General features: G+C 27.6%; 2 protein-coding genes across 3 annotated transcripts; one reads left to right on the top strand and one right to left on the bottom strand.

The window, feature by feature from the left end:
* The first annotated feature begins 12,362 nt into the window (after positions 1-12,362).
* On the top strand, positions 12,363-31,415 carry LOC129976089 (cilia- and flagella-associated protein 298-like). Its single transcript, XM_056089468.1, has 7 exons — positions 12,363-12,633; positions 16,078-16,245; positions 17,442-17,509; positions 22,066-22,224; positions 25,575-25,706; positions 28,762-28,857; positions 31,233-31,415. Exons 1-7 carry the CDS (start codon positions 12,495-12,497, stop codon positions 31,335-31,337), a joined length of 867 nt encoding a protein of 288 aa, XP_055945443.1. The 5' UTR covers positions 12,363-12,494; the 3' UTR covers positions 31,338-31,415.
* Positions 31,416-32,793: 1,378 nt separating this feature from the next.
* On the bottom strand, positions 32,794-52,358 carry LOC129976621 (uncharacterized). Of its 2 annotated transcripts, none has more exons than XM_056090273.1 (10): positions 52,202-52,358; positions 51,973-52,110; positions 46,639-46,757; positions 44,107-44,312; positions 38,240-38,491; positions 36,285-36,434; positions 35,972-36,054; positions 35,793-35,826; positions 33,538-33,835; positions 32,794-33,034 (listed from the first exon to the last, which is right to left on the bottom strand). In XM_056090273.1, exons 2-10 carry the CDS (start codon positions 52,099-52,101, stop codon positions 32,926-32,928), a joined length of 1,380 nt encoding a protein of 459 aa, XP_055946248.1. In that variant the 5' UTR covers positions 52,102-52,110; positions 52,202-52,358; the 3' UTR covers positions 32,794-32,925. The 2 variants fall into 2 exon arrangements, with proteins under 2 accessions (XP_055946248.1, XP_055946247.1); XM_056090272.1 differs by having other exon boundaries at positions 35,790-35,826.
* Positions 52,359-60,948: the final 8,590 nt, after the last annotated feature.

Here is a 60,948-nt window from a genome sequence, read left to right on the forward strand (position 1 = left end):
AAAAAAAAATATTTTGTGTGTAATTTTTTTGACAATATAATATTTACAATATCACTTTTTTGACATTATGTAATTTTTTTGACAATATCACTTCACTGAAATTCAAATTGTTTTCATTTTCTCATAAAATATTTAATCTCTCACTTTTTTTTTTTTTTTTTACTATTTAAACTAAAGAAATATTTTTTAAATTGTTTACACAGTTTGCATTAAATAGATGAAAGTGAAGTTACGATACCGCTAAAGAAAATGTACATTTAGAAGATAGATAACGTGGATTGTGTATTTATAATGCCGATATGATGCATGGAACATGGCTCTATTAGAAAGATTCATTTTTACTCGATAAACAAAACAACTATAAAACAATTAAAATTATTCGAGTCTAAAGTCCATCGCAATTTGGTGATTAAACTATTAGGAGTGATCAAGACAAAATGCTAACACATATATATTCCCTAATAAATGAACAATCCTTAACGCAAAAAAAAAGTTGGACGTTGGGCAAAATCGCAGAAGCTACGAGTACTCAGATTTTTTTCAGAGTCTGCCCATGAGCGTTTTGTGCTTCGTAGTACTATAAAAATCAACCGAATGAAATCGAAATTTGACACAGAACTATAATTTTAGTATCGATATTGCATGTTAAATTCCATTTATATTGCCGCATTGAAAGGATGCAGTTGGCTTTCCATGGCTGAATGGTCATAGCACTGATCTCATAATCGAGAGATTGCGAGTTCGAATCCAGCTGGAGGCAATGCGATTCACAGTTTGTGTAAATATTTAATTCCTTGATTTTATGTTTTCCTTTATTTCATGTTCCAGAAGATCATGGACATTTCTTTAGTTTACCAGACAAGTGTTCTGGACTTTTCTTACTTTCCCTGCTAGTATAAAAGCAGAAGATCTGTCAGTCACTGAGTTCAGAGTTGAGTTAATAAATTGGTTTAGCTCTACTTCTTGTGTGTGTCATTGCGTTCCACACTAAAGTATCTACGTGACAATATAAGTCTTTCAGTGCTTTGTGTTATTGTGTTTAATACAAGCGATAGTATAAACCGACAGAGAGTCATCTCCGTAAACGGATTTTGTTGAAAATTCAATACATATTTAAACTTTAAATGCTAAATCTGTGTACTAAACCTTATCCATCCTTCACAACAAATTTTCTAGTTATCTTATTCGACTGTGTTCGGACAAACTGACAAACAAGCTTCATGTTACTGGATTTCTTTCAAAATTTTCTGGAAATCTGTAAAATTGGTTTAAAGACTACATGCCAAATTGAATCTCTCTAACTCGAAACATTTTTGAAGCAAGATAACTCAAATCATCATTTGAGTTATCTCGTTTTCATATAGAGAGGGCGTTAGACATAATTCCAAAAAACGAGTTTTTCTTCTCGAGGATATTTAAAACTTGGACATTCAATAAAAATCATGAGTTCGAATTTTAGCTTTCTCGTATACGAAGTACAGCGAAAGTATAGTAACGTCAAAAATTTCGGACTCTAAATTTTGACGAATCTCCCCGCTTCAGACCGTTCCGAGTTATAAAAATACATTTTTTGAAAATGTCGGTCTGTATGTCTGTGACAAAGGTAAATAAAAAACGCTTTGAACTAGAAGGTGTTACATTTGGTGCACGGTCTTTACACAAAATTTTCAGATTTCTATCAAATTTTGAGTAATATATTGTAACGAATCTGTGATGCGGTTTCCCAGCATAGTTGGTTCCATAGGAAGTTCCAGAGCTTGGCGACAAACTTGGCGATCATTTAGCGACTTGGCGATGAATTTGGCGACTTTGGCGCCAAAATAGATTATACCCGAAACATCGAGAATTTTCCCGAACAGTCCAGTAGGAACCGAGTTACGCCTCGAATGTTCCTGATTGGTTGAGAGGTTTCTAGCCCCGCCTCCTGAGACCTATAAAAGGAAGCACCCGCAGCTGCCGGGGAGTGGTGCATTGAACCAGTGGAGTCGTCGTAGTCGGAATCGACGCGGTAAAGAACTGGCCTTCGAGAGATAAGCGGAGCAGCGACGGAGTGAAGCTAGTGATGAACTGTGTGCTACTGTCTGCAGTAGTGTCTGTTGTATGCTGCACGTCTCGGCTGAAGATAATCGTCTTCTGTGCTGTATATAGTTGTCGTCTTTGTGCTGTCCTGTGTGTCTTCGTGTAAATAAACGTCGTTGTTTCATTTTCTACTGCCGCCTGCTGATTGAGCGTTCTTCACACCATATAACCCCCACTATCCAAACGAACCCCGGAAATTTCGTAACAATATGTTCAGAAGAAATCCGTCTGTCCGATTAAATATAATTTAACATCATAATTACAAAACGAAGACAGCTAGATAGATAAAATTAGGTACATAGATTTGACATCTATAGTGTAGATAACTATCAGATTTTGTGCCAAATCCAACAATGGGTTGTCGCTCTAAACTTTCAGAAGCATGTAAAGGCGACAATTCAAAAACGCAATGATCTAAATATATCAAATCTGGTATGAAATGATGTGGCTACAAGTGCTGTTTTGTATCAAATTTTTCCTTCATTTGGTTGAGAAAAACGCATCTGAAACGCAAATTTCCTTTTCGATACTATTATCCGCCTATTTGGGATTATTTGCCACAAAACTCGCCAAGGATAAAAAGACAGATTTAGTAAAAATCATAAATTCACGCCAAAAATTAATATTTAGTAACCGTTATATACCAATGCCATGCAAGACGTTCACTGGGATAACATCTTTATTAGACAATGTGTGAGAAAGTTTTAAGGAAACCACTCCCCCTGGTTTTAATAGCACTTTCTCTGTACTTTTCATACCAAAAAGTAATAAGGAACCAAAAATATATGGGAATTTTGTTGATGAAATTGGAAAAATATTTCACTTTTAGTGACAGAAACTAAATAGATATTTTATCATGTGAGAAGATGATGTTGCTTTGATGTCAGATTTATGAAACCACAAAATACTCGGGCAGAAAATTGGCGATTTATCGCTTTTAAGGAGTAAATTTTTCGCTTTCAAGTTTATTGAAAAAGGATAAAGAAGTTTGCACATTTGGCGATTTATCGCCAACAAAGAGTTACAACTTCGTGCAAATGTCCACCATGTGTCCGATTCTCCTGTCTGGCCAATAAAGGGCAGCAGGGCCGGCCATCTGGGGGGGGGGGGGGTGGATGCTATGCACTGGGGCCCCACGATGAGGGACCCCGCTGTGATCAAGAATTAAAATAGTGTTCTGAACAGTAATAGCGTTTACACATACTGGAAGAATACGTTTATTTCCACGTGGCTGGCTGAGCTTCGACTTATTCTGTTATTGGGCAACGATTGCAGTGATACCTATAAAAGGGGGAGGGGAAGTTCATTTATGAATAAGAAGATCTCCTTCAGACATGCTAAGACAGAGCGGTGCAACTTCTGGGCGCATGCGGCTCTCAGAAGATGAAGATGAGGCTGGGTTAAAATGGATTTGTAAATAATCAACTATCTACTTTTTTCTACATCTAATGTAATATATTTTATGCGTGCATATTTGTTTATATTAAGTTGTTGAAATAAAAAATAAAACGAAGATAAATTAAACGATCAACTCCTAGCAATGCACACTGCATTACTTCTTCACCGGCCACAACCGAAATAAGAAAAATTAAGGAAGAAGTTTAAATGGAGTAGTCGGCAGATTTGGAACTATACGAAGTTTACAGTATATATTATAGTCTAGTGCAAGTGTGCAAATATTATTAATATACGGTAAGTAGATTTACAGTCGCTTATCTCACTTATATTATTATCTTTATCTTATTAGTCTCTTATAAGTCACTCTCCCTTACTAGGTAATAGCGTATAGTATAGCATATATTAATTTAATAATTCATTCTATAAACTACCTAATACTGTTAGATATAACCATGTCCATGCCAATAAAGTATCGCTCTGGGTGTCAAAAAAGAAAATTATCAGAAAATAAAAAAGAAGAAAATCTAAACTTTTCAAGAATTTACAAGCAGATAAATTTTCTTGGCTTCGAAGTAATTCTGGAAAAGAAATTGCTTCAACTTCAGAAATTACATTTCAAACTTCAACTGGGAAAGAAATTTCTACTCCAACTACACAGTCTTGCAATGAAAATGGTGAAATTTGTTGAAGAACCGTGTGTTTATACAAATATGACAGAATCAGAAAATAATGACGAAAATAACAATAACAAATACGATCAAGAGAGTATAAATGATCCTGGTTTATGGCCAAGTATTATAACTGATAAATTTAGAATGCTTTGTGTTAAAGCAAACCTGTACACCACAAAGGTTTTTTTTTTTTTTTTTTTTTTTTTTTTTTTTGCTAAAAATACTGAAGGTAGATCATTTTACACTCTGTACTACTTTAAAAAAATGCCAAATGGTGAAGCACAACTTCGCAGATGGTTAATTTAATCAAAAACGCAAGACTCCGTGTTTTGTTTTTGTTGTATATTGTTTTCCAAAAGAAGAAATGACTAAACTACACGATTTATAGGTGGCTATAATAATTGGAGAAAGCTGTCAACTGTAATCCAAGATCATGAGCGTTCTAGTTGCTATTTTAATTCGTTTATTGCTTGGGAAGAATTACTAAAACGACTAAATTTACTTTCAACTATTGGTAAAACAAATCAAGTTAAATGATTCTATTTTTCTAATCTTCCACTTCGAGGAAATCGCGGAATAAAAGGATAGCCTAATAACGGACATTTTTTATGTTGGACCGAATTATTAAGTAAATACGACCTTGTGTTAACAGAATCATATAAACAAAATAATAAATTCGAAAAATAGAATTGTGCATCATTTAGCACATAGTTCAAAAGAATAAATTATCTCTGCATTAGGAAATGAAGTCCTTAACGAAATTAAACATGATATAAAAGCCGCCTGTACTATAGTATCCAAATGGATTGTACTCCTGATATTTCCCATAAGGAACAAACTTCAATCATTATTAGGTATGTAAAATTTGAAGAGAAAAGAAAAGAGTCATTTTTAGGGTTTATTGAAGTAACTGATGTGACAAGAGAAAGACATAAAAACTCTATTGAAAAGAGTTACTGGGCTTGATTTAGATATTATGAATTGTAGAGGACAAGCATATGACAACGGTGGTAACATGAAAGGGAAATATAAAGGATTGCAACTTCGAATGCTTTCTCTAAATCCGCATGCAATTTAGGTTTCTTGCCTATCATATTCCTTTAATTTATTAATTGGTGATGTCGCTTCCAGCAGTATATATAGCAAAAAAACTTTTTGAGATATTCCAACGTTTATATTGCTTATTTTCTGCAATGAAAAAAAGATGGGAAATTCTGCAAAACATTTAAACATAACTCTTAAATCATTATGTGACAATCGTTGGAAAGCCAAAATAGATTAGGTGAAAGCATTTCACATACAGTTTGAAGGAACTTGTAATGTCCTAGAAGAATTTATTGATGTTTAAATGATGTAAGTAACTATAATACAGCGGCATTCGAAGCTAAAAGTTTATAAGGTGCAAGAAATGTCATTTATTTTATGTTTTACAGCATTGTTTGCAATATTTTCCAAAATTAACACCATCAATAAACTATTTCAAACAGAAACAATTGTTCTTGACTCGGCTTTCAATTTAGTAAATAAAATTAATACTGAAATCCAAAATTTAAGAACAAACTTTAGCACATTTTTCGACGAAGCAAAAGTGCTAGCACATAATTTGAACATTTTTCTGAAAAACGAATTCGAAAAAGGAAAAAATTATGTTCCAAAGTTATAAAAAAAAACCGGTAGAGGAATTTAGATGTTATCCTTTTAACACTGTAATTGATACAGTTATTGTACAAATAGAAGATGAGTTTAAAAGTATACCACATAGTATTTCTGATTTCAAATTAATCCCTGATATAACAACTTTAGAAAAATATGAATTAGAGAAATGTTTCAAAAGCTTTGTAACACAGATGTAGATGAAAAACTAATCCAAGAAATGTGTTTGTTACGGGATTTGATTTTGAATGAAAGAGATGTAAATAACGCACACAACATATTGCAATGCATAGTAAATAATAATTGTAAGGAGTTATTTCTAAATGTATTGTGTTAAAACTTTCCTTTATGTTGCTAGTTACTACAGCAAGTGCTGAATTCTTTATTAAATACATATTTTGAATTCTTTATTATTTTTTTAGGATAAAAAATATATAATTCTTATGTATATCTAAAAAACATTGCAGTTGTTGTTACCATAAATACACGTTCTGCATGTTCTTAATTTGATGCTTGTAATGAAATTTTGGTCATTAAAACGTAAAATCAAAAATTAGGTATGTAGTTTTGTCAAACTAAATAAAAAGTTCATTATTTGTTTCATACTTGAGTAGCCTCTTAGCCGATGCAGTTCCAAAGAACTGCACCGTTGCCCAGGGAACACCACGTGGAGGTGGGCTACTTCTGTTCCCCGCCCACCCACCCTCCATCGATGCATCCGAAGACAGTTCTGATCAGAAAACTGCATCGGGCAGCCGACGACAGTTTTGATGTTAAACTGCGTCCTTCTGCTTCCGGTATCTCACTGGAAGTTCCAAGGCTAAGCAGAACTGGTAGATCGCAAAGGATTTTACAACTGGCACTCCGACAGGTGTCATCCGTGCAGGCAAACCCAGAGCAGAACACAGCTTGTAGACTGTATAGGATTCTACAACAGGGATATCAGACTTCCGGGTAGATGGAGCCAGTTTCGCTGGAAGTTCTAAAGCCTGGCAAATCCTAAATACCATGTAGGAGCGAACCACTGGGACGGATTCTACTCTAGTCGCAGGTGGATCAGATGGTATATTAACATCTTGATCCAAATCGGGATCGAAAAACAGATCTCCGATTGAGGGTAAGTGAGGGAACATGTAATATTTCAACAGTTCCAAGATCGTCCATAGGACGATCAACACAACGATGGCCGTAGCCTCATTGAAATGTTCACAAAACGCACCAAGCATAGCTCAGCAAAAAAAAAAAAAAAAAAAAGTCACACAACGATCAGTTGCAAAAAGAGAAATGATTCTTAACAGAGCAGCAGAATGTGGATTCATTGTTTCATCTATTATATTGTTTGTATTTTGGGCCTTTGTTTCACATTAAACAATAATATTTCAGTTAACAACAATAATAAGAGTGATTGTTGAAACCTTCTGCATCCAGTAACAACTGAAATATAACCAATGATTATTACTAAGTAAACAATGGAATACATCTAATAATCAAGCATAGAATACTAAAAGGGGGCAAAGAGGGGAGTTAGTATTTAATGAAATTATGTGGGTTTTAATTTATATATTTTTTCGAATATTAACTAGATTTTTCATGAGGTATTTAAAACGAATACTATCGATCGACATTGAAATAGATTAAAATTTGTAAAAAATGTGTTGAGTAAAATTTGAGAACAAATTTCCTTTTTACTTAATATGTCAAGAAATAAGTTTCTGCCTTGTGCTGTATTTGAGGTAAATTGTCATCTCATGTTAGTGTAGTAATTAGTTAAACAAAGGAAGTGGAAGGTAAAAGAGAAGAAACGCGCAAAAATATGCTGAAAGATAAAATTCACGCGAAATTAATGCAGAAAAAAATATCAATTTAAGAAGCACCAATTTTTAAAACCTCTTACATGAGCGTTTTAGTGCTTGGTAGAATAATGAAAAAAACTGAATATGCATTTTTAAAGCTCATTTGTCAACCAAATGAAACTCAAAATTCCATACCATAAATTTTAATGATAAGTTCAATTATCAGATTAAGTCGCTGTTACTACGTTTACACGCTTGTGAAAGAGCATATCGACAGACGGTCAATCCAAATTTGAAATACTTTAGATGTTAAATCGCCGGCATCTTGGCATAAGGGTAGCGCATCTTCCCCGTGATCTGGGAGTCCCGGGTTCGAGTCCTGGTTCGAGCATGGTTGTTCTTCCCCTTGTGTTCTATCTGTGAGGTGTGTGAAAGAGCCCCCCTTCCATCCCGTAAAAAGGTTTTGTGCAAGCGAGTGTGTGAGTGTCATCTTCATATGAGCTGGAAGTCAGACTTCTGCCCTCAGGTGTTCAGGGATCTTTTACCTTAGAAGCTATTTGACCCCTCTTTCCGTTGTAATGCGGACACGGCACCATCAGATGTTAAATCTGTACATCAAATATTACTCATTTAGCGTTTATCGTTTTGTTGCTATCATGTTAAATTACTTTCGGACCACCAAAAAATGATTATATAAATAATTTATACTCTTCTTCCTACATTTATCCTTCAAGGTTTATAAATGATTTCAGTCTTAAACCCCTAGATGACCCCAAAGATGCCAGAAAAATTGACATTTATTCTAAGTGAGAGATTAAAATCTGTTGAAGGTGTTTGCGTGGCTGTCGTCAGATTTTGTCACAAGACAAAAAATAGAAATAGAGAAATGTTCCAAAAACTTTGTAAAGTTTTATAACACAGATGTATATGAAAGTCTAATCTAAGAAAATTGTTTGTTACGGGATTTGATTTTGAATGAAAGAGATGTAAATAACGCACAAAACATATTGCAATGCATACTAAATAGTAGAGTTATTTCTAAACGCATTAACTGTGTTAAAACTTTTCTTTACGTTGCCAGTTACTACAGCAAGTGCTGAGCGCTCTTTCAACAAATTAAAATTAATAAAGAATTATCTTCGGTCAAGCATGTGTTCAGAACACTTAAATGCACTTGCTATATTAAGCATCGAAAAAGAAATTGCAAAAAAATTTAATTTTTCAGAAGTAATTTATGTATTAGCAAAAAAAAAAAAAAAATAATAATCACGGATTAAATAAATATGCATTAATAATATATATTCAGATTTTTTTTTTGTTTTGTTTTACAAAAGTTTTGATGTCGCATTTTCTGTCGATAGCAATATTTTCATTTTGTATAATTCGTATACGAAGAAATTAGAAGTGTTTTTGTTTTTTTTCGAAAAACATACGCTCACACACACTTCATGATTCGTTAAAAAAATTTTTGAAGTACCTGGTTTTTCATTTTATTTTTTTCTTTGAAATTGCAGCGTAAAGCCTTATTCCATTCTTCAGTAGATGGTTGAATTTATTATTATGTGTTTTTTTCCAAAGTAATGTAATTATTGGATTCTATAAACTTTCTTTGAATCATTGTATGCAATAAGTCTTAATGCTTTCTTAGAAAAGCCTTTTTAAACTTGAAATTTTGATAATCATAACACTCGCACTAAAACCTTATACTACTATTTCGTTGTGCTATACGTTCTCACTAATTTTCTTCCATTTTATCTAAAGCTTGAAGTTTAAACTTAAACAAGGAATGAAAAAAAAAAAAAAAAAAAAAAAAAAAAGGTCATGAAAAAAGTGGTTAAAAATATAAAGGTAGAAAAAAGAACCATGCAACTTTTTTTTATGCTGCAGAAAAGATTTCATGATTTACTTTAAATGTCATAGAATAATTCGATAAAAATTTCTCTGACTGAATATACAAAAATTCAGCATACTATGCTAACAGAATAAATCGTCAAGGTCAAATACCGATAGTAAAAAGTAATTGAAAAAATGACCGATTTTTTTTAATCATCTTTGCCTAGTTCTGAAATTAAAAATTAGCTGTAATTGTCTCAATCAACAAAAATTTTAGTAAAACAGGCTTTAAATAAAAACAATTCCTGTATTGAATTCTCTCTTTATATCAATATCCACTCTTTATGCTCTATAGCACTCTACTTTTGTACTTACAATAATAATATTGTCAGTACAAAATGCTCAACAATATTGTTATGATATCTTCATGATATTATTGAACAATATCATGGAGATGTCTTACAATATCTTGTACTAATAGAGAGACCAGTGGCACAGCGGCCGCGGGGAGGGTGAGGGAATAGGCATGCACATATGTGTCAGTCTTATATGACGCCTTGGAGACAAAATATTAGAAAAATTATGTCAGTTATTAAATTTAAATGCAATGAACGAGTGAAAAGGCAATCTCTTACCTGGGCGCCGTTTATTGTGTTAAACCAATGATGATCCAAAGCCTTCTCTAGTTCAGTATTACATGCCTGACTATTTCGCCTACAGCTACTAAATTTGGCACATACATGTTTTGAAGGGTGGAAGAAAGCTAATTTAAGACTTTTAAACTGTAATTATAACAAAATTTTAACAAGCTTTTTAAAAGCATCCTTTTAAAAAAACATGCTCGTCATAATAATAATAATAATAATAAGCCCCATCTAATCCAGACTTGCATCATCAACAATGAAAGAGAGATTCAGGATTAAATATTTGTATCCACAATGAAAACGACTTAATAAAAAATATTTATCAAAAATAGAAGAAAAAAAAAACTGCACAAATCTAATTTGGTACTATTAAAAGGATAGCTTTTATTTAAATTTTAATATGGCATAAAACTCATTTTATGCTTTTATATTTTCAGCTGTTTATGGGGTTGAATTATATTCATCTGTTATTATATTTTTAACTGTTTATGGAGTTGAATTATATTAATTTGTTATTATATTTTCTGATGTTTATGGGACTGATTTATATGCAGCTGCTGTTATATTTTCAGCTGTTGCTTGGTTTTTAATTAATTAATATTTCAAAAAATCACCCAGAGGTGCCCATATTTAGCCTGAAAGTACATAAGTACCAAATTTAGTTGCTCTAGCTGTATTTCCAATTTACCTATATTATTAGCAGACGATATTAAGAAACATAATCTTGCTACTTTTATGAATCTTTTTACATCAGACCTTCTTGCATCTAAAATAAAAATATTTATAAATCTGATGGTATCTGACTCTCGATGATCATAATAGTACACTATATAAAAGAACTAGACAAAATAAATTAGACATCAGATCTTTACATCAAAACTGCAGATTTCTAACAAATTTTGAGTGATATCTGTCAATGGCCAGTTCTATTTTTCAGTTCCTACTATAAGTTCACACTCTCCCCATATATATTTATATATCTTGTTCAAATTTTCAATCGTTAATAAAATACTTTTTATTCATCCACTCAAGTTCAAATACATATTTTTAAGTTGTAGTAGATGGCACTTGATGTTAATACAGTTTTTTCAAATATTAATTCATTAGATTTTCAAATTCATTTCATTAAATTTAATTAATTTTTAATACTTTAAATAGAGTTTTAGCAATTTGAAATCAACAGGTGGTAAGTAGCTCAATCGGTAAAATGCAAGGATCGATCGCAGTATTTTTCACGTGAAGGTGACGAATGCGAGTTCAATTCTTACGAAAGTAGGAATTGACTTTAAAAAACAATTTTTACATTACTTGTTCTATTCATCCTTATGTATAAGAACATAATAATTTCAAAATGAAGGAAGTTAAACAGATGAAATGGGATCTAGTAGTAATCAAACCTTGTAGGTTTGCATCAAATTTTGGACAAAATTCATCAATGAGTTTATTGTCTATCTGTCTGTTTGTTCACATGCAATTGAAAGTGACAATCAAAATTTATATTTATATGAAAATTTGACTACATTTAGTCAAAGTAAAAATGATTTAAAATGCACACTTGATTCTATTGCTCATTATATTATGAGTTTTAGCACAAAGCGTGCCAAAATTGTCAATGTAAGTTACACGAATAAAAAAAAAAGTTGATTACACGAATAAATCACAACTAGAAGTCAACACATCAGTTCCTGGTCAATCAAAAAATGTATTCTTTCAGTTTTTCTAAATAACTCGAAAGCGGCACATTCAGTCATAAAAACGGTTTTTAATAAGTTGTGGAGTATTAAAGTCTACGTAAAATGAATATAGCATTATGCTTTTTTCAGCAGAAAATTCCAATGAGATTTTTTTTTTCACTTTTCAAAAACATTTGTTTTTCTTTTGCAATCTCCGAAGAATCAAGTCTCGCACTGCAACTCCGCAGCTTTAAAGAAAATACACACAGACACACTTTACCATTAAACACTGCAGTGCAATAAATACATTTGAGGAGAAAACTCGTATCTAAATTCCTTTTCTTGTTCAAAATTTGAATCCGTAAGAAACCAGTAATGGGAAAAGTTTTTATAGGCTGAGTTACAAGGATGTTATTTAACTTTCAAAGTAAAACATCGTATAATATCTCACAGCATAAATTTTTAGGAGTATAATTAATTAATTGAATGAATATGGGAATTTTTAATTTCTCTGTATTCAATATTCTAGTGTGACGAGAAATAAAATATTAGAAGCTTAAAAATTAAAACAGAAGAGAGCAATCTCCAATTCTAACTGTAATTGGGAATGTTACCATAGTTACCGTGCCTAAATTTTGAAATTGAATGTTTAGGTTTCAATAAAATTCAAGTTACGAAATATATTTAATGTAGTTTTTCTTTCCTGAAGTATATCATTGTTAAAAAGCTTGTCGTTTCTTTTTGTTAATTATGGTAAAATTACATGTTAAAAAGGGAGATCAGAGCTTATTTTGGTTTGAAACCCAAACTAGTGACAACATACGCGATCTTACCAAATCTCTTGTACAAATACACAATGGGAAACTGAAAATTCAGAGACTCTGCTATGGTAATAGAACTTTTTATGTGCTGTCTGTGTTTCTGTTTGCTGTGTGTGTTTCTAAATAAACTTACGTGAGGTATTTGTGATTGTTAAAGATGTTAATCGGGCTTTGATGAAGTCTAGTTTTTGAAAAGCTTGACGTCATGTTATTATACGTTTGTGTGTCGCATTTTTTGATAAAACTCTTCAGATTTTTCGCTGAATTCTGACAGGGATAAAATATAGATAATACATAAAGAGGGAAGAACAGTGGTCTCTATAATTTTCAAAAGATCTAGTGGGGAGAATGATAGGAAAAACAAGTATATTATACACTATAAATGGTATGATATATATAATAGTAACAGGCATACATTGCCATTTATTTATAAATTTGTATATAATGTTTTACAAAACTAATTTTCATTTAGATGTATTTTGTTCGATTAATAAATATTGCTATTAATATGCATTTTTTTATGAACTCTATACTAGTCTAATGCTTTGTTAATCTTGCAGTTTCTTTGATTTCATATCTGCTAATTTCCTATGTGAAATAATTTTCCATTGATGTTTTGTTCAAAATATTTCACTGTGCATATGTGCAGTGAAATATTTTGATCTCATGTTTATTTTGCTTATTTATAATTAATGTAAATATCTGAAAAAAATTAAGAATTAAATTAAATATTGATATAATTAATTGGAATTTTATTTTATTTAATATTAAAAGAAAATATTTTCAAATTTTCGTATTCTAAAGAATTTCTGATTTTTAGTAGATTATTTTCTATTTAACTAACTTACTTTAAAAATCTAATTGAATACATTTTTTAAGAAGAATGCTCATGTTTCAGATATCTGCTCTTTGATGAAAGATTTAGACTCTTAAAGTAAAAAATTACAGTTTTCGCACTTATAAAAAATAAAATCTTTTTTTTTTTATTGGATGGTAATATCCAATAAAAAATTGATTTTATTGGATGGTGGTTTTTTATTGATGGTTTTATTGGATCGCTAATGTGGAGAGTAGGAATCAGTACTGATTTCTAAATTCATAGTTAAGATAGATCATACATATTATGCTAAATAAACTTAATTCAGTTCTTTTTATTCTTTTTTAAAAATCAAAAATGCTCTGAATTTCAAAATAGAATTTAATTTTTGTATGAGCCATGAATGTAACTTTTTTCTTCAAATATTTACATAAAATATAATAATCTGTATATATAATAAAATGAAAAGAAAAGTGACTTTTAATCCTATAATCATGAGAGCAAAAATTTTGCCAAGCTGGTAAAGTGATTGGGATTTTCTTGCCATACCACTATAAAGTAAAATATCAGAGGCTAACAATGATAGTTTTAACTTTTGCAAATTTAAGGCACTTTTTTTCATACATCTTCTGTTTTTTAAACACTCTATTATATATTATATGTAAGACAGCAAATTATTTAAGTCGTATTATCCATGCCATTTTATTTTTTGTTTAAAAAATAAGTAGGAAGAAAAATTCTTGTATAGCAAATTTCAAAGTGTAGGTGACTGTGTTTGCTGAAAGAAAGAGAACTTAAGAAATGTGAACTGTAGAAATAAAAAAATGCTGTTTTTGGCAATTTATCAAATTATTAATATTTAGCATAAATTTTTGTTTGCACATGCTAACAAAAATATGTCTATGTTTTTATGAGATTAAAGTGTCTATATGTAAACTGGCCCACTTAATTTCATTTTAGAGGAAGTTTAAAAAATTATTGATTAAACTATGAAAATATATAGTATCTTTTTTAAATTATATTCACATTTTATGCCTTGTCTTTAAATTTTGCTGCTTTTATTTTTTTTTAACACAGGTTTTAAAAATTTTTCTGAAACATGTTTAGAGCTTACTAGAGGTTGTGGTGAATAGCATATAAGCTTGTATCCTACTTTGTATATATGTTATCGTGACTTTGTCACTGGGGGCATACTCTGTAGCGATCGTTCTAATTCTCTCAGAGAAAGCGTGCCAAAATTTGATGTGCATTTCATCTCCATTAATCATAAAATGGCCTTGAATGCTCAGTATGACCCAGTTTCCCGCCTATCGGGGAACGCAGAGAGACATAACCAGAGTAGCTTCAAGGGACAGAGCGTGTGATGTTGTTGTGTGTTTAATAAAGATATATTTTTGATATAACCGAAGAGTGATTGCTTCCAAACCCTTACATGGAGTCAGATCATGACAAATAACATTATGGATTAATCAATCCTCCTCAAGGTTTTGACTTTCACAATTTTTTTTATTGTATACTGAAGTTTGAAATATTCATTTATGCTATTAAGAACTTATCAAGTCTCAATTATTTATTTTTTTTACGTATTTTTAATTTAATATTTTTTTAAGGAACCATTTTGAAATGATAAACAAGTTTCCTTATCTAATTTAGTCTATGGAATTTATTTTTATTTTAGAAGTGATAAGAAAATTCAACTACTACCCTTTTTTTATAAATTATATCTAATATAATTACTAAACTAACTTTTTGTTTTAACTGACTGATACTACACAAAAGATGGATTTTTTTTAAATAATTATTATTGGCTTAACTTTTTTGTCAGTAAACATAATGACTAATGTAATGCATCAAATTTTTGTTAAACATTTATGCAAAAAAAAAAAAAAAAAAAATCTAATATAATAATTATGTTTTTTTAGTGGAAACTTCTCTCATTGACTCTCATTATTTAAGTGTAATATTTGATCAGTAACTGTAGCAATGTTTTAGTGTAGTTATGTTTGAGAAAGAACTTTAGGAATCAATAAACATTATTATTTTATTTTATAATATGATTACAGAATCAAGACACATAATTGCATAAACAAATTTTTTTTAATATGTCATAATGTATTTATCTATTCATTATCTACATTATGCATTATTTCAAAAATATTTTTGAAAAAATATTTGTTATTGTTTGCAGTTATTGAATAAACAAATTCTAGATAAAAAATGTATATTAGAAGATATTTTCATGTGTATTATATATATTTAAAATTTTTGCTTTTTTTATTATTATTATTAATTTTTTTAAAAATTGTCTTTGTCTACGCAAAAGCTTTAACAGTGTAATACATTTTATCAGTGGTTAACCTGACAAAAATGCAACTGAAAAAAGAAAGTTGCAAATGCAACTGAAAAAAAAAAAGAAAGAATTCATTAAAAAATCACATATTTAACATGTTTTTGTGGGGTTTAACAGGTTTATATTAATGAAAAACTGCAATTATTTTTATAATTATAATTTTTCTACTCCATAATAAAAACTAAAAATTTTTAACAAAAAGTAAAGATTTTAACTTTCAATCATCTACTATCTTGTATGTAACTGTTAATTTTGCATCATATTCAAAACAATTAAGATAATTTCTTCAATGTTATTTATTTAAACGTGATTTTATTTTTATATATATGATTTTTTTCAATGCAGAAATTGAAGAATTGTCAAAATATGGTGTAAGCCTTCCTCCAAATATGCAAGGTTTGACAGCAGGGCAGATATCAGAAATGGTTTTAAAGGATGAATGGGCTCAAAAGAATCTTACTCCATCCGATTATGCAATTAACCATGACCCTATGGGAAGGAGGAATGGTTTAGGTAAAATTTCATATTCACTTCCCCCCCCCCACCCATAAATGTTAAAATTAGTTGTGACTTCAGTCATTGTATATATAATTTTGTGATAAATCATTTTTAAATTAAATATGTCAGTTGCTTGCATATTTCTGATTTATTCATGCGTATTGTTTTTAATTCTTCTTACCAAATTAATATTACAATGATTTCAATTCTATCTATTCTTTTGGTTTTGGTTGAAGGGCAATGGCCATACTCGTGTTCTTGCTACAGGAATTTTAAATTGTATCAATATTTATAAAGAAATTATAATCAAAACACTGAACTTCTCTTTTACACAGATTATTTCCTATTTACATTTATGTATAAATGTGCGTGAGATAAATTAATTATATTAGAGTTAAATGCTCTAATTAAATCTTTGTGTTTTGATCCATTCATATATAATGATTTTAAACCTTTATGCCAAAGATAAAATTGAAATTATAAGCTAAAAAAATATCTTTCCATTTTGAAATAAATAAATTTAGCATTATCTGCCTTTTATTCTTATAAATAAGCACTATCAGTTTTTGTGTTGCTCTTTCTTTTTCACTTTTAACCAAGCTTTTTTAAATTTTAAATTTAAAAAAAATTAGGTGGTGAGTGAAAAACGTTCTCACTTCTCTATATTAAACATGAAAAAAACCTTTTTGCAAATAAAATAAGATTTAAAAAAACATATAGTATTATTTATTAAAAATATCAAATTAATTTTAGATTAAAATAAAATTTACTTTTAATCATTGAATTCTTCCAATATATTAAAAAGATGTTGTTTATAAATTTCAAATATCAAAATCTATCTACTTCCACAAACAATGGAGTAATATTGGAAAACGTAAACTGTCATGTGAGATATTTATTGAATTCTTCTCCTTGTTATTGTGTTTAAAATTGATTTTTGAATTTTCTACTGATGTAAACTAAATGTTTTAACAAAATTATTATTTTTATTTGGTTCTTAAAGCATTTAGATCCATATTTAGAAATAAAAATTTTATTCCTCTCTCCATCCCCTTCCCCCCTCCAAAAATTATTTGTGTATTTTAATTCATTGAAAATTATCAATATACTGATATTTTAAAATATGGTTGTTTTTTATTTAATTATATTAATTGCATTTATTTTATCTTTCTCTGAGTTATTATTTGAAAATGCTCAAATGAATTTTTCAGCTCCAAAAGAAAAGCATGCTGAAATTCTGACAAAAACTACCGCTGAAGCCAAAACAAGAATTTCTCAGGTTAAATATTTTGTTTCATTTTTTTTTCTATTTATTGTTTATACGAAAATTAATTCATTATATTTAAGATATAATATTAAATAAGATGTGTATGAAAATCCAGTAAGATGTTTGTAAGTTTTTTATAAACTAATTCTCTATAAAACTGTAACTGTGTAACACCTTTATTGAAGGATTTATATATGATGGATATTTTAATAATTATAAAACTCAATGAATATATTATTTTGTTACAGTTCATGGTACAGTATTATAGAACAAAAGTAATATTGAATTAACATGGTACAATAAATGTAAAATATTCTTATAATTTTAATATAATAAAATTTTGATATTAGCTCTTGATTTCCATTTTAATTTCACACTAACTGAGGGGAGGGGAAATCTGATCCTTTCTTCGTTTAGGATTAAACATTATACCTATTATTATAAATCATAACATTCGATATTAATTCCATTTGGGATCTTTAAATATTTTCTAATTATAAATTGTTGCAAATCAATTTTATATGAATTTTTAATATAAATAATACTTAACCAGGGTTAAGATGGCACCGGGAGAACAGGGAAAACCGAGAAAACACAAGGAATTTAAAAATCCTCTTAAGAAAACCGGGAAAATGCAGAGAATTTTGAGTTTCTTAATTATTTTTTCCCAACCAAAAAATGTCTATCTCTAAAGATTGCAAGAATAAAGGATTATATAGTGTCTGAAATGAAACAATATCATTTGCGATAATGTAATGCGGGAACTCGCCCCTTTTCACACTCTCCTTTTTTTTTTTTCTGTATAGGTGATTCCAGTTTCGATTTGCAAGACAGATGTTCTTTATTTATGAAATTCCCGAATTGCAGCTAATGAGCATGCGCGAATTGTTCGAAAGATTAAAATATATCTCTGTAGGGAAATCTCCGATTTCGAATTTTTTAGTTCAAAAACAATAATTTAAAGCTAAATTTTTGTGGGGATTAAAACTTGTTGTATCACATTCGTCTTTTAATTCGTTTAATGACATATTTGAAATATTTTCACATATATTCACTGAAAGTGAAATAGCTAAAAAAAAAAAAAAAAATGTGTGTTAGGCCTTACAGAAATGTTGTTTCTTATTTGTTACGGATTAGGTCCATTAGCTCCATGAAACTGATGGTTGAAAAATGTGCAGAAGTTGCAGAAATTAATTCCCATATACTTGAATTAGCAAAAATGAATAAATAAATTTTAAAAAATCGTTGTAATGGTTTTTCTGTTAAGTGATCATTAAATGATTTGTATCATGATAGCATAAATGTTTTGTGTTTTATTTCATCCGAGTTCTTTATTTTGTGTGACTTACAATTTGAAAGCTTGGGAAATAATATATCCCACATCCCTTAATGTATAAATTTCGTTTTGTTAAATTCTAGATAGTAAATAAAAAAAAAAAAATTCTGTACGTAAATATAAACCTTCTTTTAATATGCTATTATTTCGAATAATGTTAAATTATTGCTCCCTTTCCTTGCTTTTTCTATTCCTTAAAACCATATTCCATTATAATTAGAACATGAGTGCTATTCGCGCATTTCCTTGTACTTTGAATATATGTAAAAATAGAGGGAATTTTTTTTTTTTCCAGATTTGAGTGAATATTTTCAAAATGTTAATACTCTCATAATGTATCATTATTAGTATTGTAGGGATTGGTATGAACGAGGGTAGAACCTGGGATTTTATGGTTCGCAGCCGAGTAACATGACCACGATACAAAAGCAATTGCACGGGTAGTGTAGCTGTTAACTGGCTTATAAGCTTTCATCACAGCCTCTCCCTCCAGTGAGTCGGAGATGAGACGAACGATATGGCAGTTGAGTGGTTGATGTATTTAGCTGTTGATTCTAATGCGCCTGTACCCATTTGAGTAGCGCCAAGCGTTATGGCGAGCGTGTGTGGGTGAGTGGTTGCTGATACTGTTGCTACGTCAAGTGAGTCTGACGACTTTGGGTTGCTGTGGGTAGATGGCACCACAACAGCTATTCGAAGGTTGAAGGTTCATTGTCCGAGGTCACCAGTGTAGGGATTGGTATGAACGAGGATAGAACCTGGGACCTTATGGCTCGCTGCCGAGTAATATAACCACGATACAAAAACAATTGCTATAAGCTGTTAACTGGCTTATAAGCTTTCACTACAGTATTATTGCAAATAATCTTGCTGTCTAAGATGAGTACTTACAACTATAGTGCTGAATGTGATTCATTCTAATCAATTTGTATAATGAGATTTTAAAGAGTAAAATCCCAGTGGGTGCTTCTTTTAATTCTTAATAATTAAGCTTCTTCTGAATTTAGTAAGAACTATAGAAGCATTTTACCAATTAATGTAATTTACATTTTTGTGCTTTCTTGAGAGCTTTGTGAAAATTTTGTTGTTAGGCTGTCTTGGTCTTTTACCTACTCTCTCAATAATGGAAATAGGCATTACATGGAATAATACCCATATCACTAAACAGCGTATATTAGCTTAAACACTTATAATTATTTTAAGTTGAAACCCTAAGAAGTTTTTTTATTATTATTGTTGTTGATTATTATAATTATGAAAGTGCCACTATTGGTGTGATGAAAAGTTCTTAGCCTTTTAGCTGGAGCAGTTTAGATTCAAGAACAAAATTTCACCACGTATTTTGTTTTTGTTCTTTTTTAAATATGATACTGTCAAACCTTCTCCTGATAGTATGGAGTGGAAGTTTATTGATAGGTTCTAGATCAAAATTATATGATCCCTCCCCAAATAGTCCATGTGTTGCTTTGAATTAAGACATTAATGTTATTGAATTAAGTTTACAGTTATGAATTTCTTTTCTAAATTATACAGGATTGCCACGCCACCGGGAGAACCTGGAAAACCTTAAAAACACAGGGAATTTAAAAATCGTCTAAAAAAACCGAGAAAATGCAGAAAAATTTGAAAATTTTCGTGAAAACTTGGAAAATGCGTGGAATTTTACGTTTATTAGTTTTTTTTTTTTTTTTCCATCTAAAAAGTGACGATCTCTTTTAAGATTGCAAAAAAAAAAAAAAACATAGCTATAACTTTTAAAAACGAAACAATACCATTCGCGATTGTGTAATACGTAAACTCTTCCCTTTTCTATCCCCCCCCCTTTTTTTCTGAATAGATCAGTCCAGTTTCGATTTGCTCTGTTTCTTTATCGATAAAATTCCCGAACTACAGCTAATGAGCATGCGCGAGACTTCTGTAACTGCGTGAAAGAATGGAATACATTTCTCTGGCGGGAACATTTCAATCTGCGGAAGCAGCGCAGTTGTGTTTAGTCTACCATACTTGAATTATTTATTTATTATTTGAGAAACTGTGTACTACTCATGCCAAAAAAGTAAAACATACAAGATTTTCCTGTCAGTTCCAAAGAGTCATCATTGATGTTAGATTAAAGGAATACAGGAAAAAGTGACATGTCAAATCTGAAAACGTCCTGTTGAATGTCCGATCGATTTTGAACTTTTTTGTTTAAGAATAATAATTTAAAGCTGAATTTTTACGGGATTCAAAATTTGTTGCATCACGTTCGTCCTTTAATGCATGCAATGATATTGGAATTATTTTCACATATAGTCACTGAAAGTGAAATTGTTTAAAAAATGTACGTTAGGCCATGCAAAAACGTTGCACTTTATTTGTTAAGGATAAGCTCTATGAAATTGATGGCTGAAAGAATTTGCAGAAATTGATGCCCAAATACATGAATTGGTAAAAATGAATGAATAAAAAAAAAAGTAATCGTGCGTTGTAATGTTTTATTCTTAAGTAATCATTGAATGATTTGTATCATAATAGCAAAATTGTTTTGTACTTTATTTCACCCAATCCTTAATTTTGTGTGACTTAGTTTAAGAACATGAGAGATAATATATTCCCCCTTAATTTATAAATTTTGTTTTGCTAAATTTTAGATAATAAGTAAAGATAAATTGCTTTTTTTATTTAAATATAAAATATTTTATTATTCTTTATCTTCTTTTAATATGTTATTATTTCGAGTACTGTTAAATTTTTCTTCCTTTCTTTGCTTTTTCCATTCCTTAAAATCATATTGCATTATAACTAACACATGAGTGCTATTCAAGCATATCCTCATTTTTGAATATAAGTATAAGGAAAACATAGGGATTTTTTTCCTCAAATTTGAGTGGTAACCTTGGTTAGAAGCAATTGTTGACTCATGGACTTTATTTAGTGCATTATTTATTGTTTATATTTTTATTATGATTTTCTTTGATTTTTGAAACTATGGAGGAGTGCTTAGATAAGGTTTTCCATATTTTTTGGTGTAATCATTTAATTTTAATTTGTATTTTAAATTACATAATGCTTTATTTTATTATGATCTAGTTATTTACTATAATTTTTTTTTACTCTGTCTTATCTTTTTTTGTGAAAGTGGAGTAATCTCCTCCACTCCAGTTTGTTGTTTTTATTAAGTTTTTGTTTATTTCATTTGAAACTTAAAATGAATTATTATTCAAATGAGATTAATTGTTTGCTGTTTTAGAAAATGATCGATGCTGGAACTTGTTTGACCATTGTTGACATTGAAGACACATTAGATATATTGTGTGGTGCAGTAAAAATCTGCTATCCAATGGGACTTCCATCATATGAAATAATAAGTCAAGAACTTGAAGGGAAAGAAGATCTTTCAGGTACTCAGGTATGACTGATGTTTCTATCATTTTTTACAAGAATTATTTAATGCTGTGAAGATTATCTTTGAGTAATTTTCAGAGATAATTTAAAATCATTCTAATTTTTATTATTAGTGATCATTAAAATGTGAAATATTATTTTTAACTAATAAATATAATTTTAACTCTATATATAATAGCTTAAATTGAATTAAACTCTAGAGACAACTGATTTGGTGAAAATTAGATTAAAAAATAATTACATTTTTTAAATTCCTACTATTAGTTTAAACTCTCCCTATATTCGTAAGTAAAATACTTTTTATTCTTCCACTCAAGTTCAGATACTATTTTTTAAACTTGTAGATGACACTTAATATTAATACAGTTATTTCCAAATATTAATTCATTAATTAAATTTAATTAATTTTTAATACTTTAAATAGAGCTTTAACAGGTTTTTTTTTTCTTTCTATTTATATTCCAAAACAAGTTTCTCTTTTCCTAGCTGGCAACGTTTTATTCCCGATTCAATTCACACTCATATCAAAAAATAAATATTTTGAATTTTGCAAGGAAATTTTCTTTCTATTTTGCCACTTAATATTATGATTCTGTCATATGTATATACATATTTATATTAACTGTAATTATTTAATAAATGTAACTAAAATAATTTTTTTCTTTGTTGACCTAAATAGAAATTGACTTAAATTTTTTTTTATATTACTTGTTTAGTTTAAAAAATAAAATTATAATCAATGTTTTGAAGGATATTTAACCTTACTGGATCAATTTAAGATGTAAAAAATCTTATATATATATATATATATATATATATATATTTCAATTCCGGAAACAGAATGGTTAATATCTGTTTTTCTTTCAAGTTTTGAAATATTTATATTATTTTTTTTTTTTTTTAATTTTGTTTGCACTATCATCAAAATTTTCAAAAAAAAAATAATAATATTACAAATAAAATTACTCTGGTTTTTTGTTTTGTTTATATGAAGTCAGTTGGTACCTATTTCTGTGTTTTAATATTAGGGACTGTTTTACACTATATACCTTCTATATTGACAATATGGTGCATTTTAAGTTAATCTTCAATACAGGTAATATAGAGATATATATATATTATCTTCAATATAGGTAATTGAGCATGGATTTTGAGATGAAATTTCTTTTATTATCCATTGTGATCCAAAATTGTACACAGATCTACAGTTTTGTCCATATATTATTTCACCCATTTTTTTAAAATATTATTACAACATCATGTGAGAACATGATGTTGTTTTGGTTAGGGGATTTTGAAGCTCGAAATCGCATAGGCAATAAAAAAAGCATAAATGGCAATTTTCATCGTCAACATATATTTTTTACATGGTTTTACCAGTATTGCTTTATTATTATGTATGCATCTTTGAAAGCAGATGCGTTTTTAAAAGGTTTTCACCTGCTTTTACCAGTATTGCTTTATTATTACATATGCTTCATTGACAGCAGATGCGTTTTTAAAAGGTTGATGTAGAACTATGACATCATAGCTCTTATTTCATCTCAAAATCGGTTGAGCTCCAAAACTTTGTTTGCCAGCTAGAAAAATGAAAATAAAAGTTTAAAAAAATTATCTTTATATATAGAGAGAGAGAGAAAGAGAGAAGTCTTGTGATTGTTTCAAACTGGTTTAAACAGTTTAATGACTTAAATTAATTCAGACAAATGATGACTTAAAAAATAATAATGTTCTCACATGATAACTTGAAATTTGTGATCGTAGATTTCATTTTAATTTTTCTCCAGTTTTGACTTTGGTTTGGTTACAGTTTATTATTAAGGTTTTTTCTATTTTTTTTTTAACTTTTATGTCTACATACATACAAACAAACAAAAAAACATACAGATGGAATTATAATTTTTAAAAATAATTATTGCTAACTATATTTAAAATATGAAGTTTGATCAAATTTTTTCAAATGATTTGAAAATTAAAATATTATCCCTTTGTTTACTTCATACATTGGAAAATCAAAACAAAATACTTCCTCCAAACAATTTTTTTTTTTGCATTACAAATTTTTATATATGCTTTTAAAACAATCAGAAACTTAGTGAAAATTTTTTATAATATGTATGTAAAGCAGGATTTACTGACTCTAGAGAAAATTCTTTTCTTTTCTGCAGCTATGACAGCTTCCAAATACATATCAAATGCAACAACTTTAAGCAACTAAACTTTTGATTTTTCACTAATTTCCTAGTGTAAGTTTCTGTAATTGGTTAATGACAACTCCAGAATATAATAAATAGAAAACTACACCAAGGATGTCGCATAATATCATATTTTTAAGTTATAGAAAGACCTCTATGAATTTAAATAATTTTTTGTTTCAAATTGATTGGACAACGTGTTATCAAAGAACTTAATTTTTCACTCTTTTCAAATAATATATGATGATTTTAAATCATCAATAATTATCAGTTCTTTTAAAATGTCCATAGTAAACGAATAAACCTTGTATTATTTTGAGAAATAATTTTTTAGAATATATTTAATAGCTGCATCAAGAATCTAATTTTGAAGTAACAATTATACATCACTAAGAAATTGAATATTGATAGAGTGAAAGAATTATGGCAAATTAACACAGTTATGTAAATTTCCATTATTATTTTTTTTTTTTTCCTCATTTCAGTTTCTTTATATTTTTTAAATTTAAATAATATGGAAGAAATTTAATGCAAACATTTCAGATCAACTAATTTTATATAGGAGCTCAGGATTATAGAGGATTATTTACTTAATTCTGAAAAATAGTGTCTCTAGAGTTTATTGAGTTTTTAAAACTATTTAGAACATGGTTTTTAGTCTAAATAAAAAGATGTAGTACTTATTTTCTGTAACTCATTATGATCTGATCTATATGCTTTCATTTTTTCCCCCTCTCAATATTCATTTTTTTTTTTAAAGCGTAACCAATCAGAGAATGGATTTTATTTTTTGAATCGTGTGGTTTTAATAATTTTCTTTTTGTCCTCATCTATTATCATATTTTTATTGTTTTTCAATTTAAAAAGAAAATGAGAAATGTATTAGTATTGTTATAATTTTCTGTTTTAGTAAGAATGTAATATATAAATTATTATTTTAATCCTAAATTTTATTTTATTTTATACAAAAAAAAAAATGGGGGTGTTGAAGAATATAAGAGATCGGATGGGGGGGGAGAAATCAGTTATTCTGTTCTTTTTTTTAATTTCCTGTAAATTTTTGCAATGTTTTTTTTTTTAATATCAAACATAAATTTTCTTATTTTTATGTGAAAAAAAAACATACACACTTATCCATCTTATTTATGCATACTTTCAGGCCAGTAAAGAAATTCTGGAACCAGATGGAACTGAGCTATGGTGGGCTAGTAAAAAACTTGACCCTAGCAAAATTCTCAGTGATTACATTGGCAAGAATGAAAAGAGTAAAGTTGTTGTAAAATTACAGAAGGTAATTAATTTACTTGAAATTAACTTTCTTTGTAATATTAATTTGTTTTGCCATGTACTTTTTTTTAGCTTAAAAGCTACAATTGGAATACAGGATATAAAAGTTTTGAGGGAAAAAGAAACTTGGAACTATATTATTGGTGTGTTTATATTTTGATTTGTACTTGTACCATTTTAATTTTTAATGTGTTTATTAAAATTAGTAAGCATTAGTTCAGTTGTATTCCCAGTTCATATTAGCTTGAAAAACAATGGATTGGTTGTGACCTGCTGCTTTGCATTTAGATTAGCTGCATAGTCTTTCAAGTTTCACACAGATTTCCAAAAGAATTCTTATGCAATTATGTCTGAAAACCAGCAGAATGGTCTCCCTAGAATTTTCTTGCATAGTCTTTAATTAAGATGTCATTCGTCACAACACTTCCCATAAAATTGTGCTGAGTGCTCAGATTTTATTTTATGAAACCTTCACTTGAGATTTATGTACTTCATTGCATAGAAAAGAAAACTTGCATTTGTATATTATAAATGCATGCCATTCACAAACAACATTTGTGAAAGACCCTATTAGCATGTGAGCTTTGGAAAATTTTTTTTTCTATCAATCACTGAGATGCAGTTAACAGACAAAAACCGGAATATCGATTATGTGATTTGGACACATTTTTTCTAATTGATTGAAATCAAAATTTGACACAGAATTGCAGTTGTAGTTGCAAGTCACATATACCAATTTTCTTATATATATATATTTATTTAAATCATTTCAATTTTGAGTTTATCGCATTTACTTGCTTGCTCGGTCAGTTAACCTCTTCATGGAATTTTTTACAAATCTACAACTTATATGTTAAATAAATGTGCTAAATTTTATCTGTCTTGCTCTATTCTGGTATTCATTTGTAGCTATCATATTCATTTCGATTTAAACAGCCAGGCAAAAAGATTTCCTGAAAAGGAATTTCTTAAAGAAAATACACAAATTTAGTGTTAAGATCATGTACCAAATTTCATTCATCTAGCTCTATTCTGGTATTCATTTGTAGCTATCATATTCATTTCGATTTAAACAGCCAGGCAAAAAGATTTCCTGAAAAGGAATTTCTTAAAGAAAATACACAAATTTAGTGTTAAGATCATGTACCAAATTTCATTCATCTAGCTCAGCGTGTTTTAAAGTTATCATCCACATATACAAACAGACATAATTCCAAAAATCTGTTTTTTAGAGGTTTGAAACATAGAGATTCATCAGAATCTGAGTTAGAATTTTTTGATGATTACAATCCCTTTTCTTTGCATGCGTCGCATATTAGAAAATAAAGGGCATCTATTAACTATGTTTAGTTCTTCGTAGTGCTCTAAGGCTTAAAACAGTTTCATGGACATGTTGTTTGTAAAATAAACTTTTTGTTAAAGTATTTGTATGTAAATATGTTTTAACTGATGCTTGGCTGAGAAGATGGAACTTTTAGAATTTTAAACTTCAATTTATTTCATCATAGGAACCATAATTTGTACAGAGAAAAAGCCGTAGAAGATGCGCCAGTCTACATCGCTACACAAGAGCAAAAGAGACAGAAATTTTTCCCTTCAGTTATTTTACTATGAGATTTTGATACAGATTTCTTTGACACAAGCGGATTTAGAAAAGAGAATCTTAGGTATCTTTAAAAGAACATTGTAAGCTTTAGGGAATTTAATCCCTTCTTTTGAAACATGTAAAACTCCCGATATCATCAGTTTTCTAGAGCATGTGTTAAATATAAATAAATAAAAAGTGGGAATTGGATCAAGAACTAAGACAACATTTCAAAATGAAGTTAACATGGACTAAATTGAAATAAAAATTAAGAAATCAATTGAGATTTCAATCAGATTTTTAAAATATCATCACATATCTATATAAACATGTATAACAACTGTGAAATCTTTAAAAAATAATTAGTGTTAATATGCAAGTAAAATAAGAAATATTTATTGAATAAATTAGAAAGTATTTGGTTTCTCGAAATAATTCTTAGAAATCATTAGTGTGTTTTAATAATGTATCTGTGACAGTATATGTTGTTTTCCATAATCACAACAATAAAAGATAAATTGTATTATAAAGAGGAAATGGAAAATCCTCAACTTTTTTAATACAGGGGGATTCAAAACTTATCGTTCAAATTTCGTGATGAGGTAAGGAATTTCTCAGGAAATAGATTACACATAGGAATGTATGACACAAACTTCATCTGCATGGGCAAAATGGACAAGTGAAGTGAACATAAGGATGGTAAAGTTTAGTGGTAATGAATGTGATCTTTATTCCAACAAGTTAAATTACATTCGTTACCAGTAGGTACTCAAAATTACGACCATTTACACGAACATGGAATTCACAAGCCTTTGCATCGACCTCTAAACATTTTCAAAACTCGTGTATATAACGGACAATGCCTGCGGCATATCCGCCGTATTATGTGGTATCAACATGACGGAGCTCCAGACCATAGCTTAGTTGTTGAACATGGTTACCTGAACGGAACATTCGGAACTCAATGGATCGGCAGAGGTGGACCGATGGCTGGGCCACCAGATTTGTCGCCCATGGATTCCTTTTTTTGCTTGGCCATGAAAAATCATGTGTACGGGACCTCGTCGACCTTGAAATGGATCTTGTTGCACGAATAATGACCGCCACAGGGATTGTCCTTGATATGCTAGGCGAATTGCGGTCATTACAACGGCGCTATGAATCCTGTATTCTTGTAAATGGTCGCAATTCCAAGCACTTACTGTGAACTTGTACTTTACCTTGTTAGAATAAAAGTTACATTCGTTACCACTTAACTGCATTGTTTCCTCGTGTTCACTTCACTTGTCCATGCAGATGACGTTTGCGGTCATACTTTCCTATGTGAAATCAGTTTCCTGAGAAATTCCGACCTTCCCACGAAATTTGAACGACAAGTTTTGAATCACCCTGTATATCTATAAAATATCAAAAAATATGAATTCAGCATATAAAAAGTACTCAATCCACATTAAACTTTTTTCTGATCTTCTAGAAAGGTTCTGGTGCACCAGCTAAGGAATCAGCTTTAACTGAACAACAAAGGAAGGATTTGATGATGGCAGAATTTCGTCGCCGTGAAGAATTAAAGGTACTGAAGATTTTCGCAATTATGAATCTTAGTAATTTTATTTCATTAAAAGCTGTCAGGTTCTATTCTCATTCTGATATCTTTTTAGATTGGTCGAGATCAATAAATATTCGATAGGAAATTATTAAATAAATAAAATTGGATGATGAGAATTATTAAGATACTGGTCTCTTTTGCCGAACAGCTGGTTTGTCCGGATGAATGCTTACTAAAATTTTCAATTGAATATTTTATATAGCTTTCTCTTGATGGATGTAACACGTATTTTTAAAATGCTTTCCGCCATTCCGTTCATTTTGCAATACTAGAGATCTCTACCAATAATTAAGCCGAATGTGTGTCTGTATGTTTGCTATTTAACAAACCAGAAACGATGGGTCTACAACTATCAAATTGGCACATATATTAATTAAAAAATAAAAAATGTCACCTCGGGGCCATTTTTTTAAAATTTTAAATAGAATTTATACTAATTAAACGCAAGTGAGATTTTGGCATATGCCCGTGGTAACTTCCAAAAATATTTCTGCACAAAAATGATTTTACACCAATTTAAATTTCAAAAAATCATCTTTTCAGTGATATTTAGTTGTTGTAAAATTCCTTATTCTAGAATTAATTAACTTTAAAAAATATTTTTAAATATATTTTACAATATTTTTATTGTTGTGAATAAAACCATATCGTTTTCATTGTTGTTACTAATATTTTATCTTGTTTTTTTAATTCCATTGTTGAGTATCAAGCTATGAAGATTTGGCTTATTTTTCCTTAATGAGTAGGTTTCTGTTTAAAGTATGGTTTGAATAAACTTTTATATTCTGTTAATTAAAACTAAGCAATGATGAATTTAAAAAAAAAAAGACGCGAGCTTTTTTAAACACTTTTATGTTATCACTCTTCTAGTTTGACATTTTTCTTTCTTACTGAAGTACATTGGGTTTTTTTTTTTTTTTTTTTTTTTTAACACTTTAGACGATAAAATTGTGCATCAAATTTCATTTACTAAAGCTATGTGACTATGATTGGGATTAATTTGGTGAAAGAACATCTATGAAACCAATATACCAGTTAAGTGCCAAAAGTTTTTCAAAAATTTGACAAAAGAGCCTTTTTTTTTTATAAGAAAAGGTATAAAGCAAAAATCTTCCAGTTAAGAGGTTTATCAAATGATTTGCTTAAAATTTTGTAGATAAATGGATATATGATCTAGTACCTGAAAGAATATATATCTTGCAGCAGCCAAACAGGCGATAAATGACTGTTTGTTTCGCCAACTGGCGATAAGAATCAATCATACCTTTGGAGATGAACTTTGCTCTCCAACGAATACAAGTGACTCACTTCTTGCCTTCGCCAGCTTGCTCCGAACTTCTGCCTCGTGCTGGTCGATGGAATTACGGCCAATATATCATGATCTATATATATTTGTTAATTTAATTTGTAATTAAAATTTATTTTTGTTATCTACATGGCTGGCAGTTTTCATTAAGTAAAAATGTTTTAATACTTTAATTTAAAGTAAATTTGGCAATGCGTGTTAAACCACACACCAAAACCTGAACTAAAAAATAAGCTGTGCTTCCATTTATTTTTTCAATATTGCCATTCAACAGGCAGCTCGAGATTTTCATTTTATTATGACACAATAAAACAACTATGAAACATTTCTACATGAATAAATTACTTAATTACTAATTTAGTTCAAAATTTGGTACAAATTTACATTTCAGACAATAAGTAAATGAAATTTGGTTCACAATTTTATGTTAAGTTTTTGAATTATATAGTTTCCATGCAAACTAAAGTACAGACAGACAGTCATCCCTTTGATTGTTTCAAATTTGGTACAAATCTACATTTTACATGACCAAATTTCATCTGCTTAACCGAAAGCATTTATAAGTTATCCTGTTTACATAAAGACATAAGGACAAAATTGTGTTTTTCAAACTCCAGGGAGTATAAAATGTCCAGATTCCTTGAAATCTCAAGTTCAAATTTTTTTGAAGTTTACAATACCTTCTCTTCATATAAGAGAAAGTAAAAAAGGCTAACACAGTGATTTCTAGGAGTTTATCTCTTCCACAAAGCAAGCTAAACTTAGCAATTATTATTGTTAAGAAACCTTTAACAACTGACGAGTTTGGGATGATGTATGAAAAATAAGGTATCTTTTAATAATTTTTTTAAAAAAAATTCTACCATTTATTTGCTAGTAAAATTATTTGAATATATGTATGCATATATCTAAGCTTATCACATTAATATTTTAAATTATTTCAAATTGTGTTAGTTTTTACTTTTTATTAGTTTTCAGAACTCGTTAATGGTGTCGCAATAATCGCCTAATAAAAGCCTTTTTTTCTTTCCAGAAATTGGAAAATGATGATGATGATTCACATCTGGATTCACAATGGGCTGATAGCAATAGTTTAAAAAAATCTTTCCTTGGTTTGAGTACTATAAAGTTCAAATAATTTTTATAAGTTGGGTTTTCAGTTATAAAAAAATGATCTTGTAAATATTATGTTTAATAATATATGTATACAGTTTAGTTTAAAAAAGAATAAATCTGAAAAGTATCAAAATATCATTTTGATTTAGTTTTACAAAATCCTAGACTTTAAATCATTTTGATCTAAAATTATATATTTAACCCTAACTCTTTAACTGATGGAGTGAAACTACCGTCGTGATTGTGGTTCTCAAACTTTTGCAGATTTCAGGTTTTTTAAAATGCCCTTTTGAAAGATCCAATAAGTCCTTGTTGCAATATGGCCAAGTTTCATTTATTTTTATTAAATCAACACTGAAACTAGCAAAAAATTTATTGATTAAATTTAAAAAATTTTAACATTTAGTCCAAAAGTCATTTAATAAATTACCCTTTTTAATTGCAGATAATCAATTATTGTAGTATGCAAAATGTGGTAAAATGAATATGACCAAATAATATGTAATCTCTAAATGATTTTAATCAAAAATTTGCTTGATCCAAATTTGTTGCGATATAATGGATGAGAAATATAATTAGCTGTCTTAGCAGTAACCATTTTCCCTAATAATTTGCAGTAACTATATTGCTACACTTTATCATTCTGTAGTAATGCCGGTTAAAAATTAATAATTGTTTTCTGACCAGCAATGGAAGGCTATCTGAGGCAATATTAATCGTGACACAATATTAATTTTCTATCCAATTAACTATGTGATTTAATTATGAATTTTAATACAATGTAAATTATCTCTAAGAACCATACTACTTTCTACACACTAAGATTACATATAGTTTAACCCTTATTCTATGATATTTTCAACTTTAATCACAATACAAGCCACAAGAATTCCACACTGAACCTGAACAACTCGTTATGCTGTTTTATTAAGAGCTAACTGCTGGTGAAAGTAAATCAATTTATCCTGAAATCATCTAGACCTTAATATGCAATATTAACGTAAACAAAAAAATGGAAATTCTACAAATTTACAATAGTTGGTTGTTTTTTCAGAAAAAGACTATTAATCATTTTTATAAGAGGGAAAAAATTTTTATTTGTACTAGTTACAAATATTAAGTGAGCTATTTAATTATACATTGGATTTCTAAAGTGAATATAAACAGAATCATAATAATATAAACACTGCAGCCAAAAAAATTAGAATTTCAATTGATTTAATTAGAAATGACAGATTTTAATTGAAATTAATCTGAAAAAGTATTTATCTTTAGAATTAAGTAACATTACAACATATTGATGAGAGGAGAACAAGAATTAAAGCTAAAACAAAGTTGCTATTCTACATTTACAAAATTAAATGTAGCACATTTAATTGCATTTAATTCACAAGTGTTTCAGTAAGAAATTATTCAAACACCGTGCATATACAAATTGAGTATGCTGGAAATAAAAAGAAATATAAAAAAATATTAACTAAAATCTAGATTAATGAGTTATTAGCCATGCACAGTAATTTCTGAGGAATCGGAAAATACTGTGAGAAATATCTTGAGTGATAAATATTGTCACTCAAGGTTCATTACAAGAATTAAACATGAAATGGAATTTATGTTGAAAATGCAGTGACAGCCGTGCTTCGTGATCCTATGCCTCCAGTCACTGGGCGAGGCTTGTACAAATCGGAGGTATCATACCATTTTGTAGAAGTTTTCGATCTGTAAAAATGTCAATGTTAAAAAGAATTGAAACAACATTTCATAGTAATATAAATTATTGTTTTATTATAATGGGCAGCAAAACACATTTATAGAAATGACTTAAAAATACTTTGTTATATTTTAAATTATAGATAAAGATGAATGTATCTAAAATATTCATAAACTTATTACCTAAATTATTTTTTTATTTAAATCAAAAAACACTGCATTATTTAGGAAATATTAAAGATGAATCATTCGTTTATTAAATTTTAAAGCTACAGCAAATCATTATAGTCAGTGATACAGATTTTTAAGTAAATCAACATAAGTTACTAAATGTTCGATGCTAGTATCTAACAAAATATTTTCAAAAATATTACATACATTATAAAATAATATTAACGTTTTAAAAATGATAATTATTGTTAGATGCAAATACTAAATTATCTCAGGTTGCATTTGATTTTAATAATTGTTGCTTTTTATTTTAGAAATTACAAATTAATAAATAAACTTACTTAGGGGAGTTATTTGCCTTTCTCCCCTTTGATGCTGAAATGTTTCGAGCTGGTGAAATCTTAGGAGGAGTAGAGCTAGTTCCTTTATCCAAGCTTGACCTTTTACGCTTTCCCTGGATTTTAGTGGGTTCAAAAATCTTGTCATCCATCTCATCTTGAGAACTTGATAATAATGTATCAGCATGTGGAAATGAATAATCCTTGTAATCACAATACATAGTTTCAGAATTATACTTAGGATTAGGTTTCCTAACTCTTTGAGGCAAAACTTTACGAACTGAAAAGCTGTCATTTCGAACTAAAAAAAAATAAAAAATAGCAACATGTTTTTAAAAGCAAGAATAGTTAAAAACACAATTTCTTTACAGGAATTAAAAATGTTCACAACTATACAACATTTTTTATATAAATATTTTTTTATACATGAGTATGTTTGCAAAAAATTAATTGGTAAAAAGAAAAAGTTACAACATTTATAAATTCATTATTTAATATTACATATATTATGAAAAAATATTATTAATACTTTAAACACAATGATTAATTTTAAACAAAAAAAAATCTGCCTTTGTATTAAATTTAGATAAAAATCGTAATAATTACTGAAAAGAAAGAAAAATGAGAGTTTATTAGCTTCATTTATATGTTATAAAAACATTTTCTAGATAGAATAATTTTTTTTTTAATTTCATATACAATTAGAAGCTAAAATGCTAAATAGTTTTCATGATCTTCAAGGAGTTTTTTGAAAGAGGATATTATTTAAAAACACAAGAAGAGATCTGAAAATAGCATTGAATAATAACATTTACTTAACAATAATATGATCTGCATTGATATAAAGAAAATTTGAGAATCTTCTAACCTAATTATCAGCTGCCAACCATTCTTCGCTTACAATGAAGAGAAACATATTTACCTGTATGTAACTATTAAATGGAACCTTTTACTACTAACCCAACCCAATCTGGCCATGCAAGTTCTATACCAATTGGCCATTTTGGGGCTGATTTCTTTTCCAATTCGAAAGTGGCAAGATATGTAAAGCAAGTTATCATTAAGGATGCCTTCGTTTTTCCTGAATTCCTCAGGTGGAGGAGAAACAGCCCAAACATAACCCATTAATATAGAACTCACACAAGAGGGTTGGTAGTAAGAAGTTTAAACCACCCCATTTCAAACAGTCTGAATTGAATGCTTTTTTATTTGAAGTCTTTGATTACAATTTTAAAATTAATCAAACATCATTTCTTCTTTAACTTTATTTCAAGCAATTGCTTTTTCGCTCAATTTCTAGGTTTTTCACGAAAATCTTTTTTTTACATTCAGGTTGAGGAAAAGTACACCAACACTGACATTCAAATGAATGAATATCTGGTGGGAAAAAACAAAAACTTGGTCAGCAATAGATAAAATTAACTGCAGTTAAACCTCACTTAAGGAGCACTTCAAATAACGAGCAAAACAAAATGTGGAAAAGTGACTCTCTTAAGTCGACAACTTGTCTCTGGCCGAGATTACAGGTGCAAGGCAATGATATCGATGAGCTGATGGAAGAAAATGTACAGTACTACTGAAGAGCTTATGCAGCTGCATTCTGTATCACAACAAAAAGCTGCAGAGGAGATTTGATCAGGAAAAGAAGAAATAATAGACATATCAGAGCAAGAACCTTCCAGTAAAATAAGGGAGATGCTGAAAGTGTATATTGAGAAGCATCATCCTAACAAAGCAGTAGCTATACACACTACAAAGTCATTTAGTGATACCACTGGATTTCATTTTTGTCAAATCTTGAACTTAGCCAAAGACAAATGACTTTAAACAATTTTCTTGTAAAAAAACTATGCTTTATAAATAATAAATTACTTTATAAATTGAGAATTTTTTTTAACTGTCCTGTTTTACATAGATTCTAATGGGGGAAAAAAAATTTTTTTAATGAGTGTTTCAATTTATGAATGAGATTTGGAAACAATATATGCTCATTCTCTAAATATGCCTTTGAAGAAAATAGTACATTTGGAATTTATATGATATCAGTTTTTATTATTTCAAAAACAAATATGATTTCTCAACTAAATACAAATATTATTCTGCTATATTTATGTAGTTTGGTAAATTAAAAAAAAATCATAGATGAAAATAATGAATACGCTTTGAAAAGACTTGTAGCAATTACTAAGAAAATCTTAGAGTTACAAAACAATATTAAGGTGTAATTTTTTTTAAATAAAAAAATCAATACTTACAACCTGAATTGTTTCTTTTGGAGAGATCCTTTGAAACCTGCAAAATAAATAATTAAATTTACACATTTATTTAATATGGGTATTTATATACCAAATCAAAAACTTCATAATGGAATTGTTTTTGTTTGTTTGTTTATTTCCTTTTACAAAAATCAAAATTTAAAACTCGCAGAAGTACATGCCTGCTTCTTTTGTTTCAATCTTTCACTGTTTTTTCCAAATTCGTAAATCTGAGAAAGTTTGCCTCGAAGATACATTTCATTCGCTGAAAGAAAATGTAAAAGATATGTGACTCACTATGCTCATGTTCAAAAAACTAATATGAAAGCGAAAAATTCAAATAAATTCGCTTATATACTTTTATTGGAAAAAATAATCTAGTATCTTATTTAAAAAAAAAATTAAGGAATTCTCAAAATTGGATTAATTTTTAACAATTTATATAGTCTGCACAAATTACTTTATTCGTAGTACAACCTATATCAAAGTACTTACCAACTTTCAAAGGAACATATTTCTTTTCTCCTTCATCATCTGAACAAATACTAATATTGTCTTCAAAAGATGATAACTCACTTGTGTGCACTGAGCTAACTGAGTCGAGAGACATCCTTCCAACAGATATCTCTGATTCGGCATCACTCTCTGAAAACAATATATATTTCATGTATAGTCTAATTTGATTTATTATTGTAGTATTAGATTGAAATCTCATTTTGAAGATACAGGAAAAATGTTTTAATCTCAAAATAAATAGTTACAGTTAAAACAAGAGGGAATAGGTCCTACCGAATCCACAATGGCTCAAATTTTTATTTTCAGAGGTACAGGTATATTAATCATATATCATTGATGAAGAATATTTGCTTTAAAGATACTTATTGGTTTACATTAAATATATAAATATTAAAAAACTGAATATGTATTTTTGATGCTTTTCTTTTTCCACCGATTGAAATCGAAATTTGACACAGAACTACAGTTGTAGTCACAAGGCCACATATACCAAATTTCATAAATTTAAGTCATTGCATGTTTTGAGTATCATATTTAAATGTATGTAAAATTACAGACACATTAAGAGTTTTTGAATTATTCTGTTCTCAGACAGATATAATTGCAAAAATGTCTCCTCCCCCCTCCCAGATTCAAGGAGCTTTGAACCGTAGAGATTCGTTAAATTCTCAAGTTCGTATTTTTTCACAATAACAATATTTTCTCATTACATAAGAGAAAGTAAAAATTAGATTTGAATGAAAATCATAAATCTTATAAACATAATAAAAATCTTATATACATAATAATACATCTCAAGTTTACTGTAAAGATTGTTAATCAATAGAAATCCGAATGATAAATGGTGAACTATGAATTTCACATTTGACCATTACCATTCAAATTCAACCATGAATTATACAGAAAACACTATAATCATCAAAAAATTCAATCTTGAGATTTTGACAAATCACCATGTTGTAGACCTCTGAGTAAAAAAGTACATTTTTGGAATTATGTCTGATACTGGTTTTGACATGTGTGGTTTTGATATGTGGTTTTATATTAAGTTTAGAGATTTCTATCAAATTTGGATGGACAATGGATCTTAAATAGAATCAAGTTTCATATTTGGAGTTTGCTGGCTTTAAACTGGGCCTTTATCATTGAGACAATACAACTAAAAAAATAATACAAAATTAAAAATTAAGGCAAATAAAACAAACAATAACATGTTATTAGTAAATCATAACAGCTATCTTAGTAATCTTAGACATCAATATTAAAAACTAGAATTCTTAAACAATAACAATGCTACAGGAATGCAGCTATCAGGGGCTCTGAAGATTTAACCGAGATTCATATTTAAATGGTTTTCTTCCAAACATTTTTTTTTTTTAACAAATGGAGTTTATATTAATATATATATATATATATATATATAATTTCTAGTTAGCTTTACAGGAATCAAAATATAAAATTGATGCCTCAAATACAGAAAACATATGATGAGAATTAAACAAAATATACATATTTTGAATTGCGGTGTTCTTAGAATGTTTCTGCAACTTCTGCTTTCTTAGCAAAAATATATTTCATGTCAATATTTATATTTCATGAAGGCTATTACAGAACTAACAGAAAAGAACTATGGAAAAATATTTATCTTGCTATAATAAATCAACTGGAGAACTATAATAAATCAATTGGAATAAATGAATTGAGCATTAAATCGTACAAATTTAATTTAAATAAAAAATACAATCTAAAAGCTATTCAAAATTCTTTGAAACAAATTGCTGATCTGAATATTTAAAGTATTCTTCAAGAAAGTTCTTAATACATTTCACTCCCATTACTACTAGTAACTGATTTTATAGACATTTATATTCTTTAAAAACAGTACAAGGAAGAATGTAAAATAAATTTTGTAAATTTTCTGAAACAAAGCATACCTTCATCAGGGACTTCATATTTTATTTTATCATTAACACATGCAATATTTTTTTCTGGAGTCATAGGTACGCTAATTTCTTTGCTTTCAGGAACAGCGGTTCCATTTGCAGCCTCTCCTTCATCTATATTTGTTTTCTTTGGTCTTCCTCTCTTACGAGCAGGAGCAGCTTTGATTTCTCCCCCGTCTTTAGAGGAATTCGAGATCTGAGATTTGTTAGCATCAGTGACTGTATGATCATTCTCTTTATTATCTTAAAGATAAAAGAATGAATATATTAGAAATTTACACAAGGCACTATTAAATAGAAACTTATGCAGAAAACATAAAATTAATAGACTGGAAACAAACCTTCATATTGTCTTGAATAATAATATGAAGAAAAGAATGATAGTTAAAAGTAACTAAACTAGAAGATAAGATTATAAAGCAGTGGGGGTTGAAATTTTGAAACCATTGAAGTTGCTTTTGAATCTAAACTGTGCAACAATGCAGATTTACATTTTGGCCTCTTTTCATTATTGTTTAATAACTTAATATTCAATTAACAAAGTAATTTTATGTATTCATTTTTATTTCTATTGTGGGATGTATTATGAATATTCCTTGACTAAACTCGCAGCATTTCTCTGATTTATGGCTACTAACTATATTAGTTTCCTGACTTTCTCTCTACTCAGAATCACTGTATATACAAAATATACATTATCAAAACATTTTCACAAATTTGATATAAAAAATATTTTTTATGAAATTTAATTTTTTTAAATGGAATGAACACCCTGAAAACATCTTATTACGATAGTATATTGTATATTTTAAATCTAAAAATACAGGAGATTTTAACAAAATACTTTTTTTCTAAAAACTGCAAAAGAATTTCAACAAACATTACACTATCCTTTGAAACAAAAATTAAATTATGTTAACAACAAATGCTATGATTTTTACATAAGTAAAATACCAGAATAACATGTTGCAGCATAAATATAAAAAAAGTATAATTATACATATTTAATAATATGTATGTGAGCAAAGATTTAAACAAGAGGAACTGCCAAAATGTTACTTTAAATCTTTATTTTATAGTTCATAAAAATTAATTGCACTAATAAGAAACTTATGTTTTTATCAAAGAATATATATTTTTAAAATTCCATTAATTATTCAAATAATGCATTACATAGGATACTAATTATAGATAACTATCGCTTCCACTCATGTGTTAACATAACGTTAAGAGCACTCATGTGTTAATTATAATGTAATCCATAGTTTTGATGAGTAGAAAAAAGCAAAGTCCTTCAATTAATATGAATTTAAACAAGAGGCACTTTTTTAAAATATTAAAATTTTTAAAAAATGCATTGAAATATTTTTTAGTGTTCTACTTAAATATAAAATACTTTGTTAAAAATACTCTTTTTCAATTTCAGTAACTTCACTAGCAATCAAATAGCTTGTAGTCACTATTACAATCAATATTTTTTCACTGCCTCAGATTTTCAGGATCATTAAATTCAATCAAAAATAAGTGCTGAATCCTTCTGTTTCTTAAATTATGCTTGTTTCGACAAGGTTTTTCATTCATTATTTCACAAAAAATGAAAGATTTTCATATAAGAAAGGCACCATTGGTTCAGATGTCCGATTTTTTTTAAAGAATTGGCTATAGAATATTGGTAAAATAAGAGGAGATAATTTTAATCAGAATCAATTTATCTAGACAAGTATTTATAACATTATCACTCACGGCAAACCCAGGAATTTGTTAAAATATAAATCTATGCATTTTTTTATGCTGTCAAAAACTTTTAGAGTACTTTTGCAAACAATGATATTTTCTACTCAGTGAAAAGAACAAAACTTCATTAAAAATTCAGAAAAACTAATAACTTCTAGGAAATTGATATATCTAGATAAACTATCTGTAAATATTCTATGCATTGCTCTTAGAATAACGCCTTCCCATTTGGTAGACTTATATTCTTATTGAAATGCTTAATGGATTATGCCGTCCACAAATACCTAAATCTAAAATTATACACTCATTTTTGCATAGAAGTTCTTTGACATGCTTTAAAATTTTCTAATTTATATTTGGTCCATCCATACTAATTTGTAAAAGTACCTGCATGTCCAAACTTAATATAACTTCTTTGAAATTCTCAAACATTTCTTGAGCAGTGGTATGCCTCAAAAATATCGAACTTTAATATTTTGTGGAGACTCTTTGATTCACGCCAATATCTTACAATAAGATCCATTTGGTATTTTTGTGAAATACATTTCAAAACTAAGTCAAAGCACACTACACATTTTTTGTTGTCTAAAGTTTTCTTAAGAGATTGTTGAAAAAACGGAACTAATTCGTAATAAATAATATACGACATTTTTGAACAATCTAAATCTACACTTTTTGGCTATTTCACTATCAGTGAACATATGTGAAAATATTTCTGACATTGAGTGCCTTAAAGGTCGAATGTAACGCACCAATTTTTAATGCCCATAAAAATTCAGCTTTAAATAATTGTTCTTGAATTAATAAGTTCGGAATGTGTTTATTTTCAGATGTCAATTTTCACGTGTTCTCTTTTTCTGTATTCCTTTTAGATACAAAGTCCAATATCAATTATGATTTATTTTTATTTTTTAGCATACACGCCATTTTGTATGTTTTCCTCTTTCAGCTTGACTAATATCTGGATGTTTTCAGATAACTTTATCTTCTTAAAAAGCGAGCAGTACGCAGCAGACGGATTTTGCAGAGCTTTTCTAACCCAATTAGCAAAGTTAGTTCATATTTTTATCACTCCAATCTATATTAAATACGGATTTTGAGTCATTCATTGTTCATTAATCTACATTGAATAAGCTTATAATTTCTCAATTAATAAACATACTATTCAATAAAATCGCGTGTGAATGACTAAACATCGCAGATTGAATGTTGATATTCCCGCTAGAGAAATTTATTCTATTCTCTTATCCTCGTTAACTGTAATCCAGGAATCTTATAGAAAGAGAACAACTATCTCTGACATCGATATTAAACTGATCTATAAAGAAAAAAAGGAGAATGAATAAAAAAAGGGGACAAGTTTTTTTTCCTTGATTAAAAATATGTTTCATTTTTGGTGCTATGATTACTATTGTTACAACAGTGTAATTTTGCTTTCCAGCACGAATAGTGTCATCATAAGAAAGATCGTTTTACAGTCATCTGCATTGGATGCTGCCGGATGCCAAGCCAGTGATCCCAGAGCTTGGCGACAAAATGGATAATGCTCGAAACTTCGAGAATTTTGTCGATCCGTCCATTAGGAACCGAGATACGCCTGATTGGTCTAGAAGCTTCTAGCCCCGCCTCTCGAGAACTATAAATGATTATGTTCTTTTTATCATAATGAAATAACAAAAAGTCGCTTTACTTTTGAAAAAAGGCTATCCCATGTTGCTGCAGCTACGATAATTTTGGCAACATTAGGCTTTAAATTTAGAGAAATGATAATACGAAATCGCCGAACGCTAGCATGCTTGGCGCGAATTCTCTCTTTGGCAATTGTTAGATACTTTTTTACAAATTTTTATGATTTCTCCAAATTGATACATTTCTCTGGTTTCTTGGTTCTGTCGCCAACCTGATTTTTATTTATTCTGATTATTATTATTATTATTATAAAAACTAAGTGGTTTTATACATCTGTATAAAAAATCTCATTTTTCTTCCTTCAAACTTTATGAAATAATTTCAAATATTTATAATTTGTTTAAGTAATAATAATAATAAAATTATAATATATGTTTCATAAAATAAATTGAAAATATATAGTTTCCAATTGAAATTTCTATTGTTGAATTTTTCACGAAAGCTTGAAAAAAAATTTGGTGAAAGTGATTCTGCCAAACTAGATGACAGGCATGCACTGCCTACACTGGTTCTGAAAAGAAATGTTTGTTCACAAAACCAAACTTCTCCTTTTGAAAATGACTGTTCCAAAACATATCAATCTTAAAAGTCGAAATGAATTTTTTAATTGAAGTAAAAATAAATAAAGCCCCAATCATGATTAAAAAAATAAATAAATAAAGCAAGATGTGGCTATGAAGCCACAGACTGTCAGCCACTCAATTAGGATGTAAGGATGAATTTGGTTGTTCTAGTCATGGCCCTTAAGTTAATAATCTCAGTTTTCTGCATCTGCTGTTGCAATGAAGATCATTTTAGATTTCTCCTCATGCCTAGGCAAGATGGGTTAGTTCATTTTTAATATATTTTCATTTGAAATAATTAAATATTAAATTTAATTTTAAAAAATTCACATTCAAGATTATTTTTAAATTATTTTTTCTCTATTTCTTATTATATATCTGTATAACTGTAGACGGATAATAAAAAGATAGAGCAATATAGAGTTTAAATAAATAAATATGTGAAAAAATAATTCTCTAATCCATTTTCAAAATAAAAATCATTGCAATATTATAATAAAAATAAGCATAACTGAATATTATTAGAGCTTTTAAAGGTTATTTAAGAATAAAATAAAAAAAAAATTTGTTTTGTTTTTGGAGAAAAGATCAATAACTTTCATTGTGATACTCACAATATTATAAAAAAATATTTTTAACAACCTTGATTTATAATACACTTCAGAAAAATATTTTACTTTTTTTTCACTGTTGAAATTCAAAGTTCAAGATCTGTTAATGAGATAGGAATTATTAGAATTAAAATAGACTAGTTTATTATGTTATATTAAACTATATATTTACAATAATGTTTTATAGATGCCAATATAAACATTGACAATCTCTAAGAAGTTACACTTCTTTAAACTATTCAGTTTTTTTGTAGGTCAAGGCTTCTTAGCCATTTAAATTCATGGAAATTTTCAAAGGATCTACTTTCAAATTTTTCAATATTTGTAAAAATTTGTAAAAAGCATTTCGGTATTAAAAGTCCTTCAAATTTTAATCTAAAGGAAAATAGTTTTTTTCAATTTAAAGGAAAAAATGTTTTACATAATTTTTAGTTATTATTAATAAATACTTTCATTTTTTTTTTCTGTTGAAATTTTTTACCTTTTCAAAAAATAATTTCACTCAGGAAAGTATTACAAAGAGTAAACATTTAAAATCACTGTTCAAGCAACAATTAATTCAAAATTCAATGAAAGAACTATATAGAAGAAGGATATAGAAGGGAGGAAAGGGGTGAGGGAGACTTAAACTGTTTCTGAACAATCATGGAAGAAGAAGAATTTGATATGACTAAAACAGCTTTGCTATTTTTTTTCTTCCACCAAAGTGTTTTCAAGGATGACTTTTTTATTGATTATGTTTGATTACTGCAGATGAATAAATATTATATAATATTTATCACTATTTATATGTAAACAAATAAGATATTCATATAAATAGTGATTACATTCATACAAAGAAAAATTTAGTGGTTCTGCTGTTTCACAAAACTTATACATGAATTATCTATGGTAAAAAATTGGTCATAATTAATTATTCCTGAAAAATTCTAATATTTACATATACCAAAAAATATTAAAAATATTAAAAAAATTTTAAGCGCTTTTTGATTATTATAAAGTATAGAAACCTTTGCTTTCAAATACTAGCTGAACTGAATTATGGATTCCTGATTTCTTGAAACATAATTTTTACTATTTTTTTAAATTCAATTCTTATAAAATGGGAATAGAGTTGGCAAAATGAATACAGTATTTACTGTATTCAGTTTTCTCCCTAATAATCTATGTAATTTAATGTAAAACTTACATTTTTTTAAAAAATTCATAGCATGTTACATTTAATAGTTTCAATATATTTACAAATAAAAACAGTTCTTACCTGTTGATTTAGGATTTTTTTTATTGAAAATTCTTTGAATGTTCTCAAATACTGAATCATTTTTAGCAGAATTACGAGCTTCTGCTGCTTTGGATTTTAGAACATCTTTAATGAGATTCCTTACGATGCCCTCAAACTCATTTTGATATTTCCGATACAATACTTCAGAAATGACAGTATCAAGAGTATATGTCATTATGCTGATTCTAAATAATATTAAAAAAAAAGACATATAAGAAACATTAATAAACTTAAAATAGAAAGTGGTGCATTTTATCTTCATTCATATGATGCACAATATTCCCTCCATTTAGGTTTTCAAAGTATACACTACAAGTGACACTTTAAAAATTAATGCACAAATATCAATAAAAGTAAACTTATCATTTTTATAATTACTAATGAGACATATTTATGAACAGATATTTAAGCTACATAAGTAACTATATATACACAAACCTTGCATAATGAGCATCTCGAGCAATGAGCAAAATGAATTGTAAAAAAATAACACCCTTAATGAATTATGTTTTGCAAAATGATCATTTTTATGTAGAAGCAGAATTTTATTTGTATCTCCGCTATTGGTCAGTGTTTAACCCTTGTTATTTTTATTTTATTTTTTTCAAATTAAAAGCAGAAATGTAAAATGTAGTTAACTGAAGCTTGAAGAAATAAATAAATTTGCGAGACACTTCGATAAGCATCATGTGTTTACATAATGATATAAGGAAGAAGTATTTCAACACCATGCAAACAAAAATACAAGCACAACTAGGAGCTGCATTCTGCATCACAGCAAGAAGTTATGAAGGAAAATTTGTCAACAAAGGAAAAGGTAACAGTTTTTACATAACAACTTTCCACTTATAGGAAATTGCTGGAAGCATGAAAACATCATATATTGAGAAGAATCATCTAAGACAAAAGTAGCTTTGCTTTCTACAAATTTGTTTACAAATAACGCTGTCTCATTTTCATCTAATTTTGAAAAGTAGGCAAAAAGCAAATGTCTTTAAACAACACTCTGGTAAAAAAAGTCTATATTATAAATAATTAATCACTTATTAGTGGTTGTTATTTTATTCAGGATGGAACAAATTATCCTTTTATGACACTGATCCGACGGAAAAGTTGTTTCACTTAACATTCATTTGTAGTTGGATAAAAATTATGCTTAATAAGCAAGATTCCACTGTATAAGCTAATTATCTCATCCAACTATATGTTCCATGACAGCTGCTAAACTGATCCAAATTAAAGGAAATTTTACATGATATTAGTAGAATATTGAATAAATTCCAACATTTAAGTATACTTTCACCATAAATGATTTTTCACTCACAATGGGTTTGCACGAGATTGAAAATTCAGTTCAGGATGAGATTTAGTATAAAATTTAAATTATTTTCCTTCTAAAAATTAAATTATAATCCAAGAATTATGAGAATACATATTTATTTTTGTATAAAAAATGGAGAACATATTAATTAAAACTGTTTGTAAATTTTAAAATTAATTTGAAATAAATTAGAAAAAAAATTTTAAAGCAAAAAATGCTAGCCCAGGATCGAACCTGTTCTCTTGAATGCTATGCCAATGCCTTAACCACCATACTATTCGTGCTTCAGCAACGGCAACACATTATTAACACATAAGCTATGCAGAAAGGTTGAAGGTTATTTTCCCGAAATTAACTGGTCATTGCGCTTTAATTTTTCATGAACAAACATTCCAAATGTATACTACCATTATCCCGAACAGAATTTTCAAGCTCGTGACCTCCCTTGTCAGAATAATTCTTATATTTAAGATATAAAAGTTGGGTGAAAATTTAATTTTCTAGCTAAAATACAAATAAGTCATCATTAAATAGTAATATTTGATAAAATCTAAATAGATAATTTCGATATCTGACATCAAAGTTGAAAAATCATTTATATTGTACAAACAAGAAATCTAAATAATTTTTATATTGTATAGCCGGGACATTTTAAAATATTAAAGTAAATAATAATAATAATAATAAAAAACATTCTTAGAAATAAAAAAGGAGAAAAGCATACTAATCATGCTCAATAAATTATCACAATTTATATTTATTTTTTCAAAAAAATACTATATAATTTTACACTTTCAAAAAGAACAAAATTCCATAATATTTGTAATAATACTTGTTCCAAAGCATGTATTAATTTATAGCATATAAAATTAATGACTGGCATGAAAGAGAAACTGATAAGTTAAAGAATTTAAAGATAATATTTGACATTGTAACTCTTGCTACTTTAAAATAAGGTGAATATTATCATTCTCAAATCCTGACATATTTCCTAAAATAATTTGGAGATTACCATTCTCGGCAATTTTGTAAGAAATTTCAAAAGACACTAATTTCTCTATCAATTCAAGATTTCTAAGTTTTTTAATGATAAATTTAAGAAAAAAAACATTTATCCACAGAAAAATTCATTATATTTAGATAATATTTCTTTAAAGCTACATTTTGAAAGTTTACAAAGTCATACTTACTCAGTTAATCCAGTTTCCTTTAGTCTTTCATCTTTTTCATCAACTGAGTTTGAAGTTAAAGTTGACATAGTATTATTAATCACATCACTGACCATAGCTTGTAAACGCTGATACGTTGGCTAGAAAAATTAAAATCGAGAATTGATTTTCAAAGACTTTAAATATGATATAAGCACATCTATATGAAATTAAATAACACTCAATTAATAAAAAAAATTAAATAGTCAAATTCAAAAATAAATAGTTTTAACAAATATCTACCAAATATACAATTTTCCTTTTTTATGCAAATATTACTAGACTTTATTAAACTCCTTATTCACATATTTAGACTTAATAATAAGTGAAATAAAAAAACCAAAACATTTTCTTAAATGATGAGGTTTAATATTGAAGTAAATCTATTTTTACTTCTTAATACCATTACATTGAATTTCAACTTTGTTTATAGAGTACATATTTTTTTTTTCTACTTTCTTTCTTCTTTGACACTACTGTTTAGGCCATGACAGTCCTAGACAGCTTTCGCTATTGCTGCCTATTCAACGAAACAGATTTCCAGTTTTCTGATACACAACAAATTGAGGTTTTTTAAGTATCGTCAAACCACCTAAAGGAAGAAAACATCATTTCCTGAAACCTAGATGTCAGAGCTTTTATTTTTACTAAGTTAGAGTCCTCTAATCTTTATAAGCATTTGAAACACCTGATACAATAATTTGTCTTTTTAATTAATGATTAATCAGTACAATAAATAACAACAAATTAGTATAATTAATTAAAAATTATATATTCAATAATAAAAAAAACAGTAAAATAACAATTCAAAACAAAAATCTTATTATAATATATTCTTACATAATTTTAATAATATTTTTAATTATATAACTTTATACAAATCAAAAATATATTAGTATATATTTCTTATTTGCATAAAACCCATATAACAATTATATTTCTAATTTCTAATATTCACTGGATAGAAAAATATATAATTACTATTACATAAAAAATGTTAGGAAAGAAGGATCTTCATCACTTAGAACTTTTTCAAATGGAGCTTCAGACTTTAATTTATTAATTAAAAGGAATTCATTTAGGGAAAAAAAAAAAACATTTTTTCCATCCACAGATTTCCATTTGGAAAAATTACATTTTACAAATTGAGAAATGATACAAGAAAAGTAATATATAAAATTAAGAAATCATTTTATGCACTGCCAAACCATTTATCTGATTGCAATAAAACTTTGCTAACTTATTGCTTGCACTTGTGCAAAGGTTATAGGCATAGTACAATTATTAGCACTTATTTTGAACACAATAAAATTTACAAACAAATCGTTTCAAGGATTCAGCATTATTTTAAAATTATCAACTGACAAAAAACAAACAGTAAATGGCAAACAGCACATGTTTTTTTAAGTTAATCACATATATATCAAACAATATAAAATTATTATCACCATGCCAACTAATGTGAGTGAAATGAAATTAAAAATATTTAGTGCAAGCGGTAATTTTTTCTTTTCTTTAATGAATGGTCATCTGCACAAGATATTGTCATTCAGCATGCACAATATTTTAGCTGCAGCGAGCCACACATATTATTAAGTTTATCTAGCACATATAAAATAAAATTATTATTATTGATGCCAATCAAGGTAAGTTGTATATAATAGGAATTTTCCAGTGCAAACAGTAAATTTTCTATTCATTCAGTAAATCAATAAATGACATTTCAGTTATACAAGTGTATATTGCATTAATTGCTTAAAAAATACACTTTCAAATGTTCATTACTTAGTAGATCTACCAGGACAGCAAGAAGAAATAAGAAAATTTGAACTTCTCAAACGAACGAAGAATGACAAGCAAGCAATGAAGCAGATCACTTACGAATTGCAAATTCACAGGTTTCAGAATCTCAAGGCCAAAATATGGCAAGAATCAAAGCATTCTATTCTTAATGGAAAGTCAAATGATGGAGATGTGCTCAATTCATGCATTCCCATTATTCCCACCAACATGCCTTTTGATTTCAAATGACTGCAGTAACCTATTCTTGCATTCTCGATGAACATCAATAAGGTACAAGGCCAATCCCTTCAAGCGTGCAGATTTAACCTAGAAAATCCATTTTTTCACATGACCAGTTGGATGTTGGATGTTCACAAGTCGCAGAGCCAAATTTTTTTTTTTTTTTTTTTTTTTTTTTTTTTTTTTTTTTTGAAGAGGGAAAAACAAAAAATATTGTCTACCCTAAAGCACTTGAATAATAAAGTTAAAAAAAAAAAGAATATTATTTATACTTCTCCTTTATAAATCATTCAATTTCAAGGAATGCATTCATTGTCGACAAGAAAAGAAATATTTTTTCTGTTAATCCTTATTAAATAAGATTCTGTGGTAGCAATGTGCCGGGTACCAGCTAGTCAATAATAAAAAGTCATACCTCATCCATGCAATATATAAAATTCTAGGAAGTTATACAGGCTTTAAAACCTGATATAAAACACAGTCTTGCTACTTCAAGAGAATTCTATTTATGAAATCTCACAATATACAGATTTCATATATCATAAACAGTACACTGTTACACAAATTTCAGTCATTTTTTAAAAAATTATATATAAAAATGAAATTACAATATTTAGAATTAAGTATTATTTTTATTCTAAATGAAAGGTCACAAAATCAAGAAATTTTTAATAATTTAATAAAAGATTTCAGTTAGACAGTTAAAAGTAGATAGCATAAAAGGAATTTCAGTTAGTTTTAAAAACACAGTGTTAATACCAAACATTTGTCAAACCTAGATTTTTTCCCTAGTAACAAGTCAAATTAGTAATGACAGCTAACATTATAGTTGGGGGGGGGGACATGAATTTGTGATTTGAAGATTGATCAATATTGTCAGATAGATCAATTGTTCTCAAGGTGCTAAAAATGGTACTTTTCTGGAAATATAAATTTTAATGCAGGAAATATTTTCTCATATAAATGAATGATAGAAATATAAAATTAATCTTATTTTCAGTGCTATAATATTATCAAATGCAACACATTTAGATGCATTTTAGTATCTGCTTTGGTAACAGATAAGTAGCGATCTCCTGTTAAAAAAGTTTGATCCAAGAATAACGAGAATTTAGATTGATCTATTTTGATAGTAAGAAAATGGAGTAAATCAAAATTTAGCAAAGGCTGCATTGCGCACATTCAAACACATGAATGAAAATATGTCAAGTATGAATAGTAGGAAATGTACATTAATTTCAATGCAATAATATGTACTTGAGTAATAACTGCATGTCAGCAATTAATCGCCAAAAACAATCACCAAAATGTCATATTTATTGCAATTAGTAATTAATTGTCAATGATGTCAAGTTAGTCTATTAACTATGTTCACTGATATCATGCAGTTAAGCCAAAAGTTCATCAATGGCATGTAGTTAATATACAAGTGCCAAATATATTTATGATAACTCCATTATTTTTTTATAACTTTCTCTCTGTTCCCTACTTACTTTCTTTAAACAAATGTACTTGTTTGTGTGAGTTCAAAAACAGGCACCAAGCTCTTCAAAACCCACTCTATACTAAATTTTTAAGATTTATGAAATTTTAATGTGCATGTTTTTAAAAATTTTATTAATAATAAGCCAAAATTATTATAATACTAAAGTGATACTTGTGTATAACTGTATGCCTGTACTCAACTATTGCCTTAACTGAAGACAAATGACAAACTTTAGGTTTAAAGTCATATCATTGGTGAATATAGTCGATAGACTAATATAACATGTTCGGTAATTAATCACTGATCACAATAAACATGATATTTTTGCAATAAAGAATTGGTATGTGGTTACATTAATACCAAAAATTATTTAAGAAATTTACAATTAGAAAATGGTTTAAAAATTTATCAAGTACCTGTATTTTATCTTTTTCATTCAGAGATAAAGGAAATACAAGGCTTTAGTCCCCCCCTATCAACCCCCCCCCTCTCTATTTGCTAAAAATAAGGGAAAATAAAAGGGAATATGTATAAACACTGTTCAGGTAGGCTTGGTCTTAATTCTATTTGCAGTCACTTGTATCAAAGCCATCAGAGATTAAATCAATGCAATTTTTAGATTTTTGTATTTTTTACAGTGATAATTTCATTCCTTGAAATTTAGCTCGTTGACTGAGAAAAATATTTAGAAAATTAAATCACTGACAAGAAAAAAAGACTTTAATTATCCGTCTTCCCTTCAATTAAATATGATCTTGATTCCTTTATTCCTTAAGATGAATAAAGGAAAATTATTTTCTTCATTCCCTTTGTTCGTTAAAGATGAATAAGTATAAGTAAATGCATAGCTTACCTCATTCTAAAAATAAATAAACAATAGGCAATAAAGAACAAAATATTCTTAACATTTTAAACTCAATAACATAAATTTTCATGTTGTTAAATAGAAATACTGAATTTTTATTCATAAGTAGTTTTGTAACATATTTTTTTTAAATAGCTTATAAAAAGTACATTATATAGGGCAAATGAAGTAGTCAAGAGTAATTAATTTTCCAAAAATAAAATAACAGTCTAAAAGTTTTTAAAAATTTATAATGCCTATCTATAAATACTAAAAATTTATACAAGTATTTAATTTTATATTAATTAATATTTTGCATCACAAAATTCATTGAACTTATAAGTAAGGAGGAAAGTAGGATACTAAAATGCAATATGCAAAAAAAAAAAAAAAAAAAAAAGAAATGAATTGAAACTGTGAAGAACATTTCAAGATTTAACTGTAAATGTTCTTCATTTAAGATTAATTATATTATTTCAATTATGTTTTTATGATCATATTATTAACTTCTATTCATTCAGTCGACATTAGTAAATAGTGATTTTTTGCTGATATATTATTTTTTAAAAGAAGCCTTTTATTGAATATAACATAATAAATTGCACAAAATAAATTTTTATTAAATCTAGAAAACTAAAGTTCATATGTTTGCATTGCTTCATAAGTTTTACAGAAAGCAATGTTACATACTGTGATAAGATTATGAAAGGTTATTTTGTTAAATGAAGAATATTTCATGCATTTTAAAAAAATCTATGAAAGCAACAAATTTGTCACACCAAACTGAATCATATAATTACATAGGATTTTAAAATCTATAATAAAAACAACAAAACGTTAATCTCAGTCAGATTTCAAATAATTATTGGTAAATTTTACAAAGAGGCTTCTATATCAATCTTAACTTATATTAAGGAACATTAAAAAATATAAAGTCTAATATAGTAAAATGAGATATGTATACCTTTGCTTTAATATCAAATATAAGATCTAACCATAATGTGTGAAGGTATCCTTTGGCTTGAATCGTTTCATAAATTTTTGAAACTGTAATGGGCTCAGTTGGGGTTTTTTTCTTCGCTGGTTTCGCCATAGTATAAAACTATTTTAAACAAAAACAAGAATGAGAAAGATTGTTTTATGCAGAATTTAGACAGTTTATGAACTGAACTAATAATATAAAAGATACGTACTCGAAGAAGATCTCGAATTATGCGAGAGCAGACTAAGTTTGTTCGCTACTTTACGAAGTTAAATGCTTCTATTTCTAATCGGTGTAAATCAGTTGCGACTTGTGGCTGGTGATGCTTAGAAAACCATAATATGTAGAGTTTAATATGCAATTCGACCGCGCGGTTTAAAATACTAAATAATCTTTTACTAAAAAAATTTTTACTTAAATTTTAAAACCACTTATTTCCTAAAAATAATTAAATATTTATTAGAGTTTTTTCCCTTCAAATAATAATGTAACTTCAAATAAAAAAATTAATGGTAAAAATCCTGACAAATAAGTTTAAAAAATTTGATTTTATTAGTTTGTTGAAGTTTACTAAATTTTGAAAATTACGACATTTAAAAGAAAATTCGATAAACTAAGTTATTTCATTATGTAAAATATTATGAAATAATAAAAGTTTTCACTTTGATGAACGATATTTTTATGATTACAAATAAAAATTTTTTAATTGTTTTAAGAAAAACTTAAGAAATTTCTACATAATGCTCATGAATTTTAAATTGAAATCTTCTATTTTTAAAGAATATAATCATTACGAAAAATACTGTCTTATGACAGTATAAATTCTTTTCTAAAATGAGTTCCTTCTGTCCCTTACTACTTAATTGTTTTTGTAAGATATAAAATATAATTATATGAAAATTTTAAGAAATTATTCAATTATGCGAAAATATACTAAAAGGAAACACTTTAATGAAATTATATTTGATATTAATGTCTGTTTGATTTATAAGCTATCATATAAAATCTTAGGTATATTCTTTTGTCAAGGTTAATTCAATCAATCAGTACATATTCTTTTGGTAATTCTTTCATGGTTTGCTTGTTATTGAGACATGAAGTGCTTCATTTTTCAACAAATCATTTTCCTTATTCTGAAATTCCTCAAAAAAAAAAAAAAAAAGAAAGAAAAAAGGCCTAATTATTAAACCTAAGTGAAATCAGTTGTAAAAATAATATCACATTCCCATCTCAATCTGAGCAAATCAGAAAAAATGAATTGAATACATTTTTCCATATTTTTCAAAGTTGCTATTTAATATTCAGTAATTAATTACATAGAAAAAAAATTTGGGGCATACATTTCATTGTATAATAACCAAAACACTCACATGAAAATTAATTTTTCTTTTTTTGAAAAGTCTTTTAACTGTAATGCTTCAGATCAAGCTAAAAATTATAAATTTGAAAATGTGGGAGGGGGGGGGGTCCCTCAAACACTAGGTTAATCAAGGGATTTGTTTGTTTTTTTTATCTTGGTAAAAAAATTGAATGATGAAGTTTTGTTTTAGGAGGAAGGAAAACTTTAATTTTTTTTTTCCTTCTTTTTTTTAGCACTAATTTAAGGGCTTCAGATATGAAATATAAATTAAACATATTTCCATTGTTCTAAAAAATATATTTATTGCTTAAAAAATCTTTACCTTCATTTAAAAATCTCTTATTTCTCATCTTACCTCTTTAAATTTCATTTCATTTTTATAATTTCTGTCTCTTTCCAAAAAAAATCAGTGACTTAAAGTATCTTCTCCTAGATTCCATATTCATGTTCTAGAATATAAAATCTAGTTTAGTTTATCTCTTCTTGCATTATATAATCAACCATGGTTTATTGGCCATCAAAATCAAATAACCATATAGTTTTCAAGACACAAAACAATGATTGTTTTTATTTCATTGCTAATGTTACATATAAAAGGGCAAACTGAAAATGCCTACTTTGCTATATTGCTATATCATACTCAAAAACTATATATATATATATATATATATATATATATATATATATATATATATATATATATATATATATATATATATATATATATATATATATATATATATATCTTATATGATTTTCTGTTAAATAAACCATAATTCAGAATCAAAATTTAATAAAAAAATTGTTAAATTAAGAATACCAATTAATATCATATTGTATTTTTATGAAAGGACTGCTCTTTTTTGTCAGTATGTAAAGAAGCTGAGAAGTTATAATGTGGTAACTCATTGAAATATATCATATGTATACCTTATTAAATATAGAGTCAGTATAAAACATGATGCTGTATCCTTACTGAATGCTGAATTATATCAGATTTATTCATTATTTGATTGTTAGGATATGAATTACAATCATGGATTATTCCATTTCAAATCCTGTTTAAAATGTAAACTCACTATTTATTCCATGTAAACAATACATTAATTTATTTAATTTTATCACAATGGTTGTTTTTAAAGGCTTTTTTGTTTCTTAGCTCTGATTGTGATAAAGAGAAAAAATGAACTGAATACTTTGTTCATAATATAACAAAATACTTTTGAAATTCTATTTTTCTCTTATTTTTAATTAATTGTGAAAATAAGTTCTACTATTATGCGTCTGATAATAGATTTTATGAATTAATGCAAAACATTTGAATCACTTAATATTTTACTCTGCCTTAATTTCCTGCCTTTGTTTTGAATTAAGTATTACTATCATTACTATATAAACATTATAACTACTGATATTATTATTATTATACTATTCTAATATTATATAATATTATTATAATACTATACACACACAGTATTAACTACTGATATTATTATTATAATACTATACACGCAGAGTTTTTTTGACCCCATCATTTCTCTTTTGTTTAAACATTCTAGGAATTTATAAAAGTTTACGCATGTTACTTTTTATACTTTCATGGGATAGCTAGAAAAAGAAAATTAGAATAACAGAAAACAATCAAACAATGCATTTTATCTTTTATGGGAGGTTTGGGTCAATTTTACCCCTGCATGAGCTAATATTTCAGATTCTTTTAATGTTACGGCTATGACAGTGAAAAGCACAGATTCAGAGATCTTTTCGCAAGACTTTCTACCGATAGAAAACTGATAATTGTTCAGATTCATCATATAGTCATGAAAAATAGCCAAAAAAGTGATTCTGATGCAGAATTGGAGCAAATGCAGATTCTGAATACTCTACAATATATAATTGAGTCCTTTCCTGCTCATGAAAAATGTAACAAATTCTTATACAAAATGCTTTCTTTTATAATATTAATAAATTATCTTGAAATTTATGTTAATAATTCATTTTATTCTGAATGAGTAATTATACAAGTATTTTTTTGAGTATGTATATAAAAATGATGGACAAAGTTTGTGAATTTTTAAAGTTATATGTTTAAATTACTTTTTTCCAAAAAATTTCAAATGTAAACTATATGCAAAAATTGATTTTCTTATTCTTCCAAAATTTTTATACAGGAAAAACTACTTCCATTGAAAATAATGTTTTATATGAATGGAATAGGGAAAAAGGAAATGAATATAGAAGAATTATGAAAAAAAGGTGCTAACTTCAATTTCGGTTTTTCATATCAAAAATCACATTTCTATCTTAAATAAGAACATATTTGTATGGAAAAATATTTATGACCATATTTTAATTTTATACAAGTAGTCAATAAGATAAGTAGTAAATGCCTGACAATTTGGGGTCAGAATAACCGTGCTTGTGTGCTGATGTTCAAATAATGGGTGCATATTTTGAAGGATTAAATTCAATTATTTAAAAAATAGAAGATGGAATTTTTTGAAAACAAAAGTTACTTTTCTGTTATTATATTAGTTCTTTGAAACCTCTTTAGTTCTGTTAAATATAACCCAACTATCACAAAGAAAAAATCTTGCTATCAGATATTCTCTTTCATACTATCACTCACTGTTATTTGAGAGGAGCTGCTAAAAAAATGATTTTGTGGTTTAGCTTCGATTGTCAGTGGTTCACTTAGGGCTATGTCATCAGTCAAGATCCAATAAGCAAATATGTAAACAATGATGAAAATAAAACATGCTCTTACATTTATTTTCATGATTAAAATGGGATTTTGAAATGCTTTACGAAATTATGAAAATAGAAGTCTTACATTTTCTTTAATTTTTTGACTATGATCATCTTTTATCTTATTTATCAGTGGCAAAATTTTAAAAAGCTTAAAATCCTCAAAAAATTTTGAATTATAAACATGCATAAGTAACTCTTTTTTGTTTTTGTTATTTAAAATAAACATGAAACTAAAAGCGAAAAAGTAAAATTTCATTAGATTAGAAATTTCATAAAAACATTTAGGGATACAATTTATCACTGCTTAATCCTTCAACACATCCACACATTTTTTGAATATTAATGTATTTATTTTCATAATACAATTTTAAATGCATTCTTAATCATTTGGACTGCAATTGATAAACAATTGCACCTTCATAAAAGTTATAAATAAAGTTATATTTAAGGTACAAATAAAAATTATATTTAAGGTACAAATGTGATTTTGAAAATCTGAGTTTTTCATCCTTCCATTACCCATTAGAACCAGCAGTGAATTTTCAATTGCCTAAAGCCACTGTGCTATAAAAGGGTTGCAGGGAGGTTGGTTAAAAATTCTTTATTTGCCACATAAATAAATCTATATAAATTATAAATTCAATGAATTATAAAATATTAGGATAATATTAACACTTTGTCAAATGTAATTGCTCAGGATCCTATCTATTTAAATATATTCACTTATTATTACAGTATTTCTAAACACAAAGTTTCTGCTTAAATATAATATTATATGAAAATATATGCTTCATATTCATGAGTCTTAGTAAATAAAAAAATAAAAAAAATAAATTTTTACAAAATCAGTAAAATAAAAAAAATCTAAAATAACTCATTAATGTGTAGAATATATTGAAATATGAAGCTGAATCGACCAATTCACTATAAAACGGCTTCAAAAGGATCACTTTCTAGGGCTACAAAATGCCAAAATCCTCGTCGGAAATCCACAAGAAAAACCCTTGTTTGCACTGTTTGTGTTGCTATTCCACCAAAACCATAAGGTTAAATACATCTGTAATATTTGTATACACAAAGGTAGATCCAACCCCAATCCTACAATAAAAAAAAAAGGAGCCATACAATTTTTTTCTATATCTACTGCTTTAATCCCCTCCAAAACAATACATAACAATTATAGGTTTGAAAATCCCCTAAAATTTTAACAAAATAAAAATACTGGAGTTATAAAGAATGATATCTGTACATGTAGGTTAATAATCTAAATCATGGCCTAACATCTAAAATGAAATATTAACTAAGAGCTTATTCGACATGCCCATCATTTTTTTATTAATCTACACACCAGTTAATTCAAACATGCAGTTCAATATTTAGAAGACAGCAATTCCTTAAAATTTATTATTAAATTAACTATATCTTGAATGTATACACAATATTTTAAGTATATTTAATAGTATGCATCAAGTCAATTATTTCATAAAGAAATAATCTACATGATCTATCTATAAAGCAAAATTATCCTTTAATTATTATAGGATTGCTATGCTTTATATTATTTTGCTCTAATTGTGTAAGACAATAAAGTTTGTATGTTTTATATTTTTTCCATTGCAGTATTAATTAACAATTTTTAAAAATAATATGGAAGATGTTCTTTATGTAAATTTTGGTAGCATAATAAAGATTAAACCATGACAAAGTTTGTGCTTTATGTGAATTTTATCTTATTATTATTCAGTCTCACTAAAAAAAATATTTAACAAAATAATTTTCTACAAAAGAATTATTTGTATTCTGTACAACTTAATTTTGACATAGCTGCAAAAATGATCATGCCAAAATTGTTGAAGATTTCTTAAAAAAGGAATAGATAATACAATCAAAACCTTCCATTAATTCAACAAAAGAAAAGCTAGCCCTATGGGACCATCTAAACCTTCTAATTATTGCTATTATAAAATTAAAATAACTGGTTCTTATTATATTTGGAGGGGATGGATGTTACTTCTCAGTTAGCTTAAAAATAATTGTTTTCAAACATAAATACTGATGCAAATTCAAGAACAGCAATCCTTCAATATGATGCACTGATATAACGAGGAATGGTGAAAAGAAATATAGCTGTCTTAGGGTCATACATTATGCGCATTATCAAGACAATGAGTTTCAGTTTACTATATGCTTTTAAAGCCAGAAGAAATTAAATGTGATCGAATAGGAGAAAAAGCAATTCTATGCCTTGAGTATCATTTACTCATGTTAAACAATTGCAGAGGCAGAAAGTTACACAGTGCTAGAGATTACTGCACTTTTAATTTTGGTATACATTTTGGCTGCTACTGAACAATTTGAAAGTAGCTATGTTTTATCTCAATTCCATTTCTACATATTGAGCATTCATATGCCAAACTTATTTGTGATTCAGACTTCATCGTGGAGGTATATTATATATATAAATTTGAAAAATGAAATATCGACACATACACAATCCATGTTATCTATTTTTAACATAGATAGCATTTTGCAATAGCATTTGCAATATCTTTGAAAATTTTTGAATGTAACTTGAAAACGTTAGGTTGGCAAATCATAATAAATTTGCCATACTGAATACTGATATATAAATGTGTAAAGAAGAAATTTAAATGAATCTTTTAAAAATAGTCAATGATAATTTTATTTATTTATTGTATTTAAAAAAATTGTGCAGCTTTTATTTGAATAAATAAAATTATATGATGCAAGAAGGCATATGAAATTGAAATAAATAGCCTAATATGTCTTTTCATCTGAAATACATTATGTTTTGGAAACTGTATATTATAGTTAGTCAATTTAAATTGATTTCATTATTCTAATTTTTCTTATTATTTGATGATATTTAACTCGTAAAGAATTTTATAAAATATAGAATATTCTGGATTTATAAAATATCCATTTCAAAGCATATTCAGTTTTGAAAAACATAGATATAATAATTTGTTTTATGAATTTCATAAAATATCATTTTCAATGCACTTTAATCCATTCTTAAAATGAATAGTAAAATCATTTAATTTTATGACAAAGAATAACAATTAATTAGTTGTTTCATGCTGCTATATTAATCAGTCAATCAAATAGTATAATAATCAGCTATCAGGCTTAGTAATTTATCTTCTATACAGATATAATCACTTTATTCATATAATTTATCAATTTTTATAATTACAATTTCTCTATTTTCATAGATTTTACAAGATTCTGGAAAAATAAAATACAATGGCAAATTGAAGTTAATTTTAATTTTATTATTTAAGCAAAATATGTCTGCACTTTTTAATGAATCTAAGCAATATCTGACATTCTATATTATGACTTAAGAAATATAATAAATTTGTTAGTATATAGAACCAGAGTAAATCTGCAACACTGGAACAGTAGTAAGAAACAACAAGAAGTTAAGAATAACTTTTTGAAGAAAGAAACATTTGGTGTTTTTTTTTTTTTTTTTTTATGATGATGATGATAACAATGCTGTGAATAAACTTAAAATATGACAAGCAATACTGATCAAAAGTTAACTTTTTTTTTTCTATTTAGATGGATTAAATTTTTTGAGGGCTTTGATTTGATTCTGGACTTTGACATGATTTGCAATAAATTTTTTTTCAAAGAATCATCATTTGCAAAATCTTTCTAAAAGATAAAAATGAATATAGTACAAAAATTTCTTCATTTTTTTAAAGTATTGATCAATGAATATCATTACCTGTTGTTCCAATTGTAATCTAAAATAAATATGTATCTTTTTAAAAATAAAAATCGATCATTTTAATCTTTCTAACTCTGAAAATGGTTGTTTTGATAAATGTGTATATATCTGCCTTTAATGTCATAGTAGGGCAATTATTTGGACCACTTGGGGGGGGGAGAGAAATCTTTCCGAGTAAATGATACAAAATAATTAATTGCCTTTGACAGATAGTTCAAGTAGTATAAATATACACTATTATATTATTTTAATACAATGCGTACGTATACAGAATATAAACAGTATTGTCTGTAGTTATTAAATTAATAAATTATAGTAAAGTTCTTTTTTTTTAACACCTGGGAAATAACTTTTTTTTATTTGTTTTCTGGATCAAACCCAATTAATTTGGATAGCTGATATTCCATTATACTTTATTAAATGAAATATTAGAATGCATAAATGATTGATGCATTAGATATTAAAAATATTTAATTTTTTATACATATTTCTGACCACAAAATAAATTATCTTCAGAATTAAATTTCTTACATATCAGAAAAGAAATCATCAAACATGCAAAAAACTTTATTCAATTAAACCTGTCTCTGTCCCTTTATTATTCAATTTCTAGGAACATTTTGCTGTATTTACTGTTTGAAAATTTTTGAACTTCGAAAGACTGATAGAAAAAAATTATCATCAACTTTTAAGACAAAAATTTAGCATGTGTAGCATAAATTCAAGTTATATAATGTCAAATACACATGATATTTTTGTGCCTTTCTTTATATATTTTTGTTTTACTTCCAAATATTATGTTTATTTGGAAGAATAGCAACAATAAATTCCATATACATATTTTATACTTGTGATCATAACAATATTATTCAAAGCCAGCTCATGTTATATATCATTTTCTTTTCCTTACTTGTCATTTTACACAAAAAATATATACTGTTTACATAAGAAATATCACTCATTTAGAGTGGATGTTAAAATGATGCTTCTTTTCATAATGTTAGTCATTGTTATGTATATATTACAGTCAATGTTATGAACTGACTAATATGAATACTTAATAATAAAAGCAATTAATTCATTTATA

Source organism: Argiope bruennichi, chromosome 7, assembly GCF_947563725.1.
Source record: "Argiope bruennichi chromosome 7, qqArgBrue1.1, whole genome shotgun sequence".
Lineage (NCBI taxonomy): Eukaryota > Metazoa > Arthropoda > Arachnida > Araneae > Araneidae > Argiope > Argiope bruennichi.

Excerpts from the sequence above, each read along its gene's own strand:
- LOC129976089 (XM_056089468.1), top strand. The coding sequence starts at position 12,495 with ATGGTAAAATTACATGTTAAAAAGGGAGATCAGAGCTTATTTTGGTTT. Across the intron at positions 17,510-22,065 it reads CCAAAACAAGAATTTCTCAG|AAAATGATCGATGCTGGAAC; the intron begins GTTAAATATTTT and ends TTGCTGTTTTAG. Across the intron at positions 22,225-25,574 it reads AAGATCTTTCAGGTACTCAG|GCCAGTAAAGAAATTCTGGA; the intron begins GTATGACTGATG and ends GCATACTTTCAG.
- LOC129976621 (XM_056090272.1), bottom strand. The coding sequence starts at position 52,101 with ATGGCGAAACCAGCGAAGAAAAAAACCCCAACTGAGCCCATTACAGTT. Across the intron at positions 44,313-46,638 it reads AAGGAAACTGGATTAACTGA|AATCAGCATAATGACATATA; the intron begins GTAAGTATGACT and ends AATATTATTTAG. Across the intron at positions 33,035-33,537 it reads AAGGCAAATAACTCCCCTAA|ATCGAAAACTTCTACAAAAT; the intron begins GTAAGTTTATTT and ends ACATTTTTACAG.